The sequence below is a fragment of the Arvicanthis niloticus genome, chromosome 3 (genome assembly GCF_011762505.2).
Source record: "Arvicanthis niloticus isolate mArvNil1 chromosome 3, mArvNil1.pat.X, whole genome shotgun sequence".
In the NCBI taxonomy this organism is placed as follows: Eukaryota; Metazoa; Chordata; class Mammalia; order Rodentia; family Muridae; genus Arvicanthis; species Arvicanthis niloticus.
This window is the reverse complement of record NC_047660.1, coordinates 111,652,593-111,724,681: the sequence shown is the minus strand read 5'-3', so window position 1 is coordinate 111,724,681 and position 72,089 is coordinate 111,652,593. Positions and strand designations below refer to the sequence as shown.

The following is a 72,089-nucleotide window of genomic DNA, read 5'->3' as shown; positions in this document are numbered from 1 at the left end:
ATGTGTGCCTGGGTATGTATGTGTTTGTGACTCTGTGTGTGTGTGTTTGTGTGTCTGTGCCTCTGAGTGTGTGTGTCTGTGTCTCTGAGTATGTGAGTCTGTCTGTGTGTGTCTCACTGTGTTTGTCTATACCTTTGAATGTGTGTTTCTGTGTGTGCATCTGTGTGTTTGTCTGTGCCTCTGAGTGTATGTGTCTGTGTGCCTCTGAGTGTGTGGGTCTGTGTGTCTTTGTATGTGTGTTTTTGCCTGAGTGTGTGTATCTCCTCGTATGTGTCTTTGTGTGTGTATCTGTATGTGTGTGTGTCTGTGCCTCTGAGTGTGTGTGCCTCTGTGTGTGTGATTTATTTGAGAGGGGCCTGTGGATGTGGGCACACTCATTTATGGGAATGTCAGAAGACAACTTTCAGGAATCTATTCTCTGCTTATACCTTGTTTGAGAAAGTTCTCTCTTGTTGTTCCTAACCTGTGCTCTCCTGGCTAATTCGCCTGTGGACTTCTGGGTGATTCTCTTATATTCACTTACCATCTTGTCATAGGACAGTTGAGATCACAAACTGGTACCACCTCATCCAGCTTTGCTTTTATGTGGGTTCTGGGGATCAAGCTAAGGTCATCAGGTTTCTGGAAGGAAGAAAGGAATGAAGGAAGAAAGGAAGGAAAAAAGGAAGGAAGGAAGGAAGGAAGGAAGGAAGGAAGGAAGGAAGGAAGGAAGGAAAGAGAAAACGATTTAATGCAATATGCTATTGTTTAAATTTTTAAAAAATTTTTGTTTTATTTATTTATTTTTATTATTTATTTATTATTTTTATTTTGTATTTTATTTACATTTCATATGCCATCTCCTTTCCCCATTTCCCCTCCCTAGAAAACCCTTATCCCATGCCCCCTTTTCCTTTTTGCTTTTATACAATTTTTTAAAATGTTAATCAAAGGCTTTATAAGTTTAGTAATGCTCAATCAGAAGTGTAACCCAATACCCAACCTAGATATATAAACTATCTTTGACTGGTGGAGACATGTGAACATCTGCCTCCATGCCCCCCCTCTTTCTCTCTCTTTCTTTCTATCATCACCTAGCTTCTCCTCTCCTTCATCTTCTCCTCTTCTTACTCCATCTCTTCCTCTTGGTACTCCTTCCCCCTTAGCTCCTCCTACATATCACCCTTCCTGTTAAAATAAAACTTTCCTCTCAAAATACAATTAGAGCATAATTATTCTTAATTGTACCAGTGAGGTACAAGATAGTCTTAATGCCCAGTCCATCATTTTGTTGACTAACAAGAACCTCTGTCATCTCTCCTAACTAAAACACTTAGTTTTGAACCTGGCTTTTTTCTTGGCTTTAGAATTAATGTCAGCTGAAAACCAATCACTCAGATCTTTTCTCTCAAAGTAAATAGCCAGGATTGGCTATGAGACTATAGGTCTTCAACCACATCCGAAATCCAGAATGACTGAGGTAACTGAAATTATGGGAAGCACTAAGCATAGCTTCTAAAACTTAGCCAATTTATAGAGACCACTGAACACTACCAAACATTGATGCATCAAATCTTCAGCCTTCTGGCCCAGAATCATCTGACAGACCCAGTCCTTCTTTAACTTTTTTTAACTGATTTGGGACGGTTAGCCTATGAGTTAAAGGACTATAGCAAATTCATGGCTTTGAGTTTATTGTTAGTGTGTTTTCCATATTTTATTTAGAAATAGCTAAGAAGAGTTAACAGACAACAGTCCAGGTTACCTTACATGGATAGTTGGTTTTCAAAACTTCAAAAGTCCATAGAATTGATGTTACAAATATTTATATATTAATGTTCATTTTGATTAGAGGCCTGTCTGCTCCTGACAGCTTCCTGTCGTGGATTCTAAGAAGAAATTGAGCATCCTTGGAGTTATTCCAGTTCTGTGGTGACAGCCAATAGGCAAGAATTGCCTCTTTCCATCTACAGACAAATTACTGTCCAGAAGAGGACACACATGCAGAATAGTCGACTGATTATATCTGCCTAGACAGAGTAATCAGCCCTTAATAATCCTGCATCACTAAATGTTTAAATTTGGATTTAAAAAAAATCAACAGAAGGCATAATGAGCTTCAACAAGATAAATACCACACACGTGTAGCTGATACCTACATAGAGTCTTCACCCTTATACACGCTAGTGTCTTTGGAACAGAAAAGTACTCTGTATGCTAACAAAGGATAAATGTAAACATCACCTCAACCACAAACTCACTGATGGACAATGGTGTCCCACCTGCAAGATATGCTAGGGTAATAGTGGCACAACGCTTGTGGGAGCAACCAACCAATATTGGATGTGACTTATGGCTCACTCTATGAGATGAAACCCATATTTGGCACTGCTTAGGTGACCAAGAACTGAGACCTAGAGTAAACCAGGGATCTAGGGTAAAACTGAATACTACTATTTTTTTTTAATGTAGCAATAAAATGACTTCTAATAACATTCTGCTATACTCATAGATCAGGACCTTGCTCAGCTATCATCAAAGAAGCTTCCTCCTGTAGCAGATGGGAACAAATACAGAGACCAACAGCCAAACGATATGCAGAAACCGAGAAACCTTGGAAAACTCAGTTCTAGATGGGATGTCTCCATCAAACCCTTCTCCTTGGGACTCAGTCCTGCAAAAGAGAAGCTGGAAAGTGTGTAAGATCCAAAGAAGATGGAGGATAACAAGATAAAAAGACCTTCTGAATCAATAGAACACACATATGAACTCACAGAGACTGAGCCAGCAGCCAAAGGGCCTACATGGGTCTTTACCTGGTGGGGTCCTAGAGCTAAAAGGAGAAGTGAACACACCCCCATCCCTGACACAAAAGCAATCTCCAATTGATAATCACTTGCAAAAGAGAATTTATTTTCTCTAAGAAGTCTCACTGGGGAAACAAATGACTTTTACAGATAGGCTGTATGCCCAGCAGTAGACAGCCTGCAGAAAACAAAATCAACCACATTTTTGTAGGTCCGTTGTCTCATACTGTCATGTCATGATTTCTTCTTCTTCTTCTTCTTCTTCTTCTTCTTCTTCTTCTTCTTCTTCTTCTTCTTCTTCTTCTTCTTCTTCTTCTTCTTCTTCTTCTTCTTCTTTTCTTTCTTTCTTTCTTTCTTTCTTTTTCCTTCTTTCTTCTTTTTAATTTTATCTTATTTTTATCATATTTTATTTACATATTTTTAAACTTTTTCTCTCTTTTTACCCTACAGGTCCTCTGCATAAATATTGTAGCTTCCAGTGTAACATTTTTATGGGATTCCTGAGTGTGCATGTGACTAGGTCTCTGCATCTACATCTGTTACGTATGCCTCCTCTTGGCTTCCTTTCCTTCCCTTTATTTGTTTCATCCTATTCTGATGTGTTAGTTTTTGTTTTATTTTATTATTGTCATATAACAAACCAGTCTGTTTTCTAAGAGACAGAAAGAGGGTGGATTCGGAAGAGAAGGGAGGTGAGGAGGGACAGGGAGGACTAGAGGGAGAGGAAACTGTAACCAAGAGACACTATGTGAGGGAAAAAAATCTATTTTCAACAAAGGAGGAGTTTTTGTTTCTGGTTTTTTTGTTTGTTTTTTTTTTTTTGTTTTTGTTTTTTTTAAGATAAATATCACAAAACCCAGAGACAGTTAAAAACATCTGACAGGAAGTGAGAGGGATAAAAAGTTGCACCACACTCAGCAAGAAAAAGGTGAGAAACTGTCTGACTTTCTACCAGAGTGATAGAAGACAGAAGATGAAAGTCGGCTATTTTTTGAATCTCTCAGTGAAACATCCTCCAAAAGGTTTAAAACATTCATTATCCTAACTGGGAAGAGTACATGGTAATGTGATTGCCACACAACCAGCATTCATCGGACAGTGTGATGACACACTGGGAATCCCTTCATTGAGAGACAGAGACAGCAAGATCCATGTGGCATGGTGGCCAGCCAGTCTAGCGATCTTAGATGGTTCCTGAGGAACAATTCCTGAAGCTGATCTCACACCCTCATGCACATGTGTGTATGGGTGCCCAAATACATATAAGTGTCCACATATATGCAAATACTACACATCCCCCAACATACTCTCTCTCTCTTACACTATATGTGCATGTACATTTAAGACATCTTTTTATGTGCTTTCTTTTTTGTCATGGTTTTTTTATTTTTATTTTATGTGCATTGGTGTTTTACCTTCATGCATAACTGTATGTAGATATTCAATCCTCCAGAGCTGGAGTTACAGACAATTGTGAGCTGGCGTGTGGGTGCTGGGAATTGAACTCAGGTCCTCTGGAAGCACAGCCAAGTGCTCCTAACTGCTGAGCCATCTTTCCAGCTCCTAATACATTTTCTTAAGCAAGAAAAATATTTTCCAAAAACAAATCAACATTTTGTTTAGCTTACCCCCACCCCAGCATTTTATCGAAGGATATATTCAAGGTCACTGCAACACGAATCTAATCCACAGTCAAATAGGATGAGACTATACTTTGATTCACTCTACATGCTAAATTATGTATCACAGCACATTAAATCATAGTAAGCAAGCCTTATCTTTTCTATCAAGATACTGTAGCTATAGTCAAAGACAGACATGATGCTAGACAGATTTTTAAAAATATTTTTTCTTCTTTGCCAAAGATTCATAGCAGAAGCCACACATTGTGAAGTTGCTCCAGGAGGGTAGGGAAGGCCTTGGGCTATCCACTGAACTCTTGGTAGGATTTGAAACACTCTATGCGAGGAGTAAAAATATAAGTCAAGCAAAGGACTATTTTTATTTCTTTTCCTAAAAACATTAAAGTCTATTGAATGTTCAAAAAGAAATGATAGTGTTTTGAGATCTATAAAGGTTTAGGAGCATAGAAGCAGGATAAAGATATGGAGATTACAGATGGACTAATAGTTGGAAATCACTGCAAATATTTGAACAGACAGATGAGATTAACAGTAAAATGAGATTAAGCTTTTTTTTTTTTTTTTTTTTTTTGTTCTTTTGTTTTGTTTTGTTTTCCCTTCCTCCAAATAGTCTCCTATAGCCCAGATAGTCTCAGATTTGCTATGTGGCCCAGGATAACCTTGAACTTCTGATCCTACTGTCTCCACTTTCTGAGTTCTGAGATTATAGGTGTGACCCACCAAACTTGTTTCGTGGAGTGCTGGGCAAATATTCTACCAACAACAATATCTGCAGCCTAAACTGTCTCTGAAGAGTCATCCTTCAGCGGGACTTGGGACAAAAGAGATGGAGCAACTGATGGACTGAGGAAGATCCAGTATGACTTGGAAACTAGTCAAGGAAAATAAGTGGTTTTAAATAGCACCTCAATTTTTGGAAATAGGTGACAAAGAACGTATTCCTACCATTGAGTAAACAAGGACTCTAATGGTCAGAGCTGCTGTGGGAAGACAGTGGTCAGTTCACGTGTGCATCTAAGCACGAAATGTAGATGGGAAATACAGGTGGCGATTGGTGACAGCAGTTTAGAACAAGGCTGTCTCCACTCATAAAAATCCCAGTGCCTGTCCTCAAAAAGTTATAGTGTTTATGTGACTTCTTTTCAGCATATGCTGTATGATTTATAGGAAATGTTCTAACATATACAAGCTGTTGGCAAGAGAAATACATGCAAACAATGTTAAAGAGAGGTTTTGTAAAACACTGTCTCAGGAGGTCTTAAAAGATGGGTCTAGCCGCCCATCACTGAGCAAAAGCCCACGGCCAAAAGATCACAGGCTCTGAGCATCCAGCCAGACACCCATCATCTGCTGCACTCTAGAGGTAGGTAAGGTGTGTTGGTTTGAATATGCTTGGCCCAGAGAGTGGTACTATTAGGGGGTGTGGCCTTGTTGGAGTAATGGCCACCTTACTGGAGTAAGTGTGTCACTGTGGGAGTAGGCTTTGAGACCTGTCTCCTAGCTGCCCGAAGACAGTCTTCTCCTGTTGGCTTTCAGATTAAGATGTAGAACTCTCAGCTCCTCTGGTATCATGCCTGCCTGTTCTCTGCCATGCCTCTCACCATGATGATAATGGACTAAACCTCCCAACCTGTAAGCCAGCCCCAATTCAATGTCCTTTATAAGACTTGCCTTGGCCATGGTGTCTGTTCACAGAGATGAAAACCTTAGGTCATAGGGTGTTGCCAATTATTCCTTAGCTGCCAGATCATCTCCAACTTTCTTCTTGCCACAGTCATTGATTTCTTGATGCAATGCAATCTCAGCAAAGAACACAGTGAAAGGATAATGCCCAAAAGTCTCTGGTCCCCTTCCCCAGCCCCCTCTCTGCTAATTATGCAACTGACACATATAGTTAGCCACGAGAAATTCCACGAGGTCAGTTTGCCTACTTCATATTTACTTAAATTTTCATTCATCTACCCTAATAACTTCCCTGGAATACGCTCTGATTAAAACAAGTTGTGAAAGAGATGGAGCAGTCTTTAAGATTTTCTTTCATGCCCCATTCTTTAACACGGTCATACACTTTGGGACCTATTCTGCAGGAAATCCCTGCATGGGCATTATCCTCTTCTGCCCCTGCACTCAACACCCCCACTCTTTACTCTCTAAAGTTAGAGAACCCCAAGTTCCTTGTTGTCAGCAGCATCAGTGAAGGCAAGAAGAAAACAAATTCATTGACTTAATTGAAAAATTGCATCATTTCCAAGGAATTAGCCTCAGCCAGAACATTTGAATTATAATTTCTTTTTAAGACCTCTCTCTCTCTCTCTCTCTCTCTCTCTCTCTCTCTCTCTCTCTGTGTGTGTGTGTGTGTGTGTGTGTGTATGTGTGTGTGTATATAAGTTAGGCCTGGTTCTTCTTTCCAGCCCCATACTCCCAGAAATAAGACTCAAACTCAAAATATATTTATAAATACTTTGGCCATGTAGCTAAGCTCGTCTCTGACTAGATCATAACCTAAAATAACCCATTTATTCTAATCCACATCCTGCCACGTGGCTGGTTACCTGTGCTGAGGTACCATAGTCATCTTCTCGTGAATCGCCTGCTCCCGGCTCTATCCTAGAATTCAGTCTGCCTCCCGGATGTCTCATCTTCTATTCTCCCCTTTCATATAGGCCATAAGCTTTTTAATTGACAGGTTATACATCCATAAAATTCACAAGATATTTTCTCTACATGTGTGGGGTGGTGGTGTGTGGAGTGTCTGTGTGTGTGTCTGTGTGTGTGTCTGTGTGTGTGGTGTATGTGTGTTTATATGTATGTGTGCTGTGTGTGTGATGTGTATTTGTGGTATATGCTTATGTGTGGTGGTGTGTGTGTGTGTGTGTGTGATGTGTGGATGGGTGCCAAAATAGACAGCAACAGGGCCCCTGGAGCTGGAGCTGCAGGCAATTGTGAGCTGCCTGGCATGGGTACCAGGAACTGAACTCAGGTCCTCGAAAAAGCAACAAGTGCTCTCAACCATTGAGCTCTCTCTCTCTCCAGCTCCTGTAGTCATTTTTAAGCTTTGCTATATGCAAGTGAATCTCTAGGCCAGGCAACAAAAGAAGAAGGGAAAGTCCACCCTTTATTTTGGTCTGCCATGCAATAATACTAGAAAACACAGCTAACCTATGCTACCCATGCTAGTGCATTCATTTCATGAGGTACTGTTTATTATTTCAGGATAAAACCTGAACACAAAACCGTGAAGTTGTAGCATCCTCAATTCCCACACAGAACGTCCAGACAGCGTTATTTGCCTTAATTATTCTCTTGTATCCTACTGGCCTCTCTTGAGTGAAGTGGTATTTTAATGTTTGTTTCTCTCCTCCTCCTCTTCTTTTCTCCATCTTTCTCCTCCTTTCTTTCCCCGTATTCCCCCACTCCTCCCCATCTGTCAGACTACATTTGCTTTTAATCATTAAAAGAAGCAAATCAAGTCAAAAGCTAAAAAGGTACCTGAACTTCCTAACCCCGTTCTAATCCTACTTGAGAGTTTAACTACGTATAGATGTATAAGAGTTAAACAAAACTTAAGAGCAGCATGACTTAGAGGCATTTTCTGGTCTGCAGAGTAACTCCTCATTGTGCAAACTGTTTTTGAAAATTGGGATGCCCCTAAGCTCATCAAAATCCATTCCAGTTAATAAAATACATCTCTCATTTCACTCTTCCAGAACGCTAACACCAACAGCCCTTCCCTGATGTTCCATGGAAGTTTGGGTCAGTATCACGCACTTCACACTCTGCTTTCAAGCATTCCCAATGTGCTCCTGGGTCAAAATGTTCTCGCAGTGAGATCATGAGTTCCCGGAGATAAGCAAACTATGCTGTAGATCTTAACACATCATAGAGCTCAAGGTAGAGCAATACAGGAAGCAGGCTTCTTCATCTTCACAAGAATTCTGAGTGCTTCTTCAATAGCTTAGCCTTGTTTTAATACAAAGTATCAAAACTCAAATCTAGTCAGTGAGGGACTTTTATATTCTTTCACTCACAGGATAGTGATACAGTTATACAGGTATAGTTGGGGTCCCAACTTGAGCCTCTAATTGCAGTAATAAAATAATTTAAGAACAGACGCAAACAAAAGCTCAGAATAGACCATTTTGTTATATTTAAAAGAGAGACCCCAGGGCAGGCAAGCTGTAAACTTCAGCTGCTGCTCAGAGATAGCTAATGGAAGGGAAAAGACTGTTTAAAGTGCTGTAAAGGTCAGGCACATGGCAGATAAGCCACCACATGCCAGGAGGGGAAGCTTTAAAAAAAGAGTAAAGAAGCCCAAAACGTTGAGGGTGGGGGGAATCCCAAAGTGTCAAGGAAAGCATGGTTAGATATGAGATACGAAGGCAATGAGAAATATGTCTTTCTAAGTAATTCAAAAGAGCAGGAGGACTCATGGGTAGTGGCCAGTGAGGTACTGCAGCAGGGGCAGGGATACTGGGAAAGAAAAGTACAGTATTTCAGTAAAGGACTAATTATTCCACCTAACTCCTTAGTATGGCAGAAGGTGAGCCAGCCTTTCTTGGAATGACCCCTTGCCCAAAGTGATTGAACCAACCCAACCAGAACATTAAGTCTATACCCAGGCCAGAGATTTTATTCTCTTGAGCAGAAGATTTTGCTCTAACAATAGTGTCAGAACATTGTCTTATGTACAAGGCACAGTAAAAGACACAGTTCCTGGGGTCCAATAACACAGAGGAGAAACAGAAATTATAGAATCAAGAAATTAGCAGATCCCACTTTTCCAGAAATGAAGAAAAACAATGATAGAAAAGGCTGGAAAAGACTCATTGACCTACTTAATCTTCACCATTGACCTACTTAATCTTCACCATTGACCTACTTAATCTTCATCATTGACCTACTTTTTAATGTTCATCATTGACCTACTTAATCTTCATCATTGATCTATTTAATCTTCATCATTGTAATAATCAGTTTGTGTTTTGTTAACCAAAACAGGCAGAAAGATTGCAATCATCACAGTGGGTTAAAGTATATCTGACTTATATAAAAAGGGCATCCTTTCATGTGTTTATGTATAAAAAAATAAGAATCTAAATTATAATATACTGAGTACCCGAATGACACCTATGAATAAGAAAATAAAGAGTGCCTACTGATCGCACAATTTAAACATCAGTGTTACACATTGAGAGAAAAAGTAATTGCATGCAACCAAGACAATTTTCACGGCTGAAAAACACATTACATTTCTTTATCTTTGAACTGATTTACTTTATGTGTTCCTCTAAAACAGAGTCACAACAGGCCAGAGGGAACAAAAAAAGAGTGTGTTCTTCTCCCCCTCATCCCCCCCTCCCCGGGCCCTTGGGGAATAAGCTCAGATCTGAACATGCTGATGAAAGCTGTCTGGCCTTTGTCGCTGCTGAGATTCAGCATGAACGTGTTGATGGATTCCGCAGAGCCTGGTCACAGGCTGAAATCAGATGGAAAGCGGGCAACGCCTAACACAGAACTCTAGGCAAGGAACAACAATGCTAGCCGTGCAAGTCATTACCTGGCTTACATTAATACGATCGTTTGAATAAAATCTTCGTGAATGAATAGACTCTGAAAATCGATGGAGTTTTCAAGTCTGTGTTACATCTCTTCCTAGAATGAAGTACCAAGAGTCGTCTTCCTCTTCATTCATCAGCTGTTTATTCTCGTCAGTCAATTCCTCTTTCAAGCATCTATACAGAGAGGAATCCCAGCACACCCTACCTGTGAGCTCAGCTCCCATTCCTATAGCTCCTGACCCCAACTCTGCTTCAGACCAATGTTATAATGCCCTAAGAACAGATTTCCAAATCTTCCTAGCTTCAAATAATTAGCAGTATGAGAAGTCTACGGAGGGACTCTCCCAGGCAGACCTCTTTCATCCGCCCTTTCCAAAATAATTGCCACTGCAAAGGAAAGTCAAGTCAGGAAACAATGTTTCTATCCAGAGGCCACAGACCACTTTTGTTCCCGTTTCATTGGCTAAAGCCACACTAACCCACAAGCAACCAGGCCCATCCCATTTTCATCTGTATCCAAGTGGATACATGTCTGGCTCCTTATGCTTCCCTGTTATGTGTGATGCCTTTCACCTAACTGTGCAGAGATTTTGTTTGTTCTAGTCCCTTCTCATCAAAACATAAGCATTGCCAGGTTAGGAACCTTGCCTATTTTTCTCACTGCTGAATCCACAGATCTTAGAACCCAGATTCCTGATGAATTCTTGGTGGGTGAGCAAATAACAATGCAGGAAGTGGTTCATAAAGCAAATGTCAGGTACAAGGGCTGAAGGGAGTCAGCTATTAACAGAGAGGGAGGCAAGTGAGAACAGAACTGTGGCTGAGCAGAGAGTTTTCACAGCCTCCCCGTTGCTTCTGTGACCTAAGGTAATCAGACGACTGCCGCCCACTGCCGCCACCCCTGCAAGAAGGTAAACATCTGGAGGTTTAAATGTAATTTTCTCATGTGATTCAAATGTTTTCGGAACCACATTTTCAGGTCATGACCACTAAACATGATGTTAATCTTGGTTGGCCTTTGCCATAGGGTGAGAAGCTGATGTGCGTTGCGAACCCTCCAAAGGTCACACTGAGTGGAGACAGGAAGACAGAATACAACAAGAGTCTCCATACCCAATGTCTCAGCCCCTTAGCAGTAATTTGAAGGAGTCCCTGTCCTGTCTCCTCACCTCCCACCCCATCCCTCTTTATCCAGGAATTAGAAAAGGATTGTTTTTTATATATAGAACTACCTCCCTTTCTCCTTTTGGGAAAACTCGCGAAAAGTAATAAGGGAGTCAACCCTGCCTTTACTACTGTGTGTCTGATTGTGCAATGATATGTAACTAAATAAGAGACCATGGTGAAGGTCTCCAAGGTGAAAATATCTAGAATTAAGAATTGTTATGACCACAGTAACACTGGCAATCTAAAAGAGCTGGTAAATATTTCCTATAACAGATTGGACCAAGCCAGGAACTCTCCTCTATAGCTAATAATTTGATCTAGTTACATAATGAGTGTTTCTTTTCTTTGGCCTGAAGTTGAACTTGTATATGGAGGGGCTGCCAAGCCTATTTTCCCTGGAATGAAACGCTGTTTTTCAGCTGTATCACCCATGGGGCTCTAATTCAGATGGAAATGTTCAAAAATCAAATGTCTATATTTCCTTGAACCTAGCTGGAGGTAGTTCAGGGCTCATCCCATTTTCTTCTCTAGGGAGAATTATTACAAAGTGAGATCAGTCAAACTTGAAGTGTAATTGTTGACTACAACAGCCCCAAGACTACACATCAGTGTTCTATGGAACCAATGACAAAATACCCCAGATACTCAAATCAGAGGCACAGTGGATTCCAGGAAAACTGCTTTCTAAGGAGGTGTTTGAATTAACACAAATCTTGTGGGATAGGGAAGATGACCCAGTAGGAAGGATGCTTGCTGTAGAAGCATGTAAGTCTGGGTTCAGACTCCTGGTATCCACATGCTACACTCATGTATATGCAACCTGTACAAGAGGGCATGCCTCTAATCCCATTCTAATAAAGCAGACGAGAGGATCCTCAGGCTTGCTGTCCAGCCAGCCTAGCTGAATAAGCAAACTCCTATTAGTAAAAGATTCCATCACAAAAATAACACGGACATCTCTTAAGGAACCACACACATGCAAACACCCTATACAGGGGTACACACACTAACATATACAGACCAACTTCCACCTCCATATCTTACAGAGAATACTACCACTTTTCATAAGACTCCTGAACAACTCCACAAACTATTCTTTCTGTAGGCCACTTCCCTTTTAGAAAGCTATGAGCATGACTGGTATATATTGGTATTAATTCTAGGGTAACTGGGGAAACAGCAACAATACCACTTAGCAAGCATCTCTCTGTCCAGACTGCTCTGTGCTTAAAATCTTTACAACACACGTGGACCCGACCGTCTTACAAGGTTCGCTCCACAGAACTGGAGACTATAACCTTTTGGTATGAAGTAAGTAAGCCCCTAGTCCTTGTTTTTTAAAACAAAATTACTAAGATGACAACTGGAACTCTTTCCTCACAGAAGCAAATTAAAATATTAAAATCTTCGAGATAAGTTTGTGAACAGAATAAAACTACTTTCACAGAATTCTACAATTCATTTATTTTAGAAAGTCAAATATTGATTTGACTCTGAAAAATAATGTACACCATTTTTCCCCTGCTAAATAAGTCTTCTTCAAAATATCCACTCATTCTTTGAGAAATCAATGCCATGTTTTGAAACTGTGCTTTGATATTTCCTTTAATGTACAAGTAAAAATTGAAGCAAATCGCCCATTGGTCCAGGGTCTATAGATGTGCTATTTCTTAAACTGAATTAGATTTAAAGATCCTAGATGACCAGGAGACACCAGGCTCAAAACCTCCAAATATAGTGAGAGTGGTAACGGGCAGGTTGAGGAATGACCAGAGAAAGCTACGGATACCATGAAAGTGTCCTCAGCAGTGTGTTCATATACACACAACAAAGGAAGAAAATGTTGAGAAAGAAGGGCATAGAAATTGAGTTTAAGTTTTAAATTGTGTAGAAATTATTTTTAAAATTTAAAAACAAATATGCTTGGACTCTTCAAATATCTAATAAACTATGGGTAACTCTTTAAAAAAAAATAACAAGAAATGATAAAACTCAACGAAGAAGACGTGGAGAAATAAGAAAAAGATTCACCAGAAACCTTGATTATAAATAACATAGCTAAGATTTAAACCAATTCAACAGCCTGGGAAAATGAGGTCTCTTCCCATGTGGAGAATACATAAACTGGAAACGACCTTAGGAATTCACCAGGCACACAGCATGAAGGAGTGAGGTTAAAGTTGCCAAAGATGGCAGATCCCGGGAGAAAGCTCTGCACCCAATCTCATAGAACCCAGAGGAAGCGGGGCTCCCAGGAGCTCTAACCAGGGAAGTATCTCAGGTAAAACTGAATCACCCATGGTGTCTACTGTTAGATGTTCTAATCCTGATGCTGGCCTCCGAACTTATACTACTCAGACCTTCGATGGGCTATTGACAAGGACATCAAACAGCTAGAGATTGACATCACTAATCTGAAGAAATCCCTCATTTCGCTGTCTGAAGTGATCTCCAAAAACTGCAAAGGACTTTATTGGACTTGATTTACTCTTTTACAATAGAAAAGACTGTGTATAGTTCTAGACTGTGTACAGCCCTTAAAGAAGAATGTTGCTTTTACATAGACAAGACAGGGATTGTTAAAGAGAGCATAAAAAAGGTCAGAGAAGGCCTTGAGAAAAGACAGAGAAAGAGAAAAATGAGAGCTGGTACAAGAATTGGTTTTCAACCTCTCCATGGTTGTCAACCCTACTTCCTTCCATCTTGGGACCATTAATTGGGTTATTTTTGCTTATTTCTTTTGGTCCCTGGGCCTTAAATAGGCTGACTAATTTTGTGAAACAACATATAGATAATTTGGTAGCAAAACCTGTTGAAATACATTATCATGAGTTAGCTATGGAGGATCACAAGACTCAAGATGAGGTTTTTACTCTATCCAGGGTGTTCCCAAAACCCATCTCCACCCAACCTAAAAGAGGGGACTTCTGCCCCTAGACCAAGCAGAGAGGAGCCACCCAGAACCTCCTCTGACTGGTGACCTGAATTCTGGCTTAGGCTGCAAGGCTAAGCACTGCAAGGGAATATAAATAAAAATTTAAAATATCTTTCTGGGTTCCCTGAGGGACAAGCCTGACTACATAGGGGTTGATGTCAAAAGTATCCCCTCTCCAGGAAAAAGACATCAGGATGGGTATGGCCCTTATGCCTCAATGGACAACGACAGGAGGACTGGAGCCATTACAAGGTCCCCTTTAATTGCTGAGGGTCAGGCCTCTATCCCTGCCTTGGCAAGATTAGAATTACCATGGCCCTTCTATACTTGGAGAAGGGAGGAGATGTCAGGGGCAGCCCTGCTTATACACTGAAGGCCTAAAATCAGCGGTAGGCCTAAAATCAGCAATAGGCCTGACAGTCATGCCTGCTAACACAAAGTCTTGGGTCTCTGTGGAAAAACACTGAAACAGATGGCTATAAGCTATTGTAAACAGGCAGCTTTGGTAGAAATTTACCATCCTGAATAATCATAGACCTTGTAAATAGGCAGCCTTGGCATATAGGACAAGTGAATCATAGGCAGAGTCATAGTGACCTGTCCCCTGAACCTTCACCCAGCTGATACCCTGTTCAAAGATATCTGTACTCCACTGAACATCTATGCTTCTGTGTCATTCCCTTCCCCACATCCTGCCTTTTTGTGTTTATAACCCCTGTGTGAAAAAGTAAAAATTACGATTTGATAAAAACAAATTACCAAAGATAAGTTAACAACATGGAAAGTCAACACAATAAGCCTCAAAATAACCAGATGACTGAAATCTACTAGGTCTAAAATGTATACTCATCACTTCACAACAGAAAGCTAACCAGTGGCTGTCCAGAATGGTGGGTGGAGCAGGCAAGAAGGAAGGATTCAGAAAGGGTAAGATGCTAACTCTATGGTGGTCAGGAGGAAGTAAGTTTATTTAACTTGTGCTGTGACACTTAACAAAAGTGTACACTTTAAACATGTAGAGTTTGTTTTTTGTCAGTTCTACCATAGTGAAGCTATTCTAGTGTTTACCCCCGACAGGACCAAAAAGAAAATAAAGAAATATTTAAGGAAGTCAAGAATATCTACCATGGAACTAAAGAGATATCACAGTGGTTAAGAGTGCACACTACTGCATTTGTTTTCTATTGTTGTAAAAACAGTAGCCAAATCAGATTTGGGAAAGAAAGGGTTTCATGTGATTTACATTCCCTGGCCATAGTGCATTCTTCAGAGACAGGCAAGACCTCAATTAGGAAGAACTTGAGGAAAGGAACCGAAGCAGAGACTACGGAGCTATTTGCTCTCTATGGCTTGCTCAGCTTGATTTCTAATACAACCCAGGATCATCCGTCCAGCAGTGGCAGGGGTATCACACTGGGCTGACACCTACATTATACACCTACATCAACCATTAATCAAGAAAATGCCCAACAGACATAACCACAAGCCAATCCAATGGGGAAATTTTCTCAATTGAGGTTCTTTCTATCTAGGTAACTATAGTTTGTGTCAAGTTCACAAAACCAACCAGCATACTGCTCTTGCAGAGGGCCACAGTAGGTTCTCAACTAGTGGTATACAACTCCAGTGGCAAAGATATTGATTGCTTCTGGCCTCCCTGGGCACATGCATTCACTACACATAATCCAACCACCCTCACACATATATAATCTAAGATAGTTTTTTAATCTGCAAATTGTCCAAGGCAATTCTTAAAGAAGAACAATTAACTTAATATACTTCTGGCAGGATCAACCAAGGAACTCTGAAGAAGAACAAATAAGTATGTTAAATATTTAAATGCAAGATTTATTTTTTTTAAAAAAATGACTACTTGGAATCAATAATATCCAAACTTACATTGATAAAACAATTTGCAGAAAAGCATAAATGTTAGAGTGATTAAAGAGAAAACAGGAAAAAAATAATATAACAACTATTTTTAAATGAATTGAATTGTGTGAGTCAAAAACAAAAACAACAAAACAAGTGAAAACTCTGTTGAAGTCCTAGCTCATGCCTAGTGTCCTCATAAGAAGACTCTAGTTTGTAGATCACTGGTAAAGGTTTTTTTTTTTTTTTTTTTTTTTTTTTTTTTTGCATGCTCAAGGCATGTACAGTCCCAGCAGCTCCAACTCCAGAGGGAATAATCTGAACATAAATGGTAGACATGTTCAGAGCAGAGACAATGTGAAGACACACAGAGAGAAGACAGTGTGACTGACAGACCATATCTGTTAACTAAGGAACAGGAAGAATGGCTAGCTAGCAAGAATCATGGGCTAGCTAAATAAGGAAGAGCCTTCCTTCTTGAGAGCCCTTAGAAACTACCTAACTCTGCCAAGATCAGTTCTCGGTTTGACCACTCAATTTGTGATACTTTTTCACAGTAGCCCTAGGAAACAAATATACCATTAAACAATATTTAATCAATAATCAAAATATATGACTTCACTGCCGTTGCGAGGCCTGGGGTAAGAGTATCACTCCTACTTTATGTAAACATTTTTCAGAAAAGAAAAAAAAAAAAAAAAAAACTTTGGGCGCCACCTGACTTGTGTTCTGTCTATAGTAATTTTCACATCAAAATTGATCATGAGAAAAGAAAATATCGTATCTTAAGGTCCCAATGGTCTACAAAATAAATCCATCAATGTGTTTTTAAAAATCATGGAGATAGAAGAGTTTAATTCAGACATAGAGAAAGAGTGCCAAAATTTCAAGATATAAATGAATTCTACTAAGAAAATAAAGGGAAAACCAATTTCTCACTTCAGAAAGAGAGAAAAAATTCAAGAGCATTAAAAACTTGTTTGTAATTTAAAATAAGGAAACATCCAGCAATAAGGAGTCTTTATAAAAAAAGGGGGGGGGAATTCATTCTTTATTGGATATTTTATTTACATTTCAGATGCCATCCCATTTTCCCATTTCCCTTCCCTAGAAAACCCCTTTCCCATCCCTGCTTCTCCTTTTTGCTTTTATACTATTTTTTTTTAATGTTAATCAAAGGCTTTATAAGTTTGGTAATGCTCAATAACAAGATGCCCATACAATTAGAAGTGTAACCCGATACGCAACCTAGATATACCAACTATCTTTGACTGATGGAGACACACAAACATCTGCCTCCATGTTCCCCACCTCTTGTCACCTAGGTCCTCCTCTCCTCCTCCTCTTCTCCTTACTCCTCCTTTTCCTCTCCTTATTCTTCCCACCTTAGCTCCTCCTACATATCACCCTTCCTGTTAAAAGAAAACTTTTCCCTTAAAATACAATTAGAGCATAACTATACCAATTTGTGTCAGTAAGGTGCAAGATAGACCTAATACCAAGTCCATCATTTTTTTTTTTTTTTTGACTAAACAGAACCTCTGTCATCCCTCCTGACTAAAAGACTTAGTTCTGAACTGGCTTTTTTTCTTGACTTTAGAATGAATGTCAGCTGAAAACCATCCTATCAATTTTTTTCTCTCAAAGTAAATAGCCGGGATTGGCTATGAGACTATAAGTCTTCAACCCCATCAGAAATCCAGAATGACTGAGTTGACTGAAATTACGGGAAGCACAAAACATAGCTTCTAAAACTTAGACAAATTATAGAGACCGCTGAACACCTGGACAGTCCCTATACTACAAAACATTGGAGCATACAATCTTCAGCCTTCTGGCCCAGGATCATCTGACAGACCTTAGTAATGCAGAATTATTAAGGGCTGATTACTCTGTCTTGGCAGATACAATCAGTCAACTGTTCTGCAAGTGTGTTCTTTTCTGGACAGTGATTTGTCTGTAGATGGAAAGAGGCAATTCTTGCCTGGTGGCTGTCTCACCACAACTGGAATAACTCCAAAGATGCTCAATTTCTTCTTAGAATCTAAGAAAGGAAGCTGTCAGGAGCAGACAGGTCTCTAATCAAAATGAACATTAATACAGAAATGTTTGTAACGTCAATTCTGTGGACTTCTGACATTTTGAAAACCAACTATCCATGTAAGGTAATCTGGACTGTTGTCTGTTAACTCCTCTCAGCTATTTCTAAAGAAAATATAGAAAACACCCTGACGATAAACTCAGAGCCCTGAATTTGCTATAGGCCCTTAACTCACAGGCTAACCATCTCGAATCAGTTAAAAAAGTTAAAGAAGGACTGGGTCTAGCCTTGTATTCCTAAATGTGTTATATAGGCATAATGCCTATGAGAGTAACAATATTAATCTCACTTTTATATCAATAAGAAACTCATACCGATGAAAACCTTAAATTTGAAATCAAAGTAAATTTTGTACCATTTAAGAAATTATAACTTCATCTTAATAACAATTATACATATTTTTATGAATAGGTTATGGCTATGCAATAAATCCTAGCTTATCCTCCCTGTTCCAACAAAACCACTACTTTTCCCTAGAAAGACAGCCCAGTATTAACCACCTCAGTCCCCAAGCCCAGGGAATAGGTGTGCCGACTCTTCATTAATTTCTTCAAGCTGATTATGGGCATTGAGGTATTAGGAGAGGGGCAGGGGAAGAGGAAATTGATATGCCTCTGACGTCTGTGTCTTCACTGCATCCGGCTGGAATTCCAGGACATCAGAGGTTCAAGCTGGTCTGCTCAGCACACTTGATGAGTAGATACACAGAGGCTGTGTATTCTGCAATATACAATGCTCAAAACAAATTTTAGTATCAAGATAATTTTTTGTTTGAATTCTGAAATCTAGTCTTCTGGTAGCCTGCCTCTGTCATGTCTAATCCATATATTCTGGCAGTTTTTATGAAGGTGTGCTCCCACCATCCTCCCATTTTCGCCTCCCTGTTCTCAAATTCCCCAACACTAGGGAATCCAAACTTTCAGGCACCAAGGCCCTCCACTTCCACTGATGCCTAATCCCTTACCCCATGCCCCCTTCTCCAATTACTATGAGGGTGTGCTCCCACCATCCTCTCATTCCCGCCTGCCTGCTCTTGAAATTCCCCAACACTAGGGAATCCAGACTTTCAGATACCAAGGCTGTCCACTTCCACTGATGCCTGGCAAGGCCACCCTCAACTACCTATACAGATGGAGCCATGAGTCCCTCCCTTTGTGTTCTCAGGCTGGAGATTTTAGAATGGTACTCCAGCTTGTTTCTTAGGACCATTTGCTTGAAAATTTGTTTCCCAGCCTTTTTCTCTAAGGTAGAGTCTGTCTTTGTCACTGAGGCAGGTTTCCTGTATGCAGCAAAATGCTGGGTCCTGTTTATGTATTCAATCCATTAGCCTATGTCTTTTAATTGGGGAATTGAGTCCATTGATGTTAAGAGATATTAAGGAACAGTGATTGTTGCTTTCTGTTATTTTTGTTATTAGAGGTGAAATTATCTTTGTGTGCTATCTTCTTTGGATTTATTGGAAGAGGATTACTTTTTTGCTCTTTCTAGGGTATAATTTCCCTCCTTGTATTGGAGCTTTCCTGCTATTATCCTTTGTAATGTTGGGTTTGTGGAAAGATTATGTGTAAATTTGGTTTTGTGATAGAATATCTTGGTTTTTCCATCTATGGTAATTGAGAGTTTTGCTGGGTATAGTAGCCTGGGCTGGCATTTGTGTTTTCTTAGGGTCTGTATGACATCTGTCCAGCATCTTCTAGCTTTAATAGTGTCTGGTGAGAAGTCTGGTGTAATTCTGATAGGTCTGCCTTTATATGTTACTTGGCCTTTCTCCCTTACTGAATTTAATATTCTTTCTTTGTTTTGTGCACTTGGTGTTTTGATTATTATGTGATGGGAGGTATTTCCTTTCTGGTCTAGTCTATTTGGTGTTCTTCTTGCATGTTTATGGGCATCTTGTTCTTTAGATTAGCAAAGTTTTCTTCTATAATTTTGTTGAAGATATTTATTGGCCCTTTAAGTTGGGAATCTTCACTCTCATCTATACCTATTATCCTTAGGTTTGGTCTCCTCATTGTGTCCTGGATTTCCTGGATGTTTTTGGGTTAAGAACTTTTTGCATTTTGCGTTTTCTTTGACAGTTGTGTCAATATTTTCTATGGTATCTTCTGTACCTGAGATTCTCTCTTCTATCTCTTGTATTCTGTTGGTGATGCTTGTGTCTATGACTCCTGATTTCTTTCCTAGGTTTTCTATCTCCAGGGTAGTCTCCCTTTGTGATTTCTTTATTGTTTCTACTTCCATTTGTATGACCTGGATGGTTTTGTTCAATTCCTTCACCTGTTTGGTTGTGTTCTCTTGTAATTCTTTAAGGGATTTTTGTGTTTCCACTTTAAGGGCTTCTACCTGTTTACCTGTGTTCTCTTCAAATTCTTTGAGAGTGTTATTTATGTCCTTCTTAAAGTCCTCTATCATCATCATTAGAAGTGATTTTAAATCTGAATCTTGCTTTCCTAGTGATATGGAGAATTCAGGACTTTCTTGTGTGGGAAAACTAGGTTCTAATGATGCCAAGTACCCTGGGTTGCTGATGCTTATGTTCTTGTGCTTGCCTTTTGCCATCTGTATCTCCTTAGTACTACCTGCCCTGTCCCTGACTCGAGCCTGTCTTTCCTGTTATCTTGGTTGTATCAGAACTGTGTGAGGTGGGTGTTACTACTGGGGTAAGAGCTGCAGCCCAAAATCTGCTCAGTGCTCAGGCGCAGACAGGAAGCGCTAGGGCCCAAGATCTGCTCAGTGCTCCAGGCCAGGAGTGACTTCCTGGGTCCTTTTGGGTCCCAGTTACTCCCTGTTTGGGACGGGCGTTGCTGTCTGCTTACCTGAGATACTGCCCCAGTTAGAGTGCCTGGGAGCCCTGCTTCCTCTGGGTTCTTTGAGATTGAGGGCAGAGCTGTTGCCCAGGATCTGCTCAGTGCTCGGGCCCAGACCCAGCAATAAGGAGTCTTAAAAAAAAAAAAAAAAAAGTCATTGGCTTCAAAAATAGTATTATTTAAAAAATTTTGGGAACATATTTACTGATGAACTTTTAAAAGAATTCTAAAAATATTGGTAATAAGACCAAAAAAGAAAAAACCCACCTACTCTCATTTCTATCTATAATTATAGTCAAAGATAAAACAATGAACAATTACATTGAACTTCTATATTGAAAGTTCAACTTGTTACCTCCTTATTGTCTACACTCCCAAACCACAGCCATTAGCTATGTCTTTTCTTACTCCACTGAACACCATCTGACCTCTTGTATAATTTGCTTAGTATGTTCATTTAATATTTTCTAAATTCCCTCAAAAGGACGTAAGTTCCTCCCAGCCAAGATCTCTGTTTTGACCACTGCTACATCTTGGGGAATGCTCAGTAATTATTTTCCATTGAGTAGGATTCAGCAATCAAAATGAATAAAACAGACATGATAAACAGATAGTTTTACAACCAGTACTGTTGAGTATAAACAGCTTCAGGAAGAATTAAGGCCCCTGTCACAGTGCCTTTCATGTGAAGTTCAAAAGCACATGAAACTTTGTGTATAGACGTTAATAACTACATACTTACTGAAAGTGTAAGCATATACAAAAAGAATATTTAACATCAGGAAATAATTACCTCTAAGGAGGACCAGAGAGAAATGCAATGGTTAAGAGTCATGAGAGGTGCTTCACCCCTATCTGCCATGCTTTAGTCTAAGGTAATCTGAAAAAGATGCTTTGCTGCTCATATCTAAGAACCTTTCATGAAGCTTGACAGTAGTTCATGCTTTGTTATTAAAATATGCATCTCCACAAGCTATACTGCCAGGAGAGGTGTGTCCTACCTTCTTAGTCTTAGTTACATTTGCTGATCTCTCACTCACTATGAGGGTTTTTCTTTTTGTTTTGGAGGGGTTATTTTTCTTTTTAGCCCAAATTCTTGGAATAATGTGTAAATATTAATTGAAAGTACCCAGAATCTTGATATGAATACTTAGATTAACGTTTGTGGCTATAACATCCACTGGGTGTTTAGGTTTATGCCTCACTCTGAATATGGTAGCCTTAATTTTGCCTTCACACAATTTTCTGGGTCACAAGGAGAAACTCACCTATAGTAAAACATTTCTTCAGAAGAAGAAAGGCATAGTGGCCACATAGGTGGTGTCTGGTGTTGGCCAATTACTGTGACTTAAGAGCACAGGATGTAAGGAGACAGTGGGCTTAAGAATGATTTCAGGTACAGAGGTCGATGCAGTCCTTTCCGGGTCTTTGTTTTTGTTTTGGGGGTGTTGAGTTTTGTTTTATTTTTGTCTGTTTGTGTGTGTGTGTGTATGTGTGTGTGTTTTCATTTTGTGTTTTAATTTTTATCTAGGACCATATTATTAGGAAGAGGAAATACAAAGATTGAACAATTTGTTTCTTTGTATTAACTTTCCTCTTTCTTTAAATCTGGTCAGTCTAAAAACAAAAACAATTCTTAATATCTGCATAAATTTAAAATACCAATTTAGTCCTCTGTTGGTGCATAGATTTTTTAAAAAAATAATCTTTATTTCTCATCCCATTTTTTTCTTATGCAACAGGCCTTATGATCTAATTTGAAAATAATAAAAAGTTGTCATCCTGTGAAGCAACGCCACTGTGGAGTCTTCATCCTTTCGAATGACTTTGATGTTGTATTTCTCAGATGAAGAACTTCTAGGAGCTAGAATTGCTAAAAGAAGGGATGAATGGAGAAAGGGAGATGAAGACAGAGGATAAGAACATAGAGAATGGAGAGAGTAGGAAAAGAGTAAAGAGGGGAGGAAAGGGGAAGGAAGAAGAGGGAGGGTGGAGTCAGAGTCAACCTTTCCCCTTCAGTACCAAGACAACATCACCATTCAGTTTTCAGAAATGACCTTCTCAGTTCTCTGGCCTCAAAATTTGTCAGACTCCATGATTTTCCCCAGGATGTTTGCTCTTTACATCTGGGAAATGGTTACCTCAGAATCTCAGGTTCCCGTACTTTGTTTATATATTTGTATCCTCTCTAACAAATGACAGCTGAGCCCATCTTCCTGTTGACTGTCAACCAGGATTGACATCCTCGAATTGTTTCCCCCACCCACTTCCGCTCAAGTGCAATCTTCTATAATGTTCCCTTATCTGTGCTCTCTGCCATATCCTCTGTTCTTCAAATATCTCTTGAGGAGCCTGACCAGTTACTCAGCATCCTGGCAGTCTTTGCAGACTCTACAACAAGAACTCTTTCCACTCCATCTCAGGAATACAGAAGTGCTTTTCCCCAACACACAGACAAATGATGTAGACCCTTTGATATGCCGATTAACAAATTAACAAACATACCAAGGCACTGACTGAATTTTTTTCCTATTATATGATAACTTGATGTTAGAGTCAAAGCATAAAGTCAGAGGTTATTTAAGAATTTTTCAAAATATGTACATTGGACCATGCCTTTAATTCCAGCACTCAGGAGGCAGAGGCAGGTCTATCTCCCTGAATTCAAGGTTAGTGTGGTCTAAAATAGCAAATGCCAGACCAATCAGGGATAAATAATGAAACACTGTCTTTTCAAAACAGTAGATACGAAATTTGAAACCATGTGTTGCTAGCAAAGATAGTCACCTGGAACCCGAAATAATGTTCGCAAATGATCGATGCCTCGTATATTTACAATCTATGATCGTCACAAAGTATCAAACAGAATGTTTTCCAGTTTCTTTTGTTGTAATACAAAACACTGACTAAAATCAACTTATGGAAGAAAAATTTGGTTGGCTTTTAATTTCAGGTTACAGTACATTATTGCGCTCAAGACAGTCACATCACATCTGAGAACAGAGACAGAAATCGTTGATTTTGTTTGTTTGTTTTGTTTTACTCATACAGGTCAGGTTCCAACCTGTGAAGTAATGCTGCCCACATTCAGAGTGAGTTGTCACATGTCAACTAATGCACTAAATAAATAAATAAATAAATCCAGCTTGGTACGGTAGCACGAGCCTTTAATTCCAGCTCTCAGGATGCGGAGGCAGGTCTGTCTCTGAGTTTGAGAGCCTGGTCTACAGAGTGAGTTCCAGGATAGCCAGGACTACACAGAGAAACCCTGTCTCAAAAAAAAGAAGAGGGAGGAAGACAAGGAAGAAGAGGAAGAAGGAAGAGAAGAAGGAGGAAGAGGAAGAAGAGAAGGAGTGGGAAGAGGAGGAAGAAAAGGAGAATGAAGAGGAGGAAGAAGAGGAGGAGAGAGAGGAGGAGGCGGAGCAACAAGAACAAGAACAAGGCAGCTTCCTCACAGGCATGCTCACAGGCCAACCTGGTCTAGGCAATTCCCAAGTCATTCTTGGTTGTGTCAAGTAGACCATTAAAAATAATTAGCACCACATGCTACAACAGGAAGTGTCTCTCTGCCTATCAGCCCGGTGACCTAAGCTTGATGCATGCAGTTCTCCTTAAATTGCCACTGTTGGCCCTGCACTATGAGGAGTCTTTGTTGGAACAGCCAGGCAAACTGCCTAAGCATAGGGTGAGAAATGCTAGCTCCCTGACTCAGAGATCTGTTGTGCTGGGTGAGTTACTGAGTTAAAGCAGAGCTGAACATCCTCAGTGTAAAGCAGTGGCTGCATTTGGGAACCCATGAAGATGATGTAACCAGAAGCAGGTCATCAATTTCATTCTAAGGCTTAAGTTCCAAGTCACAGTAAATCAAACTAAAATGAGTTTCCATGGAACAAAACTAAAGAACAATTTTTATGGTATATAAAACATTTTATGGCTTCATATTTTGTTGTAATGAACTACCGAAAAGTTGCTTGCTTTTCTTTTCAATAATAATTATATAAGCCCTTGATTACTCTTATAAAGACCACAGCTAATTTCAAATTTAGTGAAAGTAGAATTTGGTTCCCCTTTAACACATAATGCTAAGCTGCTAGTCAGAAAGGGCAGTGGAAAGGGATGAAGACATCACTCAGCAGTTAAGAGCACTTACTGATGTATCAGAAGATCTGATGCTGATGTATCAGTTCAGATCTCAGCACTAGAATGGAGCAGCTAAGAAGCCCTTGTAACTTCAGCTATAAGAGATCCAACACTCCTTTCTAGTACACACACACACCATTTAAATACAAGTTTTAAAAAGAAAGGTATTTTCATATAGTATAATATCAAGCAAATTGGGGCCATGCCCTTAAGCTTTAAACGAGCACCAGCCTCAATAGTGAGAAGGTTCTAGTGGCCGTGCTATCTGACAGGTAAGCATTAAACACATACAGCTACCAACATTGTGCAGTGAACATTGCTGAGGAGCTGAATATTTTAAAGATATTTTTCAATTTCAATCTAATGTAACGTCAGTAGTTACTGGCTTCCGTGATTGAACAAAGAAACTTGGGATCATATAGTGCATGTTAACTGAACTAAATTAAGTCCAAGCCACGATTTCATTACTAACACCAGAAATGTAACTGAGGATGCAAATCTTATGCTATCTTTTACAGACCCTTTCATTAGTGTCGTGTTGGGAGCCGACTTTTAGCAGAAGGCGGCTATCATCCTTTCAGCCATCTTGAGCCATATACCCTGACATGAGACTTGGATTACATCAGCCTACAACAGCTGAGCACACTCTGATAACATCTTGCTTTAGATACCCAGGACTTTCCTTGGGTGTGTGAGATTAAAAGTGTGTGAGATTAAAGGTGTGTGACTTAAAGGTGTGATTTAGAGATCAGATTTAGAGACAAGACCTAAGGGCATGAATTAAAGGTGTGACCAAAAGGCATGGCTTAGAAGTGAGACATATAAAAGGCGAGAGACAGACAGGAGAGTACAGAACAATTTGGAGTAACAGAGATTCAGACACTAGGATTAGGAGTAGACATTAGACACTCGGAAGAGTACAACTAGGAACTAGGAACTAGGCACTCAAGACTTGGGACTTGGACTAGGAAGAGAGACTGAAGAATAAACGGAATTGAATCACACTCTGTCTGGTTTCCATTCCTCGAATCCATCCTCACTCTCTCTCTTGCTGAACCCTGACCCCCAGACCGGAGCAGCAGCTTGGGCCGGGAAACAATGGCCGCCAAGCGTGGAGCGGAGAGGGCCTCAACATTTTTGGCCGCCCAAAGTGGGGTAGCTCAGGCCTCAACATTTTTGGCCACCCAAACGTGGGCTAGTGTGGTTCTCAACAGTGTTGTGAGCTTCTAAGCAACACTCAAGTCAGCAGGCAAGTAGTATTATGGTCTCTATTACTGACAAGAAAACGGACATACTAGAACATATTAGTGACTTAGGTGACCTGTGACTCCGACTACTTATTCTTTACACCAGTTATGAAGAACTAAAGATTATGGAGTTACAGTAAGCCAATCTGAAACCGAGACTTCCTGGCATGGGCAGGGCCCAGCCTACCTGACACCTAGTGCTCAGCCATCCACGAACAGTCTTCCTTTCTTTAAGCTTCCTCATCTCTGTTCTTAATGCATTCCATTGTCTGACCCACTCTCGTTCCCCGCATCACGGGATCTTAAGTCAGACACTCGCCTGTATTAAAATGGAAATTCTTATATAACCATTGAATAAAGCATTGTAACAGTAACAGATTTTCTCTGTCTTTGGAAAATGTGCTGGAACTTGTAAGAAAAAAAATCCATTTTCTTGTTTAAATTAGCATAATGAAATATATTAAATTGAATATGTATGATGGATCATAGCTTAGAGAAAAATGGATTGCGAATCCCAGTGTCTAGTCAGTGTGCAGACATATTAATGAGGGCACTATAAACCTGCTTTTGTGATAAGCCTATGCTGCAGGTACTCTGCTGGAGAGATGAGACTCATGTTTCTGAGAAAGACCTTGGTACTGCTAAACAGCTTACGTTTTATACATTTACATTGGAAAGGCAAACGTTGAAATTGGCTATCCAAACCCTGAGCCTGTGGTTTGGTGTATTCCCAATAATTGAAAACAGAACTTCAATGCAGTAAATCCACCTCTTCCGGGCTCTTCGCCGTAACGTGCTCCAATCTGAAAACACTTGTTTTAAAAGAAGCCTCTCACACAAAGACAAGAGAGAGGCAGAGAAGAGAAATTATCATCAATACACTGTATGAAACACACTTCTCACTTGCTGAAGTATTCTTTGCTTGGGCTGCTCTCCGGCTAATAGCCTTTCAGCTCCATGAAATAATAAGCCTCCTAAGCCAAGCGGCCTGCTTCTGCAAGCCATAGAGGAAGACAGTCCCTTGTGTGCAGGAGTGAGACCAGTCATTCCCAATGCTCCCCACACCCCTTTGGTGAGCCTTGGAAACCCAGATGTAGGAACATTCTGCCCTAGTCAAATAGCACCCATGAGGATCCTTTCTAACCAAGTGCCTGGTACGAATCACCAATGTTACCAAGGCTGTTAAGTGGTGACAAAGTGGCACAAAAAGGAGGCAGTCAGGAAGAAGCAAGGACAAAAATCTGCAGGTATGAAGGGAGTAAGATGTGGTGGTCTTTCCGAATCCATCGTAAGGCACACACTATACGCACTATAGACACACTCTAAACATTATTGACACACTATAGAAACTATAGACACACCATAGACACATTATAGACACACTATAGAAACATAGAGACAATATAGATGCACTATAGACACACTATAGACACATTATAAGAGTCTGCCAAATTAATGGAATCAACATTTTAAGTGACACAGATGCCTTTGGAGATTAAAGGCACAGAGACTGAGGGGAGATGCTTTGTTTTTATGATAAAGTTTGATGGAGAATAGAGAGCCAGGTTGAAAGGTGAGTGGAGTTTGGTAATAGGCTGTACTGGCTGGTTTTGTGTCAACTTGACTCAGCTGGAGTTATCACAGAGAAAGGAGCTTCAGTTGAGGAAATGCCTCCATGAGATCCAGCTGTAAGGTATTTTCTCAATTAGTGATCAAGTGGGGGGAGGGCCATTGTGGGTGGTGCCATCCATGGGCTGGTAGTCCTAGATTCTATAAGAAAGCAAGCTGAGCAAGCCAGGGGAAGCAAGCCACTAGGTAACATCCCTCCATGGCCTCTGCATCAGCTCCTGCTTCCTGACCTGCTTGAGTTCCAGTCCTGACTTCCTTTGGTGATGAACAGCAGTGTGGAAGTGTAAGTTAAATAAACCCTTTCCTCCCCAACTTGCTTCTTGGTCATGATGTTTGTGCAGGAATACAAACCCTGACTAAGAGAGGCTGAGGCTTGGGGAGGACCCAGCAAAATGTATTGTTCACAGGCTTCCTGGACTCTGTGTGGCACTTCCCCCTCCTGGGTATCCAAGTCCTTTCGAGTCATAGCCTTCCTGCCAAAAGGAAGGGAGAAAGCAAACTTAGGAAGTTTTATGGAGGGCTTATATCAAGAATGGTTCTGGGATCTATGACTCCCTTAGAAAAAGGAATTACGGTTTTGGCGGAGTCACTTCCAGAAATAAAAGTGAGAAAGGAGGTAGGAAACAAGAGGACTGGAGAAAGCCATCAGGACCTTATTTCTGAGTCCTGCCAATCACCATCACTTCAAAGTAGTCAGCATGCCAAAGCCGCACACTCCGGAGCATCAGATTTTGACTCACCAAACAGAGACTTTGCACACAACAGCAAGAGAACTTATGTGAAGAACAGTGAAATTATTAATGGCTGTTATTTTTGACCTGGAGATACAAGTTGACTTAGGGATTAACAGGTTGCTGTAAAAACTGCTTCTTTTACTCATTTTAACAAAATAGTTCTGATTGTTATTAAACTTAGTTGATTTTTTTCAATGAAAACATATAAACATGAATATTTTAGTATATTTTTTTAGTGGAGGGAGGGGAGGAATAAGGGAAAGAAGAGGAGGGGAGAGATCAACACATCAATACACTGATTTCAGGAACACTTGCAATTTATTTTAATCCTTCTCTTTGCAAACCCTTTCCCTCTCTTCATCCCACAACATAATTATAGTGAGTACAATAGATCTCCTCCTTCGTTTGACCTTATACTTTTTTATCTAAAATGTGCAGTACTGTTTTAGCACCTTGAACTTATTATATTGCAACTGTTCTCTCAACTAGATTTTAATTGTTAAAAGTGAACCGATGTGTTTATAAAAAGATAATATGTTCCATGTTTGTGTGGTGAGGTATGGGGGAAGGGGATGTCTCAGCGGGCCCATGCTGAGGTGAGGCATCTCTTCCCCCTGAGGGACCAGCCATGCAATGGTATAGTATAGAATAGAGTTTATTCAGGGCATGGAGAGGGGAGTTTAGAGGGTAGTAGTAGAGGCAGAGAGAGAGAGAGAGAGAGAGAGAGAGAGAGAGAGAGAGAGAGAGAGAGAGAGAGAAGAGAAGAGAAGAGAAGAGAAGAGAAGAGAAGAGAAGAGAAGAGAAGAGAAGAGAAGAGAAGAGAAGAGAAGTAGAGGCCAGTCATGAGCATGACCTCATGAGAGGGAGAAGGGAAGGGGGAAGGAGCAAGGAGACAGAGGGATCAAGAGAGCAAAAGAGAGAGGAGAGGACAAGCAGCCCCTTTTATAGTGGGCCAGGCCTACCTGGCTGTTGCCAGGTAACTGTGGGGGTGGAGTTTAGACAGAATGCTAACATAAACAAAGGAATTTATCCACCTTGTTAGCACAATCCTCTGTCATTCATTTTAACTACTAGAGTGTGCCCTGGAGTTAGTGAGCTTTAATTTATTGACTCATGAACATCTTGACTGCTTTGTTGTTGTTTCTCTCTCTCTCTCTCTCTCTCTCTCTCTCTCTCTCTCTCTCTCTCTCTCTCTCTCACACACACACACACACACACACACACACACACACACGACTATTTTTGTACATATGTCCTGTGTGCATAAAGAAGGCTTTTCCTTTAGTACCTAGGATTGCTGGCTTCTCACTGATGTACATCTTTAGCTTGTCCAGATCCAGATCCTGCTAGCTGCTATTTAAGGTGGCTGGCTTTTATTCTCCACCCATTGTCCCTTTACAATCTGCTTACAACACAGTCACCCTATAATAACATGACACATCACGTCATCCTTTGCTCGGAACCTGGCTGCACCTCCAGGTTTAACTCTGAAGAGCTGACAAGTCCCTGACCCATCTCAGCTCAGCTCTGCTGTGACCTTCCAGCCCCTATTTGCTCTTTGAAAATACCTGTCCATTTTAAGGACTTTGTCCCAAGATGTGAATCCTGCACCTTCAAGTCATCCTTTTAAAATATCCCCTTCACAATGGGGCTACCCACACATTCATTGATTTTTTTCCCCCATCATAGAACCAGTATCCTTTGCTATACAAGGCATTAAATACTCATGCATTATGTAATTTATTGTATTTTCTAGTGTCTTTTCATATTAAAATATCATCTCCATGAGACCAGACTTCTTTGCATGTGTTGTTCACCGATGTGTCCCAAGCTCTGCATGAACAGTATGTGACTATCATTCCATGTCATTCTTTGTAGGGTGCTGTCCAAATCTAAGATTGATACTTTATTGCTAATGTATGGGAACTATAATTTTAAAAAAACTAACATTCTGTCTTTTTTCAAAAAAAAAGAGCCCACACTGTGAGCAGCGACCAGGTCTGCCTTTTCACTACTTTGTCCCTAGTATTAAGAACAATGCCTGGTCCAGAGCAGATGACGCAGACACTTTGCTAAACAAATGGTTGGATGGAGACTCCTTGAGAATTTTACTCTGCAATTTGGAAATTAATTGTGCTGAAAGTGAAGTGTATTCGAGGCTTTGTGACTAAGGCATGCTAAGGGCCTCTGCTCTCTATTGAGCCCTAAATCACCCAGCTGAAGGTTTTCCGCCCTCACAGCTTCCCTTTACAAATCCCATTGAGAAGAGAGAGCATGGGAGTTTTCTATCCACCTTAAGATAAGAATCTCTCAGCGGAGTCCCTTAAGAAGTCTAGACCCACTCCCTCTCTCTGGGAAAGACTCCTGGGAAGAACTCCAGGAATTTTAATGAACAGGTGAGTTAGGGAAACGAACTTCTGTAAACAAGCCCATCAACAAGGTGACTGAACTGTCAACGGGCCCCTTATAAGCCTTGTTTAGAGTAATGGCAACAGAGCTGACAAGCCACAGACAAAAGGCCCTTTTGGTGTTTGACTTGAGTCCCAGAGTCTCTCTCCTGTGCCTACCTAACATGGTCATTAGGGACTTAAGGAATTCACACTGACTCATAACCCTGTGTTTATGAATTAGTCATAGACTTCACAACCAGAAGAAAAGAGGCTGCTGTCCACCCACCCAAAGCTGTTTCTAACATCATGATTGCTCCCATCTCACGAGCAGATGAAGCAGGAAGAGTACAAAGACCTGGACCACACCGGAGAAGGAGAAGAAACGCCCTGAGACGGAGAACCACCGGAGCCACTTCCATTCATAAAGGGACAAGCCTATGAATGTTTGATCATTTCTGCAATGATAAAAGCCTCCCTGGATATGCAAATTGCCTGTTAAAAGGGGTTCATGTTTGCAATACATTCTACCAGATACTACAGCCTTGTAGTACTTGTTCAAGGGAAGGGTTTAACTCTTCCCCAGAATGTTGGTGTTCCATTGCCATCTCTGATAAAGCTGGGCAACACATTGAGTCATCTTTCTAGAATTTTTTCCAGCAAAACACACACACATACACACACACACACACACACACACAGAGAGAGAGAGAGAGAGAGAGAGGTGGAAAACTTAGTATAAAAAGTATAATTTGATCAGATGAAAACTCTCCATCTTTAAATTTAGCATACATCTCAGGACAACAGAGGAAGGGGTGTTTTAGAGGCCCCGTGGGATTTCACAACTCCTTGTATGTATTTACTAAAGAGTGGGCAAAAATGCTTCCCAGCTGTCAGCTTTCCCCAAGTGCTGACAAGAACATTCCAATATCCAGCTTGAGTGTGCCCACCCCTGTTCTTCTCCGTCTTTTCCCTATTCACTCTGAAGAAGCTGTTGTAGTGCTCAAAGGCAGAAGACGATGCCTGACTATTCTAATGTGTCCTTATAAGCAGAGGAACCACCCTACGCTTCAGGTACTTAAATGATTCTCCCAAGACTGTCTCCACCTAGGATTTGGTCTTGATCTTGTGTTGTCAGAGAAACTCAGACCCTGCAACAAATGGACAGACTCCCTCGAGTTCTTCAGTCAGAGAACTAGAGGGACTATTGGCTTACAGATAATTCCACTAGGCTCTTCCCAGGAACCTAGCAACAGTGACCTGGCCATTGCTTCCATCATCACCTGCCGCCAGGTGCGAGCCAACCTGCTGTCTAAGAGGGACTGCTTGACTACCCCAGCTCTCTCTCCATCTTTGTCCTCTCTCTGTTCCCACGTATTCCAGGCCTCTCTTCCTCTCTTCTCTTTCTGTCCTTCTCTCCTCCCCCTCCCATCTTTCTAGGCCCCCTTTCCCCTTCCCACCCCTGCAATAAATATATATTATACTTTATACTAGGATTGTCGGATGATATGATTCCTCAGGGAGGACATCTTGGCAGGGCCCCGCCGAGGTACTCTCTCTCTCTCTGCCGCATTATATTGAGTTATACAGCATACCATTGGTGCCGCTTTTGGTAGGTTCCCCCAGCACGAATTTCACACACACACACACACACACACACACACGCACGCACGCACGCACGCACGCACGCACGCACGCACGCACTTGTGAATCCTGGGGCTCTATCTTTGCCTACCTGGGTCAGGATGTCTCTGTCCTGTTTTCCCTGCCGCTGCATTTCTCCACCAAATGATGGTGAGGTTTCGATTCCCCTGGGCATTTCTTTCTTCCACCAATATAGTTCCTTTTTTGCGTCTCCCTTTCCTTCTCCCGCTCTTCCTCCCCCTCCTCATCCCTCTTTTTCTCTCAAAAACAAAAACAAAACAACTGTTGCCAAGGTAAACCGTGTCTGTTGGCCATCTGTCCTCTGTCCTCCTCCACAATCCAGGTGGTCTGACCTGTACCACACATTCCCTAGTCACACCTGTGTCTTTGGGATGCCTCAAGTACAGACTCTTTCTCGCCCCTGGGAAATTCTGCACAATTATCAATTACCGCCACCGGTCGGGTAAACATATATAAATTCAACACTCCCCCATTTCTCTTGGCGGGATATGACACAACTATTCCAATGACTGCTCCTGAGCTAAACCTATGAGCTCCTAACTTTTACAAACCATTTGTCTGATTTAATTCCAAACGCTACTAAAATCCATTCTCTCCATGTGACGGCGGCACTTGGCCCACCCACGTGGCCCTCCACGTGGCCCTCCACACCTCTCCCACCTCCTACAGCTCCTTACTAGGAGATTTGCAGATACTCACTGCCACAGACAAATGATTCTCAAACACCTTTTCTACTTAAACTCACTCTTAAACTTCTTCTTCCTTCCCAAACCAGACCCAGCTCCATACTGCATGGACTAAGTGAGGTAGGGAACGATGGCCCCGGCCGTGTAACTTACCCAATCTTAAGATGACCTCATGGTAGGAAGCAACAATTATACAACTTTTTTATCCTAACTAACTGTCTGTTTGTTACTGAAATCTCCTTTTGAGACTGAGAAAACAACAAGGCTCATATTTTAAGTTGGTATGGATTTTTTTGCGATGATAGAAATTCAAAGTTATATTTTTACAATATGCTGTGGATGCAGAATCGGGGAGGTCTACTCAGATTAACAAGAGCTGATTTAGAATGTGTGTCTAACCGTTGGTCTCCTTGCCAATCCACAGCCGCTGAATGCTTGTATAAATGGGTACTATTCCTTTCTCCAGCCGTTTGCCACAGGCTCAATTCACCCCTCTGTTTTCTGGCTGCTGGATCTTTGGGGAAAGTCTACATCCTTTCATGGTGCAAACACTCAACCTCACTTCCAGAAACTAAGCATCTGGGATACTCGTGCAAGCCAGAGGAGTTTGCTGTCCCCTGTCACTGTGCCTTGGCTCACTCTGCCTTTGCTCCCCTTTTGCCGCAACCCGGCTTCCTTCCCTCATTTCTACGAGAGCTCAACTGACCCCGACGCATCTAACCTTTTCCAAATACTCAGAGAAGTGAGATCCTCCCTGTAACACTGTGGGATCGGTGATACTCCATCATGAAGTTTTACACCTTTTGGGTTGTTCAATTTTCTCCCTATAGTTGGTTACTTAATATCTATTAAAATCCTGATAAGATTCTAAAATGGCCTCCAACATCTCCATCTTGTGATACAGAGACCCTTGTGTTACTCTCATTTCCTTGGTGTGGACATGGCCTCTGGATACAGTGGAGTGCCACTCCTGTGGTTATAAACTGTTATGTGTTAAACATAATTAATCTTCCTAATCAGTTGGCACTGAGTTAATTAAAGGAATACCGTCTTGGGTGGGTACTCATCAGGTGAGCCTTTTCTTATTCTTTTTTGGTTTTTGTTGTTGTTTTGGGTTTGTTTGTTTGTTTGTTTGTTTGAGGTGGTTTCTCTGTGTAGCCTCTGTGTAGTCCCAAACTCACCCTGTAAAACAGGCTGGCCTTGAACTCAGAGATCCACCTGCCTCTGCCTCCCAAATTCTGAGATTAAAGGCATGTACTTAGCTTGGGTGAGCTCTTTAAATGAGGACCTTATCCAACAAAACTTAAAAAAAAAAAAAAAAAAAAAAAAAAAAAAGCAAACTGACCTGAGTCTTGTACCCACAGAAAAAACAACTTCTATGGACATCCCAGTTTAGAGGCTATCTCAGATGCCAGATTCCTGCATATGGAGTGGTGTGGATCCCATCAGAGGTGTCAGTGCTGCTGTGGTACTAGCACATCAGGCTTGGGATGCTGACAGTGCTAACACAAGGGTACACAAGCAAGCAGGATTATCGACAGAGGTTTTTCCCAGCAGCCACACGTTGCCTTTGAGCACTAGAAAATTCTAGTTATCAGGAAAACACTTGAGTCTTTTTCTCCATGTCCTGAAATCACAGCATATGGGTTGTTAGCATTAGGGACCCTGCCACCAAGTTCCTGTGTACAACCAGCACCAGTAGCAAGTATGAGGAGAAGGGCTCAGGGGGTTTCCTGGCCAACAACTCATGAGGAGGTTACCTAACAATGGCATAGAGACTTTTGTTTTATGAATTGTTTTCTGTACTGTTTCACTCCTAGTCACAATGCCACCTTGTTTAAATCCTGTAACTACTAGCTTTTAGGTAGAAGAAGGAGGAGGAGGAAGATGAAGAGGAGAAAGAGGAGGAAGAGAGGGGGAAGAAGGGAAGAAATGGGGAAGGGGAGGAGGAGGAAAAGGAAGAAAGGAAGGAAGGAAAAAAATATTTAAAATACTCAGGGGCTATCAATCTATAATAAAAAAACTTTTTTTCAGAGTATGAGCAGGGTCTCTGAATCACCATCTGTCCCAAACAAATACAAACTGGTCCTGGGGCTTGGAAGCAGAAGGGATAGATATGAATTAATAAAAGTAGCAATTTTTTAATTAGCAAGAACATGGTCCATGAATGAAGCTGTGTGAGATTTCTAAAACCTTATGAGAAAACTTTGAGTAAACAAGAGTCCTGTAATCTCTGTTTCTCCATAACACTAGTAGTTCTTGGAGCGTGCTTTCATGCTCCTTCCAGGGATATGGGATAGGAGTGAGTTTACTTCAGGTTATTCATTACAGCTGGCTATTTGTTTATCTGCCTCTATGGAAGTCCATGTTCTTGCCACGTGTGGCTTGTCCTTGTGATTGTAACTCAGGGGATTCTTTTCAACCCCCAGAGTATAAATTGTCTGATGCTCTGAATAAAGTTGGCTTTTGCCTGAGACTTCAGCTGGTCTCATTTTTTAGGCACTGCTCTCCCAGATTCATGCCACCAATTAGAGCAATAAATAAGCAAGATCTACTACAGCATGAGAAGACTCTGTAACATGTATATTTGTTCAGTGAAAATAACATTGGTAACGCAGCGATGGGGGCCTCTAACTTCTCTGTTGAAGAGACCTCAGCTAGGTGAATAATCTCTATTCTTACTGGGTCTCATTTCACCCAGCCATACATGACTGTCTTTTCAATTTCTACCCCCTAAAAGAACTCTCTTATGGTAGTATGTAGGGTGTATTCTGGAAACATATCCACTCAGTACTCATAGCTGCAGAGAAGAAATGTACACAGTATGTTCAGGGGAAATAGCCGCCTATTCCTCGGGCAAGCATAATCTTACCATCAACAGTGGTCTAGCGTGTATTGGTCTATCGCTGCCCATTGGCCCTGGGACTCCTTGGGTACTGCTATAAATTAAGGTATACTCAATCCCAGCATCCATCAAAGCCCAAGTACACCACATACCAGCCAGGGACCAACAGCCCCACACTTCAACTTGTGATCTCTGTCTTGCATAGGCTGCATCTGCAGGCAACATTGGCCATCTCCTTAGGGAAGCAGCTGAGGTAATCCCCACTGCACAAGACTCCCCCTCTTCACAGAAGCAGGACAATGTGCATAAGGAAAGTTCCTTTCTGTCATTCATACTTTTGGTGAATGTCGCCTGAGCTTTAACAACTTCCAGAGGCTGAAGCACAGCCTGTGTCTTTTTGTTCATTTATCCCCTGTAGGAAACACAGCTCAACACAAATTCTGCTGGATTTGCTCTCAGGTGACTCAGATAAGTCCCTCGTGTCTGATTTTCTTTCGTCTCAGACCCTCTTGGTCACTTAGAACTTATAAACCCAATTTATATGCTCCTCCAAGTTTCCAGATCAGCCAGAGAGATCACGTCCCACCAGCAAAGCCACGAGCAATCTCAAAAGAGTCCCGGGGTCCTACTAAATTATCTTTACTGCCCAGCCACGGCACTCTATCTTGTCTAGTGAAGTAGGCATCAAAGGCCTCTCTTGTCACACCACAGCTGCACATCTTATCACCCATAGCAAGAGCCACACGACTGCCACCACAGCTTGAAGCCACGTCAGCCGGTTACCACACAGGGGAAAGTGGCCATATCAGGATTTCCCCTGGAAATGTTCTACCCTGGCTTTTCCTCAGCCTTGCTGCCTGTGTTATCATCCACAGGAGGAGGAGCCCTGCAACTGCCACCAAAGCAAGGATGCAAGTCACCCCATGTCACACAGAGGGAACTACTACTACTAACAATAATAATAATAATAATAATAATAATAATAATAATAATAATAATAAAATCCATTCAACTTAGTGAACCAATGAATTTGTGAATTTATTGAGTTACTTGGGAGCATGGTGACTCAAAAGGTACTGCATAACCACCAAAAGTCTCATGTTAGTATGGATGATGACTCAAAATTCCTACATTATGGAAGAGTCTCTACCTCCAGGAAATCGTCTATTGTCTGTCTATATGTTAGGTTTTCAGAGGAGGAGAGAGAGGATCCAAAAGGAAGGTCCTGAATAAAATTTCCTTCAAGAGACAGGTGTATTGACACAGCAGTAAACAGTATGGCAGAGGTCTGGAATGAGACGCATCAGTCCTGGGAGATAAAGATCAATGTTTACTCTGAAAGGTTTTTTGGGGGTAACGGGGATCCTGGACTGTGAGGAAGAAGCTTGGTTAATGTGTGACCTATGTATGCTACATGACAAAGGTCACAGGGATTCAGGATAGGGGAGTGGGACTGAGTTAATAGGTAACCCCAGTCAAGCTTCCGTGGACCCTGAGGTGGGGTGAGGCTGAGATCTGCCTCTTTGGAGAGTAGTGTTAGCTTTCCTAGTAACTATGAGGGGAAAGGGGTTCCAGTGGGTGAGGCCACATCTGTAGGCTCATTGCAGCACAATCTGGAGGGTCTGGGCTCTAACAATATAAATTCTAGAAACCTCAAACTTGACCCTACCCAAGACTATATACAATTAAAAGACAAGAGACAGGGCTGGAGAGATGGCTCAGAGGTTAAGAGCACCAGCTGCTCTTCTTCGAGAAGTCCTGAGTTCAATTCCCAGCAACCGCTTGGTGGCTCATGATCATCTATAATGAGATCTGATGTTCTCTTCTGGCCTGCAGGCATACATGCAGGTAGAATGCTGTATATTAAATAAATAAATAAATAAATAAATATCTCTCTCTCTCTCTCACACACACACACACACAAGAAAAAAACAAAAAACCAGACAAGAGATACTCCTGGCTTGATCAGGTAAAGGTCTAATGAGCTTCTCTTTTGCCTGTCATCCTGTCACAAACCACAAACCTAGCTATTGTTATATTGTTTGGCTAATTTTACTGCTACAACTGTGGGCCAAGGTCTTCCATCAGCCTGGCTTGTATAGTGAAATGCCCGGTGGAAAGAGCTCTCCATCACAGGTAAATCCCCCTCTGGTTTCTATCTGCTTTTCAGTTCATCTGATAAATTTCAATTTTTTTTCTCAGAAACCTCCCAACATTGATCGAGTCTTTTAAATAGTAACTCAACCTCCCTATTGCCACACATCACCACTCCCCAGCCTTCTGGAGAACTACTTGCCCTGCCACGTTAGATTCAGCTGTCAGCTGCAGAAGCCCACGAACACTGGGCAAGTTACCTAAGCAGAAGCCTGCAAAAGTTCCAAGCCAGGCTCATGACTCAGGGAGGAAGCAGTGTTTCTCCCTGAATCAGCCCCCTAGCCAGGCCACATCTGAAGCTTAGCCCAGCCAAGAGCCCAGCCACTGTCCAGCTGTTTGTGGACACATGGGCCCTGTGCTGTCTCAGCTGAGAGGGCCCCGTCTGCTGATTCATTTGCACCTGGGGCTTCTTGGCTGGTCATCTGGAAAGGTACAAGCTGAAGCTTTATTTATCCAAGGCAATCTTTTAGAAGTCACCCCACATTTCTTCAAAGTGTCTGGACGCAGTGTGAAGCGTGGTTTATTTCATCCACATTGCAGCAGCCTGCGTTGGAACTCACTGAGGTTTGAAGCCTGTCATCAACATACAGACTGACACGAACTTTCACTGGGGAGCAACAGAGGGTTGTACAGGCAAACCGGAGAAATCACAGCGTACCAAAGACAGCCTGGTCAGCTGAAGGTCACCCTTAGCTGCCCTGGATGTGCTTCTCTGAGTCTTCACACTCATGTAACTTGTGAAGGGTGGGCAAGCGATCCAGGCATGTATTAAAGCAGGTAGCTTGAAACTGGACTTGTCTGAGATGACATAAACAAAATTTCGCCCACTATGTTTGACAGTATTTCAAAGGTGATGGGTCATGCATCTTCCAGACACACCGTGAAGCAGGAAGAAATGGAACAGTAGCTCTGTGTCACATGTGAAGAACAAGAAGCACCAACATAGTAAGGAAGAAGATCTGGGTTTGGGTGTCAGCCTTGCCACATGCTGGGAAGATTGACCTTATGACCTTTCTATGGATTTGTGTGAATATTGCAGTTAATAATTCCTTCCCCACAAAATTTATCACTAGGATAAGATCCAATATATGAAGCACCTCAGACTCACTATACTAATTATTCAATTTTTATTTTTTCTTTTACTTTTTTCATTTTGTTTTCTCTGTGTAGTCCTGGTTGTTCTGGAACTCACGCTGTTTGTAGACCAGGCTGGCCTCAAACTCAGAGATCTGCCTGCCTCTGCCTCCTGAGTGCTGGGATTAAAGGTGTGGACTGCCATGCCTAGCTCACTCAATTTTCTTGAGTCAAAGATTCAAAGATATTCAGAAGCATGTTCAAAGGCTCCCAGCTGGTAGGAGAAAAAACCGGGGCCTGAATGAGGAACTTAGTTTGAGATGCATTTATTGACGTCTGGAATTTGATCTTTTGACTATAAAAAGAGTGAGGTCTACGCCCACCCCACCCTTGCCCACATTCATATTCCTATCTGACAGAGAACACCAGAAGAGATCTTTGGTTTTCTGTATCTCTGCTTCCAGTTTCCTTCTTTCTAATGCTTTCTCTGTACCAGATGATCTTAAACCCTCTTTCCCCAGGGAAATGTCTCCTTTAGGATATATTTTTGAATTAAAATACAAAAAGCAGATTCAAACAGCACATTGAATAGGAATGATGCCTTATTAAAGAAAATTGGTCAATTATATAGGAGAAAATATGTGACATGTATTAATATAACAGCAATTGTGTTTGATTGACAGGATTATATGCCGTTTTACTCTGATTTTTTAAGTGTGTGTGTGTGTGTGTGTATGTGCGCATGCGCGCGCACGCGCGCACCCATCTGTGCATATGCATGTAGAGACTAAGTTCATGTCAGATGCCTTACTCTATTGCTTTCCACAGCGCCTCTTACTGAGCCTAGAACTCACTGTTCTATTTAGAATGATTGGCCAGCAAGTCCCAAGGATCTGCCTGTCTGTGCCACCCCTCGGCCTCACCTCCTAGCACTAGAATTGTAGACATACCCAGGGCTTCACATGGATGCTAAGAATGATCTCACTGAAGTCTAAGGCTTGCACAGCAAGCATTGTACCCACTGAGCCATCCATCCCGCCCCAACTACTCTTCTGGAGCTTCCAACCTTTATATGGTTTCCAACAATTGTTCCCAAAAATAAGTATGTTTTGCTTTAGGGAGGAAATTCCTCATTCTCTGCCTTGAGACTCTTCTGTTGAACAAAGACAGATACTTTGCCTTAAAAGTATAAATTATCAGCTGTCATATTCTTAACATCTACATTCTTTGCAGGGTCTACCCTCATGAAACTGTGTGGATTCTACCCTCTACCATTCTACCCTCATGAAACTGTGTGGATTTCATCTTCAATATTAATCCACAGGCTTTAAGAACTTAAAGTTTTCTTAAGCGCTCCAGTGATGGAAACAGCTGTCAGCTCTTCCACCAAAGGTGCTCAAACCATCACACTGCCACATTCAAATATAAGAAGCCTCCAACATGGAGGAGACATCCCTTCTGGTTATGGTCTTGGTATGTGCCAGCTCTCTTTCCCTAATGTCCACTTAAAAAATATACATCATAAACTGGGCGGTGGTGGCACATGCCTTTAATCCCAGCACCTGGGAGGCAGAGGCAGGCAGATCCCTGAGAGTTTGAGGCAAGCCTGGTCTACAGAGTGAGTTCCAGGACAGCAGGGGCTACATAGTTAAACCATCCACGTTTTGAAAAACAGGCAAGTGTATATTATTTACTTATATTACATATTGTACATATGTGATATATACATCATAATAATCTGTCCATCCCATACATTGAATGAACTGATGTTTCAATCTCTCATAAATTTGGAGAAGGTTGTGTGTTTCTTACTGAGCACTTAAACGTGTTTATGAACTGTGAGTAAATCATGCCTTGGCAAATTAGCAGATTGAAGCATTGAATTTCACAAGTGCAGACTTAGAAATTTAGCCACTATTAACTTTTACTAAATGTTTGAAACTTTTTTCCCCCTTTTGTGGAGAGCTTATGGGGCCCAATGTCAGATTCCTGCTAAGTGGCCCAGAAGCCCACTTCCTTGTCCTGGCCCATGTCAGATTCCTGCCAAGCGGCCCCCAAAGCTCTCCACACCCTTTAAAGCTGGGGTAGTATTTCTCACTGAGGACATCTTTAAGCCAAACTTAATATTTGTATCTCCAACTGTTTCAGAAGTCAGATAGCCAGACAGAGAGCCAAATGCGTGAAGAGACAAAGAGTTTCTCAGCTTCTCTTACACAGTCACGTTCATCTCCCTTCAAAAGCAACTGAAAGATGTTTCTCTCCAAGAATTTTCAAGGCTGTCTATCTTCTGTATGACAAGTCTGTGCTCTAAAAGGAGTCCTATTATAAAGACAAGAACGTCTAAGCTTAAAATGAAACTGTCTGGTTAACCAGTGTGTGTCACTTTAGCTGTTCCCAAGAAGCCCTTTACTGCCACACAACATAGAAATAAGAACAAAACAGCTGAGACACAAGTCACAGAGAGGCCATGGGGAGTGGCAGATGCCCTCAGTGTCTGCAGGTCTCATGAAGTCAGCAATAACCTTTTATAAGAGTTAGCACTGAATCATGATTTTTAAAAATTTTTTATTGGTTATTTTATTTATTTATATTTCAAATGTTATCTCTCTTCCCACTTTCTCTTCCACAAACCCCCTATCCCATTCCCTCTCCCCCTACTTCTATGAGGGTGCTCACCCCCCCCACACCCACCCACTCCCACCTCACTGCCCTAGCCTTCCCCTACGCTGGGGCATTGAGCCTACACAGGACCAAGGGCATCCCCTTCCAATGATGCCAGATAAGGCCATCCTCGGCTACATATGCAGCTGGAGCCATGGGTCCCTCCATATGTACTCTTTGGTTGGTGGTTTAGACCCTGGGAGCTCTGGCGGGGGGGGGGGGGGGTCTAGTTGGTTGATATTGTTGTTCTTCCTATGGGGTTGCAAACCTCTTGATTTCCCTAATTCTGCCATTGGGGTCCCCATGCTCAGTCCAATGGTTGGCTGCAAGCATCTGCTCTGTATTTGTCAGGCTCTGGCAGAGCCTCTCAGGAGACAACTATATCAGGCTCCTATCGGCAAGTACTTCTTGGCATCAGCAATAATGTCTGGGTTTGGTGTCTGTATATGGGATGGAGCCCCAGGTGGGTCAGTCTCTGGATGACCTTTCCTTCAGTTTCTTCTCTGCTCCACTCTTTCCTTTAGACAGGAGCAATTCAGGGTTAATAGTTTTGAGATGTATGGGTGGCCCCATCCCTCAACCAGGTGCCGTGCTTAACTTCTGTATACAGTCTCTACAGTTCTCTCTCCCCTTTGTTGGATGTTTCAGCTAACGTCATCTCCACTGGGGCCTGGGAGCATCTTGTTGATCCAAACAACCTTTTAAACATAGAAGCATAGAAGCATGGTGGGATGCAGCTTTCATTTGAAAGTTCAGCATCCACTGCTCATTCAAAGGGCACCGTTACTCAACCACCCATCAAGACCCGGGACAGCACGGAACAGGCCATCCTGGAAGTTAGAAAAGAGGAGTGCTGTGCAACACAAAGACATCAGGCTGAGGAAAAGTCATCAAGAATAGGAGATATTGTCAGCGGGAAACAGGAAGACCCAGAAAACATGGTGGCCAAACTGTAAAATACAGTAACAGAAGGAACACCAGTGGGGATGCGGAAGAGAAGCCTCACTGCTCAGTTTAGTCTGCGTCACCAGGTAGCAGACACTTAGAAATTGCTACAGGAAAACAGGAGATGGGATAGCAAAAGGTATTCTAATCCTACAGCAGTGGCTCCCAACCTTCCTGATACTGCCACCCTTTAACACAGTTCCTTGTGTGATCCTTGACTATAGCATCATTTTCCTTGCTACTTCATAACTGTAATTTTCCTACTGTTATGAATCGTAATGTAAATATTTGTGTTTTCCACTTGAGCCCTGTGAAAGGCTCCCTCAACTCTCAAAGTGGCTGTGCCCCACAGGTTGAGAACCTCTACTTTACAGGAAGTAGTTTGTCCTACTCTGGTCCTAAGTTACCGTTGTGGCAACGTTTCCATGTGACAGTTCCTGCAAACAGCACCCCCTTACCCTTCTCCACGCATTCTATGATGTCATCATTTCCCACTGGGTTAGGAGGATCCTCAGTCTTTATCTTTACATTCCCCAAATTTAGTTTTAGGGATTTATTTATTTTTATTTTATATGTATGAGTGTTTTCTTGCCTATATGTCTGCTCACCGTGTACATTCAGTGCCGGTGAAGGCTGGAAGAAGGAGTTGGATTCTCTAACCTCTGGGCCTGAAGTTACAGATGGCTGTCGGCAACTATGTGGATGCCGGGAATTGAACCCCTGGTCCTCTGGAAATCTCACAAATGCTCTTCACTGCAGAACCGTCTCTCCAGCCTCCCTTCAACTTCTTTTAAGTATCTAAATTCAATGATAAATTTTGCCAGAAAAATATCCCTGCATTGCTGGTCTGATTACTAAGCCATGGGTCCAGGGGAATCTTTGCTTAGTCCAGATGTTTCGGAGGGAGTCGAGTATGTAAGAGAGCCAACGGGTCCTTTCAGAGTCAGAGAGAAGTTTTGATTGGTATAGAATCTTAATGATGTCTTTTAACACACAATTACCATAGCCTGGAGTGGTGGCTCAGTGGGCAAAAGTCCCTACTGCCAAGAATGGCAACCTGAGTTTAATACCTAGGACCAAATGGAAGAAGGAGAGAGCCAGATCCTGAAAGTTTTCCCTGACCTACACACATATGTGCATTTCGTGCATAAGTAAATAAATGTCATTTCAATTTTTAGAAATCATCCACTACAACAAACACGGTAGAAAAGACGAGTGCCTTTGGAAGCTCTGCTTGCTCACACTTACTCAAGCCGCTGCTTCCTTTGGCTGCTAGGATCTGCTCTCACCACTGAGCCACACAAAGGATGCTGAAAAAAAAAATCACTTTTTGAACAGCTTCCTTCCCCAGCATTTTGCTTCAGAGCCTCCGGAGTGATTCATCCCAGTGAGACTGGGTGCTGCAGCCGCTACCTGGGAATGGCTGAGTGTGTGACTAATAGTTCACACTGGAGAGAGGGCAGGAAGTTGGCTCTGCATTTATTATTGGAACCAGACACTAAGGAGCTGTTTTAAAGGCACTTGAAACTACTTGAGCCCCAAGGAATATTGCTTACCTACTTTGCTTCATTCTTGCTATTAAGGTTAAAGGTGACTTTGTCTCTAAAGTAAGTACTGGGTGGTGTGACAATAAATTAAGTGGTGAGAGATGTTTGAATTTTGACATTAAAAGAGATGCATGTCACAAGTTACTAGAAGAAAGAAATAAGATCTCAAACTGATTTTGACTTACATGTTGCTTTTGTTGTCTGGTCAGATGAGATTCATTTGAAAGACACCATTCATCTGGTAGTTAGGATTCCCTTCTAACACCAAGCTAACAATGAGCCTCCATTCTTAAATGATGGTGGTGATGACGGTGACAATGATGGGAGTGATTGGTAAGTTTAGATACAGAGATAGCTCTGGCTATGAAGTGTTTAAGGACCTGAGTGTGATCTCCAGCAAACACGTGAAAATCAGATGAGAAGAGAAATCCTGTGTATGTAATCCCAGCAGTGAGGAGGAATCGATGGAGTGAATCTCTGGGGCTGGATGCCCAGGCAAACTGGACAATTTGTCAAATCTCAGGTCCCAGTGAGAAACGCTGCCTTTAAAAACAAGGTGGATGGTGTCTGAGGAACAACACATGAGGCTGGCTTCTGTCCTCTATATACACAGACAGGTAAACAGACAGACAGACAGACAGACAGACAGACACTAATAAGCTAAAATGCAATTATTATATCCTTCATTTGTTTGGGTAGGAAAACTGTTCTTAGCTTATGGATTAATATTATTTGGAGACTGCATCAGTCTTTTTGCCAAAGGACATTTCTTCTCTTTTCCTACCTGTTCAGTATTTCCTCACACCACACTTAACAACGCAACAAGAACTCTGTCCGTTAGACATCAGCTAACATGCCGCCATCACTGGCATCAAGAAGGAAAACACTGTCACGATGAACCTCATCCCAAGCTGTACCTTAGCTGAGCTTCTGACCCTTCTTTCCCACCAAACCAGAGACCCACAGGAGAAAATGGATCTTTCACGTCCCCTCTCTCCTCTCTTTGCAGATTCACCGTACACAGTAAAACGGTGACAACCTGTGGTCTTCAGGTTAGACCAGCAGACAACCACAGACATTATCACATGTGCTTTATCCTATTAACAGTTCTATAAATAATAGTTGAAGTTCATGATTGCTCCACAGAGGTGAACTTAACATTCATAAACTAGAAAACTCTCTGTCCTCACAAACGGAGAAGCTGACTTTGATCTTCCAGTTTATAAGCCAGCATCCTAGAGCAGCTATGCTGCCTGTCTCTGCAGGTCAGTTTACACACAATTCACTGGGCCAAAAGGGAAAGATAGCCCTTTCTGCCTATTCATAATTTGGAATAAAAACAGAATCAATTTAGCAAAAAAAGATGTTGGCATTTTGATTTCTCCATTTTCATGCTCAAAGATGCTGAATTATTTAAGATATTCACATATCTCCCCACCAATAAAACATAGTTCACCAAGATTTTGTATAAATCAGCTCCTTGATGTACTCTCCTTTTTTCTCCTACTGAATATGACCCCTTTTCTCCTCCATTGTTATTAAATGGCAAATCATAAAGTGACTGTAAGTAAAGGAACCTCAAACACCCCTCAGAGTTGAACCTCCCTTCCTCTTGAAACTCTATAATGTAAATGGGTAGACAAACTCTGACACGTGGCTGTTCTCTGGGAAGACACTGCCTGGTACCCTTTTCCTCATAGAGATGCATCTGCATGCCGACAGGAATTCTCATCATCTGAAATCAGTAAGTTGGTCATCGCATTTAAATGAAAAGTAAGGCATCCTGAAGTATAAATATTCTAGGGGTTTTCTGACAGCCTGAAAGGATGATAAAGGAAATATGTTGAGTTTGGAAAGTCCTGACAGGATGGGCAAAAATGCCCAGCCTGCTATTTTTCCTTCACTTAAGTGCCAAAGGTCACCTGGGGAATGAGACCCACACTGGAGTTAATACCACGCACTTCCCAGCCTCCTCTCACCTCCTCACCTCCACCGTTTACTTTACTTTTCCCTCTTTGCATAAAGCTGCTTTCCACCACCCCTTGCTTCTGAATCCTTTCCCAATTCAATGATGAAAGTTTCCAAAATGGAGGGGGGGGGGAAGCAAAAACCACTGGGACCTCAGTTTAAAGGCTTTTCCATCTGAGCAAGGAGGAATTGGGGAGAGCCAATGATTGCGGCTCACTTTAGAAGGCGCCATTTCCCACAAAAAGAGACCATTTTCAGCTCTGGTGACTGAACACGGGGAGGGAAATGTATACCTGGAGAGTTAGAAGGGGGAAGAACTTTCCAAGACCTAACTATCATTGTTCATGAGGGCAGTCCGACCTGCTGGCATCAGAAAGAACCTCTTATCCCCGGAGATTTAAACAGTACTGAGACAAAGGCTACCGTGTATGTGTGAACTCCTGGTGCTATGTCTCAGTTTGAGCATGGCCCGGTTGCCAGAGATGCAAGATTTGCTGGCTTGGTGGGAGTCATCTTTATAATGGTTCTCAACAGTCTGGGGAGACCTGGCCCAGCCATCAGAGGCGATTGTATTCCCAGTCCCCTGAAAGAAAACAGAGGCCATTTAGTTCTCCAGCAGCAACCTACTTTCACCAGCAGTGACATTACGTTAGAAAACAATTTTAGAAATTAAAGGTGAAGCCAAAAAAAAAAAAAAAAAAAAAACCCGACAAAAAATAAAAAACCATTACATTGCAAGGGAAATCACTGCCAATTCCAGCGACTAGTTGCAGAAAGGCACATTTAAAGAGAGTGCTTCTAGCTCAGTGTTCTCCTTCCTGACAGCTTTCCTGTGGTGGATGCAATGCCCATGTCAGGTGATTTCTGTATTAGACTTTCAAATCACATCTGGAAATGTAATCTCCAGGACTTCTCTGCTAAGAGACTTTCCCTGTTGCAATTTTAAAAGGATGTGGGAAAGGACACAATTCTCTGGTTTCCACGCCCACAAGGTGTGTGTCCCTCTGGTGTTTTCCCCTCACACAGTTCCTCCGTAGCACCAGGCCAGTACAGGAATGAAATGAAGACCTTTTGAGGATGACCAGGAGCCTGGAAATAGATGCCACAAGCCATGGGAATAAAGGAACCTCAAACATCCCTCAGAGTTGATCATTCCTTCCTCTTGGAACTCCGTAAATGGGTAGGCGCAATTTGATACATTACAGTTCTCTGGGAAGACACTACCTGGTACCTTTTTCCTTATAGAGATGCATCTGCATGCCAATAGGAATTCTCATTGTCTGAAACCAGTAATTTGGCCATTGCATTTAAAAGAAAAGGAAAGGCATCCTGAAGTATAAATATTCTAGGGGTCCCCCTCACCCCACATCCCAGTAGATGAAAATGCTTCTCACAGCATTGGGAGCTGCCAGGGAACTTGCTGGGGCACCCCACCACGTCCACCGCCATCCACACCCACACAGAAGGAATGTCTAGGGTAGGCTTAGTGCAGTGGCTCCACGCAGTGCTGCCTTCCAGGGCTTTCTGTGCCTGGCACAAGCATGGTCCTCCCAGGACAAAAAGCAGCTGTTTTCACACGTGATATGGATGCAGGGAGGGAACGCTCGGCTTTGAAAGAGACAGACGACTGGAGAGGAGTCAATGATGCCCTGCTAAAGACACCATGATTTCCCCAACGGCATTTTTATTTAATGATAATGAAATCTGGTCTCGATGCAATTTCCTCCCAACAGCCAGCTTATGCTGTGAGCCATCTTGGCACTGGCAATACAGAAAGCGGTTGTGGGGTGAAAGCCACTGAATGCAATATCTTTCCTTGTGGCTTTTTCTCCAAGCAGTGACAAGTTTTCACACGGAACAGTTGCGAACCTAAGCAGGTGACACTTCAGATTAATGCCTTAACAGGGGCAGCAAAATCTGACAAAAGAACTTGTCAGAAAATGTAAGAGGCTCTGAAACAAATTATTTATTCCCTGCGAACCCTGCACGAGTCAGCCCCAACAGGATAATAAGGTTTGACCATAAAGAAAGCAGGAGGGAACAACTCGGAAGAATTTCTTGTTTGTTTTCTCTGCAATTTTCTACTAAAAGGTTAAGATAAAGCATGTTGCCTATAGGAAGCACAAACTGGCTTGGTATTAGGTTTCTTAGTCTTAGCTTATGCATCCCCAGTCTATCTGCCTGCTCTTAGGAGACTGGGAGGGAGCGCCAGGGGTATGTATGGTCAATACCAAGACAGCAGCATGGCATCCCACTGCATGTTACGTGTGGATGCCAAGGTACTGGGCAAGCAGCCATGCCTGAAGAGAGCCTGAATAGGCAGGGAGAGTGCAGACAGAATGAAGTCTTACAAACCATCACACTGAACAAATGAGTGGTACTCACTCAGCCGACAACAAAGTAGTAAATTAGAGGAAGGAAGGCAAATCCTAGAAGAAAAATAGGCTATTTGGTACAAAGGGGAGATTGAATACAGCGGTCCTTTACTTCCCTGGTCATTGTTCCCACAGCAGAGCATACCAGGCACAAGGTCCCGCTCAAGTCTCCCTCCTCAGTTCTGGTCACTCACCCAACCCGAGGAAGTCTGGAAATAAGAGGTCCTGCTCCTTGGCAAGGGCAGCTCTGGTCCTCCATTTCCTCTATTAGTCAATGCATTGTCTGCGTTCTGTTCTCAGAACAAGTGGCTTCCTAACTATGCTGTGTGGGGCTGGTGCTATACACTATGGCCTACCCAGTCCGGACTTAGGACAAAGGAATCTCTGGCTCCCTGCACTTGAAGCACCATTCCCATCAAAGGAGCTGGTCATTCTACTGCTGCAAGAGGGGCTTTCTTACAAGGCATCCATCTGGGAGAGTGGCTGTAAACCATTTAGAGAGTTTCTTCTCCAGCCATCCACGAAGACTCTCTTTCAGTCCTTCTGGTTCTGACCCTTCTATGCTTGTATCCCACACCCCAGCCATGATGAGAAAACCAAACAGAAATGTTTTCCTGTGCAAAATGAATGGGGCCATTAAAATAAGATAAATGAAGCTGCATTCAGCTGCAGAATTTAGCTTTAGAGGCTCTGTTATCTGTACCTTAGCAGTACCTATCAACACTGAATTTTGGATCCCAGCCTTACTTACTGTATAAATACGACTACACGCACGTTCCTTGGGTCAAAGTCTAGTCTGCCCTGGCAACGTGAAGAGATGACAAATCACTTTCAATCGGTCTTAAGGTTTCAACAGGGACTTGGGCTTGATTAACAGCTGCATTTTCGATCTTACTGTAGGCCAGTTTCTAAAAACAGTATAATTTTTGTTTAAAAAAAAAAAACAGGCACATCTTAAAGTGTTGAATGCAGAGGAGGGACTTTTGGAAGACTCACCTCCCACAGGACTCACATTGTCTGAACAAGTCGTCAGTCTCTGCAGTCGCCACTTGCTCAGACATTTATTCTGAGAATTTGGGGACCAGGGAGGTATGAGCAGATGAACATAGCAAAATCTATTACCTGTCTTTTGAGTTATTAGTGTTCATGGTGAAATGTTCACAGTATGCATTGTCTAGGTCACCTGTCAATTACTGAAGTCTGGGAGGACAAGCCCTAAGGCTAATAGAGGCTCAACAGTCTGCTAGTAATGTGACAGCCCAGAGAAGTCACTGAAGTAATTGTGCCTATCTGTCAATAAGATGCTGAAATAGTACCCTGCTTTCTTATTCTTCAAATCCATATTCTGCATATATTCATACAGCTACCTGAAGAAGCTCTGTGTAAACACGCTCTTTGGCTCTTGCGTCCACACCGTCTGATACCATCAAAAGGATGGCAGCCCTAACAGGGACGTCTCCCTTACTGACCTCAGTGCCCGTAGCACCTACTCCTCCACGTTTGAGCATTGACTACCTTACCACTCTCCTGTCTACTGGCTGCCACCGCTTTCCTCTTGCACTTCTCAAATTCTGTCTCTACTTCAAAAATCTCCCAAGTAGGAAAGACTCATTGAAACACTCTAAAGGCATAAGATTCAAACTTTTGAAAACTGAAGAGTGTTGTTGGCTGCCATAGTCAAGGCAAAATACTTCCAGGTTTTTTTGATGTCTTGTTTGAAGAGTTTCCCGACTTAGTCACCTAAGCTAGTGCTTTTCAAACACTAGGGTAGACGTGAATGATGTAGAAATGTTCAAGGTGTTTCTGCACCCCAGTCCCCAGAGTTTCTTATTGAGTAGGTCTAGGGAGGAAGACTGAGAATTTACACTTCTCACAGGCTCCACGCAATGTGATGCCTGGTCACTTTGAACGGCACTGACCTGAATCAGGAACCAACTGTTTACTAGCCATGAAACTCCCAGGACCAGGAAACTGGAGCAGGAGTGGAAGGCTAAGGAGGTCTTAGAAACGGAAGATAATTACAAGGGAATAGCAAACATTAGGAGCTAAGAACTGAAGAGTAAGAAGAAAATAGCTCTCTGTGGCGGCAATGGACTAAACCGCTGACTTGCACTGTGGCCTTCCCAGTATGAGCACACCGATGAGCAGACACAACTGAGCATAGGACAGGGACCTGTAAGGCAGTCCCAACCAGAATACATTCTTTTTACTGGCCATGGCCAAGAGCCTAGCAGTTAAATGTTAAACTCTAGCTGCCCAAAAAATGAGTAGACCAGAGAAGTAACAAAAAAGGAGAATCGGTAACAAGAAACTATGTTGCAGTGGTTGAGGGTATGGCTCAGTGGTAGAGGGCTTGGTCTGACCGCTCAGAGCTCAGAGTTTGACCTTCAGTGTGAGAGAGGGAAGAAGAGAAGAAGAAAGGGAGGAGGGCCGGATGGAAAAAGAGAGGGAGGGAAGGAGGAAGGGAGACAGGAAGGAAGAAAAAGGGAGAGTGGGAGGGAGGGAGAAAGAAAAGAAGCTGGGGGGGTTCATTTAAATTATCATTAAACTCATGATTCAGAATTAGAAGCTTTAAATGAAGGCTTTGAAGGCTTCAAGCATCTGTCCTAACACTCCTTATATGGTAAATATGAATGTTGAAGAAATATGCATGAATAAATTCAGTCTAGAGCAGCACAGAAACTGACCACGATGCTAGTAGAAGGCAGCACTGAAGAGCCAGAGCACGGGAACAGGTCATTGGACAGGCTCAGAAGCATGATGAAGAGGCTGGAGTAGACCATGTGCTAGTGTACAGATCCGCACGACCTAACAGAGTTATACAAATTATCAGGGGGAGGACTTTAAAAAATAAGCACAGCCCCAAGAACAATTGGAAAAAAAATATATCTAGCATTTAGGTCATGGGAGGCTTACTTAGAAAGACAAAGGGATTAGTGCAGAAAAATAATTCTAAAATCTTCCTTAATTTATCTGGGCATGATGGTGTATACACCTGTAGTCCTGGCACTTCGGAAGAATGAGGAGAGAGATAGGGAGATTGTGAGTTCAAGGTCAGCATGCACCCTGTTGTAAGCCACTCCTTCAAAACACCCGGGAAACAAACACAGAACCTTCCCCAATATAGTAAAAGGTATACATTCACAAAGAGGAGAACCCTAACAAGCCCTGAAAAGACAAGTACACATACACATAAGACACACACATGCACGTACATACACACACACATCACCACCACCACCACCCTCCAAGGATAAGAGTAATAGGAAACATTTGACAAAATGTCAATTCACCAGACAATGTAACAGTACAATACACCTCTTAATAAATCTTCAAAGTACATAAACAACAACAATCTAGAACTACAGAGAGAAGCAGACATTGTCAAGGTAAGCATGAAGAACGCAAATGTGTGCCCCTCAGAAGTCAATAGGATGAGTGTACATAAAACTAGCAATAAGAAGACTCATCGTGAGCTACCAAATTGACCTACATCACATTTACCAAGCCCTCGAGCCCACAGCAAGAAACACATATTTTTATTCATGGGCTATTCATTAAGACAAACCACAACCTCAACCTCAAAAACATTTAAAACATTTTAAAGCATTTAAAGTATATTCTCTGACCACAAAGTTTTAAGAAATAAAATAGAAAGAAACATATATAGTTCTCGACTACTTGGAAGTTAAACCCACAAGTCAAAATGGAAGTCTCAGCGGGAATCAGTATTTTGATTCAAATGAAGTTGTAAGATATAAAACCCACAACATTTAAAAGGAAACATACTCAGATTGGCAAGACGGCTCAGTGGATAAAGCCACTTGCCTTCAAGCTTGGCGACCCGTGGCAGAAGGAGAGAACCAACTATGGTCAAGTTGTCCTTTGACCTCCACCTCGGTGTGAGTATGTTCATCCTCCTTCCCATCAAAGAAGTAAATAAATGCAATTTTAAAAAAGTAAATTAATAAGGGACTTTGGATAAGTAAAAGAGCTCTAAAATATAATCCAATTAGCACAATTAATCCCAGAACAACTGGTAAACTATCTTTTCTTTTACCAGTAGGATTATGGCTATACCAGTGTTCATTAGCCCTTCTTAATGTTGGCATTTGGGGACAGATAACTGTTGTGAGCCTGTCTTGCATCTCCTAATATTTAATGTAGCTTTGGCTTCCACTTTACCTTCTAGTAATATGCACAACCCCACAATATGACAACCAAAACTATCCAAGTCTAGACATGGGCGATTGAGTTTTTTGAGGGAGATGAACATAATTCCCTATCTCGTGGACTGAAAACCACTGCCGTGCTTTATTAATTTTAACTGCTACATAGCCTTACCTTGTTAAGAGCATTTTGATTACTAGACCTTCTTTTTTCTTTGCGGGGAATGATTAGCTCATGTGTGGGCGTGGGCGCGTAGATCCTGTTGGGCTGTGTTGTGGTTCTGGTTTGTCTACCGTGGATCAGAGAGGCGAAAGCACGTGGGAATTTGACTGAGTTTACTCTATACTGTGACCAGGTGTGGAGCGCAGGGAGATCTCAGTCTGAGGTCCCGTGGGGGCAGAGCTCTTGGATGGGGGACTCCAGGACAAGAAGGCATGCGGGGATCGACTGGTCTCAGACTCCTGAGCTCCCAGGCACTACTGAAAGCCATGGAAGAGTTGAGACTGGGGGCATACGGGCTGGATTGGCCCTCAGCCAAGAGGGTCGAGAGGGAGAGCTCCAGTTGGTTACCGTACTCACTTGGCAAGGTCGGCTAGCTTGGTTGAATCTGCGGCCTCCATGGCTAGAACGCAGAAAAGTCCTCCACAGGAGATTAGACAATGGCTCGATAGCTGAGGCCTTCTCCATGGTTCCCCACAGCAGGCCCCAAAGACCAGGAAGTCCAGGGTTCTATCTGGATCCTTCCCCTTCCCCCCATGAAACTCAGGGCATACCTGAGTTAAATAGGTAGGGAGGAGGGTCTGGGGAAGAAACGCTTAATTGGCTATGTCCTCTGGCCTTCAGGTATCTCATTAGTATGTAAATCTCTTGTGGCTGAGGCCTATAGTCACACCCTCTACCTGTGCTGGGTGATGCAAACCTCTCTTAAGGAGGGGTTGTATTGCCCTACATGACTGAAAATCGTGGGTCAATAGCATGTCAGGAGCCTGGGGGCTGGGGGTGTGGCCAAACACCTGCTATCCCACTAGGTTCTGGTGTTCGAGGCCTGTGCCCAGCCAGGATCCAAGCTATCCTTTCATGGCCCTACATTTCCTATCGTAGGCCATCTTGTTATGGATATTTCTATAGAAACACAGTGTATAAAATATGGGAGATGTTGTACTGTAAAGTGTATTCTTTAGAATGAAATGGCTGGACCTTACAGAACGTGTATCATCCCCTGGATGGAGAACCCAGATCTCACTCCAAAGCTGAACCAAACATGCTTCCAAGTGGACCTGGGGTTCTGTTACTTCACATGTATGATGATACATTTTGCACTGACACAGAATTTCTACCAATGCAATAAATGCAAAGAATCTTCCTCTTACATTTCTCTGGTTGCTGGTGACTTGGGTTGGTTGATTTTATTTTGTTTCATTTTTCCTAAAAAATTTTTAATTGTTTGACAGTTTCATAGACTTATGTAATACATTTTAGTCATTTATACCCACCCCCACCTCCCCTCTGAAACCATTCTTGACACCTACCTGCCTTTGACTCCCAGGATGCTTTGCTACCATGCCTGGTTCTTTGAGCTTTCTGAAATAAACAACATGTAGTTGTTTATGGTCTCTCTAAAGGACAGCAGCATACACCAGCACACTCCTACTTAACTCAGTAAACATTGATCAAACTTCCCTTTTTCTGAATCATGTCAACATTTAATCTATTTGTAACTGACTTCTATGAACACTAAGGATTTGATGTTATTTTGTTTCTTAGAAGCAATAAATTATCCTGTTAACCTGCACCGAGTGGTGTGTGTTTTACCACCAATTAGCAACGCCACTAATGTACTTCTGTTCTGTTAACTGACAGGTAAATGTCCCTCGTGTCCACTTTGACATTACCACACAATTTCAATTGCTAAAACTTTGTTGTAAGTTTTCATGTGAGAAGCTTTTCTCATATACTTTTCTTCAAAACTGGCCCTAGATGCCTTACATTTCTGTTATTTTGTGTGTACTTTAAAGTTGGGTCATCACATAGTCTCTGTGGGAGTTTTTAAATTGAGAATCTTAATTGAATTTTTATAGATTTTGTAAATACAACATCCTTATAATACTGTGATTCCTATAATATATTTTTTTTCTTTTCTACACTGACATCTTTGTAGCTTCTCATTTGAGTTCCCAGTGCTGGAGATTGAGCCCATTGTATCCTGAGATGAGTTACACAGTTTACCACTGAGCTCAATACCCAGGCCCCACAACCTGCCTTTAAGCAGAACTTTTAGCCAAGATTTAGGTAAGCTTTTTCTAAGTTTGTTCCTGTTTGTTTCTTGCTATTCCGAGGACTGAACCTAGGGCTTCAAGCATGGAGGGCAAATGCTCTACCACTGAGCCACACCTCCAAGTTTCTGTAGCTATTGTATATGCAAATTTTGAGAAAGAAATCAGATTGTTGCCGGGCGGGCAGTGGTGGCACACGCCTTTACTCACAGCACTTGGGAGGTAGAGGCAGGCAGATCTCTGAGTTTGAGGCCAGCCTGGTCTACAGAGTGAGTTCCAGGACAGCCAGGGCTATACAGAGAAACGCTGTCTCAAACCAAAAAAAAAAAAAAAAAAAAAAGAAATCAGATTGTTTTTCAGTGTTTGTTAATACTATAGAAGGTAATGAATTCTGTTGTGGTGAAGAAGAGGGAGGAGGAACAGGAGGGGGAGGAGGAAGAGGAGCTGTCAGCCTGTCTTTACAGCCCATCCTGTTTATCATCTGTGACTCTATGAATACTGGCAGTTTTATTTCTTCCTGTTGTAACTGGTTCTCCTGCCTTACTGTGATGACTTATAAAGTCTAAACAGCATTGACTAGGAAGCCTTGAAAGCAGGCATCTTGTCTCATTTGTAAATTTTAAGGAAACATTTTTTATCTTTTCATTTCAAACATTACATCTACATTAACCCTGGAAAATACACTTCATGAAGGAAGGAATGTAAACCATATTTCCAGTTAGTTAGTTCATTTACCCACGGCATAAGTGGAATTTTAATTTTTATTTTGTGATACTTGCCTGTCCACAAAGAAGGATTCTCATTGCTACAAGCCCTGAATGGTAAATTCATTTGAAGAAAAAAAATTTTCATTTTGTTTTGATAGAGTTAGAAGATGGTGAAGCCCAGAGTTATTTCTTGACATCTCCTTTTAAAAAGTAATGATCTAAATTGACAAAGCTATTATGGTCTGTTGCTTGTGAAATAGTTTAAAAATTAAGTAAAGGAATATTGGCATAGCAGTCAGCTTGTGTAAAATCTTACACTTTAATGATTATGGTAAAATGAAGATTAGAAAAAAAAATAACAAGGACTGGAAAAGTGACTCAGTGGTTATAATACCAATGGCAAAAGCAAGAAGACCTGAATTCAGAACCCCAACACCCACAGAACAACCAGGTGGGTAGTGCTTGTCTGTCAGCAGCAGAGACAGGAGCATCCTGGGGGCTCCCTGGCCAATCAGTTAGCCCAAACAGCTAGCTCCAAGTACAGTCAAAAACCCCATCTCTGGATAGCAAGGACAGGGGTAGAGGATACAGGGGTAGAGGAAATACTCAAAGTTGATTTCTAGCTTCAAAACATGCACACATGTGTGCATACACACCTAATATCACACACACACACACACACACAAATAGCCAATCTTAATTCTCTATCTATAGTTCCCAAACCTATATCTCTGTATTAAATTGTCTTGGAAACATGTTTGTGTGATTGTTGCTTGGACTTAATTTCTTTTAAAATATTTTTCTTTTTAAAGATTTGTTTATTTTATGTATATGAGTACACTGTTGCTGTCTTCAGACACAACAGAAGAGGGCATCAGATCCCATTACAGATGGTTGTAAGCCACCATGTGGTTGCTGGGAATTGAACTCAGAACCTCTGGAAGAACAGTCGGTGGTCTTAACCACTGAGCCATCTCTCTAGCCCCCATAAATACATCTTTTTGTTTGTTTGTTTTGGTTTGGTTTGGGTTTTGTTGTTGTTGTTGTTGTTGTTTTGTTTTTTGAGATAGGGTTTCTCTGTAAAGCCCAGGCTATCCCAGAACTCACTCTGTAGACCAGGCTGGCTTCGAACTCAGAAATCCACTTGCCTCTGCCTCCCAGGTGCTGGGATTAAAGGCGTGTGCCACCACTGCCTGGCTTGGACTTAATTTTTTAAAACTCACATCTTTATGTATTCTTTTGAGAATATTTTGTTTGTTTTTGCTTTTCAAGACAGGGTTTCTCAGTGTAGACTTGGCTATCCTGGAATTTGCTCTATAGAACAGGCAGGCCTCAAATGCGGATCAGCCTGCCTCTGCTTCCTGAGTGCTGGGATTAAAGGTGTGCACCACCAGCACCCTGCTTCTTTGAATAAATTTTATACAATGCATTTTGACCATGTTCATCCCCAACTCCTCCCCTAGCCTCCTCCCTGATCTACCCTGTCTCCACAGCACCACAAACTTCATGTCTCACTTTTTTTGTTTGTTTGTTTGCTTGCTTGCTTAGTTTGGTTTTCATTGTTTTGAGAGAGGGCTTCTCTGTGTAGACCTGGCTATCCTGGAACTGGCTCTGCAGACCAAGCTGGCCTTGAACTCAGAGATCCTTCTACCTCTGCCCCTAAAGTACAGGGCTTAAAGGTTAAAGGTATGTGCCACCACCACTGGGCTTTTTTTTTTTTCTTTTAATAACCCATGGACTCTAATTTTTGTTTTCCACACACTTCTGTATGTGGGGTTATTTACTGGAGAAAGGATGATCTACCAGGAGCCACAGCTTTAAGGAAAACTAGCTTTACTTTCCCCCAAAGCCATGAACTAACTATCCATAGCTCCTCGACTCATGAACTCCTTCCCCCTCCATGATAACAGATTGACTGGCTTGATCTTGTTCGGATCTTATATGGGCAACCACAGCTGCTGTGAATTAATGCATGCAGAAGTCCCATCATGTCCAGAAGACATTCTTACACTCCAGTCCTCCCCAGTCTCTGGCTCTTATAACCTTTTCCCCCTCTTCATTGATGGTCCCTAAGCCTTTGAGAGGGAATATGATAGAGATTTTCCAACTTGTGACTGTATTTCGTGATACTTATTTTCTGTGTTTTGACCTGTTGTGAGTTTCTATATTAACCACCATTCACAGTACAAAGAAATTTCTCTCAAAAGGTACGAAGATGAAAATTTAGAGGACATTTGATACTGTGTCTGTTTAGCAAAATCATAGTCGTAGGATCACCCCTAGAGACTGCAAACTCCCCAACCACAGGTTCCTGGCAAGATTCAGTACCAGCCATGTGCTTTCTCCTATAGCAAGGACCTTAAATTCAATCCAGGAGCTGAGCCACCATTATACCCAGTGTCTTGTAACCCCAAGCATTATTGTAGTTCACAGGCTCATAGCTGAGTAATACTGTAGATGACTTTTTTTTCCCTGAGCAGCCTTCCAGTCCTATGAGAGCTAGCCAGCAGGGAGCAAGCTTCGTTAGTGATATCAACTCTCCCTTGGAGACTTTATAAAGATGTCTATGCTAGTGTTCCATTCCAGCATGCCTGCCCAAGGTGGTTTCTATTCTCTGTCTTTGTGTCTTTGCTTCTCTCTCTCTCTCTCTCTCTCTCTCTCTCTCTCTCTCTCTCTCTCTCCACTTCTTACATCCTCCATTCTTCTCTCATAACCTCTATCTTAGTGTAAAATAAACTATTTTTTAATATAAGTGTAATCATTCAGATGCTGTCTTTCTTTTTTTTTTTGTATTAGAATTTTTATTGGATATCTTATTTATTTATATTTCAAATATTATCCCCTTTTCTGCCCCCCCCCCGGAAATCCACTATCCCATTTCCCCCACCCTGCTTCTATGAGGGTGTTCCCCCACCCACCCACTCCCACCTCACTGCCCTAGCCTTCCCCTATGCTGGGGCATCAAGCCTTCACAGGACCAAGGGTCTCTCCTCTCATTGATGCCCAACAAGGCCATCCTCTGCTACATATGCAGCTGGAGCCATGGGTCCCTCTATGTGTACTCTTTGATTGGTGGTTTAGTCCCTGGGAGCTCTCATGGGGGGCAGGGATCTGGTTGGTTGATATTGTTGTTCATCCTATGGGTTGCAAACCCCTTCATTTCTCTAACTCCTCCATTGTGGTCCCCATGCTCAGTCCAATGGTTGGCTTCGAGCAACTCCCTCTGTATTTGTCAGGCTCTGATAAAGCCTCTCAGGAGACAGCTGTATCAGGCTCCTGTCAGCATGCACTTCTTGGCATCCACAATAGTGTCTGGGTTTGGTGTCTGTATATGGGATGGATCCCCAGGTGGATCAGTCTCTGGATGGCCTTTTCTTAAGTCTCTGCTCCACACTTTGTCTCCGTATTTCTTCCTGTGAGTATTTTGTTCCCCCTTCTAAGAAGAACTGAAGCATCTACACTTTGGTCTTTCTTCTTGAGTTTCATATGGTCTGTGAGTTTTATCTTGGGTATTTTGAGCTTTATGCCTAATATCCACTTATTAGAAAAAAAAAAAAAAACAGTAGCCAACATCAAACTAAATGGAGAGAAACTTGAAGCAATCCCACTAAAATCAGGGACTAGATGAGGCTGCCCACCCTCTCCCTATCTATTCAATATAGTAACTCTAAGTCCTAGCCAGAGCAATTAGACAACAAAAGGAGATCAAAGGGATACAAATTAGAAAGGAACAAGTCAAATATCACTATTTGCAGATGTTATGATAGTTTGGTTAAGTGACCCCAAAACTTCCACCAGAGAACTCCTAAACCTGATAAGCAACTTCGGCAAAGGGGCTGGAGATACAATTAACTCAAACAAATCAGCAGCCTTCCTCTACTCAAAGGATAAGCAGGCTGAGAAAAAAAATTAGGGAAACGACACCCTTTACAATAGTCACAAATAATCTAAAATACCTTGGTGTGACTCTAACCAAGCAAGTGAAAGATCAGTATGACAAGAACTTCAAGTCTCTGAAGGAAGAAATCAAAGATCTAAGAAGATGGAAAGATCCTTTATGCTTATGGATTGACAGGATTAATATAGTAAAAATGGCTGTCTTGCTGAAAGCAATCTACAGTTCAATGCAATCCCCATCAACATTCCAGCTCAATTCTTCTTAGAGTTAGACAGAGAGCAATTTGCAAATTCATTTGAAATAACCAAAAACACAAGATAGTGAAAACTATTCTCAACAACAAAAGAACTTCTGGGGGTCACCATCCCTGATCTCAAGCTGTATTATAGAGCAATCATGATAAAAAAAAAACTGCATGGTATTGGTACAGAGACAGGTAGAAAGATCACGGAATAGAATTGAAGACCCAGAAATGAACCCACACACCTATGGTCACTTGATTTTTGACAAAGGAGCTAAATCCATTCAGTGGAAAAAGGACAGCATTTTCAACAAATGGTGCTGGTTCGACTGGCGGTCAGTGGGTTGGTTCCTTACTGGTGAGCACTGGATCTGCACTGTTCCAGCTTCCTCGCCTCTCCTCACCCACTCTACTTCTATCCAGTGGCTCAATGTCTCAGTGAAATCACAAGAGTCTTTTTCAAAGGGGGAAGGGTAGGAGCAGAACATTTATTTGAAAGACAGGATTTCAACAGCATTGCCAAGAAAAACTTAATGAATCAAAATAACAGATGGGTTAGCCTAAATAATAATACATAATTCGTGGGTGTCATTCGAAACTTCTGGAATGTCTGGGGTTTTTTGTGTTTCCTGTATGATATTTTGGCTTTCTGCAGGATATCTTTCTGGCTTCTCAAGGTTCTCATGATTTTTCTTTGGCGACATCTAGATTTCTTGTGTGTGTGTGTGTGTGTGTGTGTGTGTGTGTGTGTGTGTAGAGAGAGAGAGAGAGGAGGAGAGACAGTTGCCATGACTACTTCTTCTCTTCACAGAAACACAACACCATCCAAACTAAATATTTAGAAAAAAAAATTTAGAGATGAGGAGAATTTGGAAGAGATCATACGAGTCTTACAGATCTGTGGGTCATGTGATGTCATGGTGAAGACAGAGATTGAGAAGTACTCTTACCAGCTTAGTGAGATTCAACTCAACAGATAGATAATTTGAATTAAGAACAGGTAGTTTTCTTAATAGACAAAGGACTGTTACTTAAAGATACAACATTTTGCTTCCTGGGCAGATCTTTGGCAATGTTGATATTTACTTGGGGAGAGAGGAGGAGTTAAGAATACAAAGACACCGACCCCCAGCTCCTCAAAATAGTAATGTGGCTTCAGAACTCTGACCTCTGCTCCTAGTAACATCTTGTTCTCGTGCTCTAAGCACCAAGAAGGCACCCAAGGCCCAGCCAGTCTCAGAAAACTAGGCAAATAATACATAACCCTTACTTGGAGAGAAAAAAAGAAGATACAACCTATTGTTTCATTCTATGACTTGACATTTATTTTCACAGACTGAGAAAAACACTACTGAATATTTCTATATTATTATTATTTAAAAGTTTGCTGTTTACCTAGTCATGTCAAAACTAGGAAGAGGAATGAGATTATGACACACACACATACACACACACTTTGTAGAATATCTGATTAAACTGTGAACCCCAAGATTGTGTTGTTTACTGAAAAAAAAGTTTCTAATTGTGTTGTGGCTCAGCCCTTGGCGCACACCTTTACTCCTTCTGGCTGGAATACAGTCAGGACCTTAGTACTCACCTTTAATCCCAAACAAAGAAGGTAAAGTTAGTTTGTAGAAGGAAGCACCCATGTTTGAAAGTGATGTCTAATTGAGTGGCAGAAAAAATGACAAATCAGAAAAATACTTGATAGAATACTGGATAGATATGCCCAACTCTCACAAGATGAGGAAAGAAAAAGAGGCTATTTAAGAGAGCAGGCAGAGAGAGAGAAAGAGAGGAGGCAATTTTACAGAGGCAGGTTGGAGAGAGAACAAGCTAGACACAGGTGAGGACAGATGAGGCAGAGAGAGGAGGAGCCAGAAGTTAGAACAGGAGGGAGAAGGAGGGAGGGAGGGGTGGAGGGAGGGAGGGAGGAAGGGAGAGAGAGAGAGAGAGAGAGAGAGAGAGAGAGAGAGAGAGAGAGAGAGAGAGAGAGAGAGAAACACACAGAGTTCAGAAAGTCAGAAAGAGGAGTTAGGAAGGGTGAGCTTATTCAGCAGTAAGTCTCAGAGGCTGGACACCTCTAGATAAGAATGTACAGAGGCTAGAAACTTCCAGGACTAGGTCTAGGTTAGCAGACTGAGGCACTGAGCCTTGAAAACAAGGATTATTACAGGAGAATAAAAGTTACAGCTACACACACACACACACACACACACACACACACTTTCTAAACATCACATGTCCTCTCATGTGTATGCTTCAACAAAACATACTATCACCTTGTCTACTCCAACAAAATACTCTTTCACCTGTCTGCCCCAGCAAAGCATCATATGGCATAACTGAGCTTCCAAAGAAACCAGAAAGTTCCACTTCACTTCAGTCTCCAGTGATTCAGTTTTGCTCTCTTTCCATTGCATTAAATACTCACTCAGTGTTCTTTAAAACAATTACAGGGTCATACCTGCAATCCAAGCACTCAGGAGGCTGAGACAAGAGAATTAGAAGTTCAAGGTCAGCCTTAGCTAAATAGCAACTCTGTCTTTCAAAAAAAGTCATATATAGAAATAGAGGAAAAAATAAATATATAAATACAAAAATATATTTTAAAATATATATAATTATTTCTGTTCTCACCTATCCGAACCTAGCTGCTGGACTTTTTTTTTTATCATAAGTTAAATGAGAGTTAAATTAAATTAAATGAGAATAATCTGTACATTTCTAAATTCACTTTATATGGTGAATAAAAATTCTACAAACATTAAATATTGAGAAAATATTTAGAAATTGATGCTTCTCAGAAAAAAAGACTGGTGCTATCTTTTAAAGGACACTTTTAATATAACTAAGTAGCTTTCGGAGTGGGCCAAACAATTCCAGAGTAAAATAGGAAAGCATTTGAACAATGTGAAAATCTTTCTAAAGTTTAAATAAATGTTCAACCGCCCTTACACGAGCGGATCATAAAGAAAATGGAAAGACTATATCAAACTAGCTAAATGCATTCCACATTCATGGTTTACTCACTAAAATGTTGTTCATGGTTTTCTTACTGATTCTTACAGAATGTACATATTTCTTTTTAATTTTCTCCTTTTATGTTTCCCAAGTTCACAATTCACATAAAATATCCATTGAAGCAGACAGAAAAGTGAAACGAATGTTTCAGAGCTCTTTGGGGGATTTAAATAGGTTTTTACAATAAAGCTTTGATTACTCAGAAAGGACAGGAGTGCTTAACACTCGATAGCGGGACCGAGAGGAGGATGTTTCTAAAGTGTCAGAGGAGACTCTGAACTTGACAGAGTTGATGCAATGGGTTTTCAAACCCAGAACCCTGTTGAATACCAAGCCAGAAAGTGGCCAGATGACACAGCATAGGGCCACAGTAGAGGGAGGAAAGCAATCGGAGGAGATGTGCAAGGTTGTGGTTTCCTGAAATTTGAGATGACACAGAGTCCCACAGGACTTGCTTCATTATATTATTGTGCAATTTGGACTCAAACAGAGTAAGGCAAACCCACAAGTTAAAGGGTTGTCAAAGTGGCTTAAAACTCACTCTGAAATCAGGACAGAGCACCCTTCCAGTTAGTGTGACTGCAACATTGATCAACAAACACCAAGGAACACAACACATGGTTGGCTAACCAATGGTATCCAGGTGTGGGTGGGCTTGGCCCATACTGTTTCATGAAATACACTTTCCTTCCTTGGATAGAAAACCTGATGGCTGCGTTATGATTCAGAGTTCTCTGAGGCCCACAGGGAAAGAGTTATAAAGGCTGTAGGAGACAACACCTCAGTCTCTCTGTCTCTGCCTTTGTCTCTGCCTCTCTTTCTCTTTCCCTCATCTATCTATCTATCTATCTATCTATCTATCTATCTATCTATATCTATCTATCTATCTATCTATCTCCCTCTCTCTCTCCTTCCTGGGGTAAGCTCCCTGCTCATACCAGTATGCTTGCCACCTGCTGCCTTGCTTCCTGGCCATGATGGATTCTTAAAACTCTGGAGCCATAGACCAAAATAAACTCTTTCTCCCTTAAGTTGCCCTGACCATGGTGTTTTATCATGGCAACAGAAAAGTAACTAAGACAGGCTTCCATCAACTGGCCTATGGAGGTGTCTGTGGGGTACTTTCTTGATTACTGATTAATATGGCAGGGTGCAGTCCACTGTGGTTCACAGTACCCCTGGGCAGGTGGGTCTGGGCTGTATAAGAAAGGTAGTTGAGTAGGCCAGGGAAAGTCAGTAAACAACATTCTTCCATGGTCTCTACTCTAATTCCTCCCTCTAGGCTCCTACCTTGAGTTCCTGTCATGACTTCCTGCAATGATGAAGTATAATATGAAATAAACCCTTTCCTCTCAAGTTGTTTTTGGTCATGATATTTGTTGTTTCAGCAACAGAAACTAACCTAGAACCAATACCTTCCCCATTATTCATGTATTTATGCATTCATTCAAAATAGCATATATTTTAAAACATATACCATGTTTAATGTCTTAAGGAATATAGCATTAAACACAGCAAAGTCCTTAAAGTCCACTATTTCGTAGTGTTTACATATTGAGGAAGAACTACTTATCATTAGAATAAAATATCATAAAATTATAACATAGTTATTGAAGGGGAATTCTGGCTAAGGCTGTGACCACAGCTTGCAATATGCTTCTTATGCTGAACGGAACTAATGCTTACTAAACACTTGCTATGAGCCAGGCTCTGTGAAAATACCTTTGCCTCCTCCTCGGGCAGGAAGTTGAGCTGGCTACATTCCACTGTGTCTGGTAGAGCTTGTATGCCATTGGACACTAATAGAATGATAGGTTGTCATTAAATTTCTTCCCAGAGATCACTCAAGCTATAGCAAAAGAGAGAGAAAAGGGGGGAGAGGAGAAAGATGGGAGAGACAGAAAAAGAGAAAAGAAGGAAAGAAGGAAGGAAGGGAGGGAGGGAGGGAGGGAAGGAAAAAGAAAAGAAGGAAAGAAGGAAGAGAGATGAAGCAAGAGAAGGGGGAGGGAAGCAGGGAGAAAAAGGGAGAGACTGACTGAAGGTCTTTTGAAACAGCTTGGATTTTTGTGCAGAGAGAAAATTTTATTGTATCATTTAACATGGTAAAAATAGAGATTTAGGTTCAAGTTCTCATTCTTCCATTAAGCGGAATGCTCTTGCAATAATTTCAAAAGATCAGTTCATTCCTCCCAGTATTGTAAAGACTTTCTTGATTTATGCCTCTGTGAGTATGTGTATGTAAATGTTTGTGTGGGTGTGTCTGTACACATGTTTGTTGAGGCCAGAGGTTGACATCGGCTCTCTTTCTTGTTCACTTTTTGAGTCGGCTTTTCATCCAAAACTGAAACTCACCAACTCAACAAGCCAGCTAGCCAGCAGCTCCAGGGAACCTTCTGCCTCCACCTCTCTAGCACAGGGATTTCGTGCACGAATGCACCTCCATACCAGGCATTTTACATAGGAGCTGTGGATCAAACTCCGATCCTCGCGAGTTTGTAGCAAGTACTCTATCAACTGAACCATCTCCGAGGCTTTTATTTACTCTATTTGACAAAAATCTAAGATGTCTTGCAGTATACCAGGCTACAGTATACCAGATGTCCTGTCAGTATACCTTGCTACAGACGCTCGTAGAGATAAGAGTCACTGTCCTTACAAGTTCCTTATCTCCAGCCCTCTTCCTTCTACCCTCTTCTCTGTTTGGAAGAGGAGGAATTCAGATAGTTATCAGTTCTGTTATTTGTAGGTGGAAGATAAGGTTCAGTTTTGATAAAAGACCTTCTGGCTATCTATCTCCAGACCCTTCTGGACAATGTCAGGACAGACCAAGAACTGTTTCCCACCTTCCCTTGTCAGATCAGAAAGGAAATGTTCAGCAGGAGACCAAACTTGTTCCTACATATGCGTCCATGGGAAGGATTCCAGATCCTGGATAAGCCAAGAGAACATCACATTATTATGTTTAAGAGGCCCCTGATAAATACATTCCAAACTGATTTACAGTCTTAAGTAATGCCCCTTTAAGTGTAAACACACTAAACATTTCAAAATCAGTAAAGGACCATTGAAACAGCTTAGTAGGTAAAGTGCTTACTACACGCCTGGTCACCTATAAATGTTCTATGAGCCTATGACATCTACAGAAGGGACTGTGACAGGAGCAAAGCCATTCATAAGGTCAATGGCTTCTTTAGCTAATGAACAGCAGATATATGTTTGTTGTATGTATGTATGTATGTATGTATTATATATCCATGTATTTTTGTCTTACAAGTCCTTTTGATATCACTCCATGCCCTCTGGGTTAGCTAAGGACAAATGACTTGCTGAATTCTTTGCTGTACAACAAATCTTGGATCTTTATCAGTACAAACAATTCAAAGCAAGTTAGAGAATATGTATGTGTTGACTCTTGGTAAAGGATAGTGACATGGTTCTGGTGTCAGAAGCATTTGTCTCAGGTTCCACACTGATGACATTTGGAGTTGCTTCCCAGGACTCTCTCTCTCTCAGAAAGCCATGGTAACCAGATTTGATTTTGTGTGGTGTCTTCACCTTCCACTTACATCACCCACCCACCCCTCCATCTCAGCCTTCATAGGCTGGCTACACAGGAAAACAGCAGGCTCCAACCAGGCTAGGCAGAGCAGTCTTTAGAGAGACAAGAGTCGTGTCCATAGCTACCATTAAATGAAAAGTGTTTTCCTTGTGTTGAGCTCATGAAGATCCATATTCTTAGACACCGAGCCAAAAATAATGGGCTTGCTTTTCCCGGCGTGGGAGGGACCCTGCCCTATGACCCAAGCTGCCCACACAACTACTGAGTAAGAGCCTTGTGACCTCTTGGAGGAAACATCCTGACTGAAAACAAGGAATTGCCACTTTAAATTGAAAAGTGGTTTTTTTTTCCCCTTGAGTCTTGAGTTAGTTAAAACATTCTGAAAGTTCATTGTGGTTTTAATATAAATAACAAGACTATTATATGTGGCAGTAGGAAAGCAGTCATCATTGGTAGCTATTTTTCATCTTTCATATTGAAAATCTTAGGGTTTGAGTGAAAGTATTGCATTGACATCTCTCCCAGTTGGAAATAAGATGAAAATAAATTCAAAAGACAGTGAAAATGAAGCAGTTCCTAATTCACAGTTCTACAGAAAGGGGTGGTGTCTTAGAGAAAAGGCAAAACTGAATGGAGTACTGATTGGGCACAAACCTGGCTTAAATTTTCCCAATCTGGAATTAATAAATTCCTGTCCTTTTCTTCTATAGGCCAGGACTTGTCCCTTTCCTAAATCCCACATCTTATTGGATTAGGACACAGCTTTATCTAATGACTAATTTCAGGGCCAAAACTATCTCCTTTCCGGTTATGGACTCAGTCATATAGCAAACTACCTGTAACCTCCCAATACTCGTTCTGAAATGGACAGACGTCAGCCACCAGCTAGAGGAGAAAGAGTCCTATTGCCTCCCACTTGCCTTTAACTAAGATCACCTCATATTGAAAATAGACAAGCGCAAACTACGATATTTCTTGTTTGTTTGTTTGTTTGTTTGGAGACAGTGCTTCTCTGAGTGTCCCTGGCTGGCCTGGTTTCAACACGTAAACACAATTGTGTTTGTTTAAGTTCTACACAGCAATAAAAATGAGGTGTTTCAATTTCCTCAGAGCTGTATCATAGGAGCTTCCTGTCCAGCTTATAGGCATTTCCTGAATGTCCCCATTCCCTAGTCTTCCCTTCCCCAGTCTCCTCTTTTCTAGATTGTTTACAGATTATATAAAGTTGGGGACAAACCTTGTGACTCTTGTAGCTCTCTAAGCCTTGTAACCTCTGTTAGCTTTCAGAAGCCTGTAAATTTTCTTGGTTTCCTACACTGGTTAGTTTTTTTTCAACTTGACACATGCTAGAATCATTTAAGAAGAAGGAACATCAATTGAGAAAATGTCCCATAAGACTGGCCTGTGGACAAGCCTGTGAGGTATTTTCTTGACTGGTGATTGGTGTAGATGGTGCCATCCCTGGGCTAATGGTCCTGGGATGTATAAGAAAGCAAGCAAAGCAAGCCAGGAGGAGCAATTCAGTAACCAGCACTTCTCCATGGCTTCTGCTTCAGTTTTGCCTCTAGGTTACTGCCTTAAATCCCTGTCCTTACTTCCCTGACTGATAGACTACAACTGTAAACTGAAATAAACCCTCAACTAACCAAGTTGCTGTCACGGCACTTTTCACAGCAATAGAAACCAAACTCAGGTACTTCTGGAATGTGAAAAGCCCTTCTTCCTTCATTGGGATATGTTCCAATTCATAGGACATAGTCACACAGCAAAGGGATGAATGACATTTCAGGTCACGTAAACATGTGGAGTCACCAAGGGTAGTTCATAAAGAGGAACAGAAGATCTGAAGAAATATACAGAGGTCATAGAAGCCAAGTAACAAGACAAATGAGTCCCCTGTGCCCCTGCCCCACCCTCAGGAAACTTAGCTAAAAATGTGGTTGCAAGGAGGAGTAATTCCAGTGTCTTCCTCACCCAGACCCTTCTTTATCAGACTTTTAAAAGAGTGATTAGTGAAGACCATATGCATCCAGAACTCTTCCCAGAGATTCCTGGGATGGGGTGAGATGAACATTTACAAGGAGGAAACAAACCGCTAGAGATAATGGAAGCCACAGCCAACATTTGTTGAGTATTTTCTAAGGCATAGAGAGATTTAGTTACATGACTTGCCAAAGCTGTATGCCTGGAAAGCTTAGATTCTTGTAGGCTAAAGTCTTGACCAGGCTGAGTGCTGGTCACTAAGGCACTCTGTCTCCTGAGTTACAGTGAGCATAGAGTTCCTGGCTAAAATCTATGATAGAGATTTCCTGGTGGAGCTGAGACCCGGTGCAACTTGTGGAGAATAAGATTGTATCCTGCTCAATAGATAAAGAAAGGTTAGAAGTCTGGCCTTCCGTAAGGAATGACATGAACATCTTTTCTAAGCTACAAAATACCTAAATGGATTAAGATACCACAAGTTCTGTAGCATTAGACTTTGATACAGAAAATAGGAGACTTTGGACTCATGGAAAAGAGTCAGGTCAGATATGATGACTTTTATGTTATACAAAGGAACTTACAACTTTTTCTATAAATTAAAAAGCCACCAAAGGAGTTTTAAGTAGAATAAATTTTAAAAGTTTTAGATGGATCCGTTTGATGCAGTGTGAGTTGGTAAGAGGCAAGACAGGTGTTTGGCTGGAGACAACGGAACAAGTTAGATTAAAGGAGACGAAGAGGTAGATTATGGTGCTAGAGAGACACGAACAGATTCCAGGAAATCACTGCAGCTCAGCAATGTAGAGACTGTGCAAACATGAAGAACAGTGGTCAGCTTTCTGATAGTGGCCATTCGGGTCAGTATTGCTATAAACAAACAAAAAACAAAACAAACAAAACCAATGATGTTGCTTTGATATCAGTTTGGGAAACTCTCGGTTTGAGGAGTCTGAAAAATCAGTAATGAGGTGCGTTTAGTGAGCTCTGAGTCTTAAGGGTAAAACCCAAGGGGAAGTTCAAAGTTAGAGACCCAGGCTTGTGACTCATCCATTCACTCACTGAACAAACATTCATCATCATCAACAACAACAACCACAACAACAACAAACAGCCTGTTGCTTCAAGAGCAACAGGGACCTTGTTTGTAAGTCAAGATAAGAAATTTCAACTTTTCCCATACTTTGCAATGACTGGATCAAGCAAGAGAGAAATAAGTTCCAAGTTGTGGTTTATAAACATTGTTTTGTCAAGAAGATGGAGAAAGCCAAAGGACAGAGAAAACACACTAGAGAAAGGGCCTGAACTAACGTGAGCAGCAGCCTTGGAAGGGAACCCGGAAACCAGCAACATCAGCCTCAGTGTGGGCAATGCAAGGCTCATCCACACCACAGAGGAGGCAAAGGAGAAAAGACTGTGAGGCTCCACGGGCAACAAGGGGCAGAGTTCCAAGATGGATGACATGGACGTGAGTGAGGCTTGCAGTTAAATTATGAGATGTACGTGGTACTTCGAGATAAAGATGTTCTTTGTGGCTTGTTCTAGGCTGTGATGGATGGAAGAGTGAGTTATGGACATCAAAATCAAGTAAAATCAGTGAGATACTTAGTGTTTACTGTCAAGGATCTCAATGAGGGGTTGTCTGGATTGGGGGGGCAGAGCACTATGGGAACGTTAGGGAGGAATTTTCTCAATCGTGGTAAGTGAGGAGAGAGGACCCTTCCTGGATATGTGTGGCATCATTTCAGGGGCTGGACCCTGAATGGCGAAAAGGAGAGATTAAGTGAACGCAGCGTGTGTGCATCCCATTCCCTCTGCTCCCATCTCAGGTTTTTTCCTCTGGAAAAAAGTACATGTTCTTACCGTCTCTTCAACTCTTTAAGCTTTTCTGTTTTTGTTTTGTTTGTTTGTTTGTTTGTTTGTTTGTTTTTTAAAAGCTTAGTTGTAATAGGGGAAAGCAGAGTATATTTTCTTCACAATGGAAGAGTCTGATTCTTTTTATAGACTATAAGGGTGCATTTAAAAGTGGTTCAGGGTAAAAGAGAGAAGAACAATTAGGAGGCAGGGAAGGGGCTGTCCTTGTTTTGATGTATCTTTTCCCCTGAATTATATATTCCAATATAAGAAAATTATCTTTAAGGATTATTTAAAGTAAATGGGGTTGAGCATAGGCATAGAAGGCTGAGTCCTGCTTTGCACAATCATTGAGTCCAAATCTCTTCACTTACAGCCCTCCCTGTGCTTGTCAAATAGTTGTGGCTTGCTTCCGTTTGGGAGCTCACAGCTGTGATGGATGTACTGCCTGCTCTCCTTGTGACCTTACCTTTTTGAAGCCATTCAGAGCCCCAGATGCTGTGCTGTGCTGTGCTGTGCTGTGCTGTGCTGTGCTGTGCTGTGCTGTGCTGTGCTGTGCTGTGCTGTGCTCTGCTCTGCTCTGCTCTGCTCTGCTCTGCTCTGCTCTGCTCTGCTCTGCTCTGCTCTGCTCTGCTCTGCTCTGCTCAAGCCTCCATCCCATGACTTAAAGCATCATTGCTGTGAATTGGGTTTGGCCTGTGGTTTGGAGCTTATGACAAATGGGAAAGATGCTAACACTTACTGCCAGGGATGTGGAAGAATTTCTTAGGAGAAAAGCAATCCAGGAGGGAGGACTCTGCTCCTCACATGCCTTACACATTCATCCTGGGGAGATTAAGGAATTTGTTAGCCTCAGAAGGACTGGCTCAGAGGCCTTGGGAGATGGGTGTGGTGACACTGGTGTGAGCATAACCAGAGGACCAGTAGCCACTTTGGTTGGTAGAGGGAGAAACCCATCTTGTTTGTGAAGAAGAGAACAGCTAGAAGCAGTGTTGGCTGTTGAAGGCAGGGAGCAGGGGTGTACAGAGGATGATAGGGTTCTGTGGGATTCCTAGTGGTCTTCAGGAAGTTTAAATGGTACCAAACCTCACCTTTACACCTTTTCATTTGTTTGACAATATCATTTAAATCATTGTGTCAATCTCACAGTTGATTTGGTGGAGCCCTGGGGGGTGTTTAGATTTTACTTAGTAAACACAGAAGGGGTAAATTTGCTCTTCTCACTTTTCTTCTCCACCTTATCTTTTCCTGTGCTTTTAAATTATTTTTAGGAGTAGATAAGTCTCAAGGTGGATGTTAGAACAGTCAAAAGCACATGGACAAAGCCTGAGGAATTTACATAGCTCTTTCAAGCACAGAGATCAGCAATCTATCCACATTAAGCTCACTACAATGTTCCAGAAAACATGGGGTTGGTAGAATATACTGAGAGTGGCTTCATGACATTCACTAACAAA

At 41.8% G+C, this 72,089-nt stretch overlaps 1 long non-coding RNA gene across 1 annotated transcript; it reads left to right on the top strand.

The window, feature by feature from the left end:
* Positions 1-38,520: 38,520 nt before the first annotated feature.
* Positions 38,521-43,851, top strand: LOC143441619 (uncharacterized). Its single transcript, XR_013109186.1, has 3 exons — positions 38,521-39,301; positions 40,664-40,903; positions 42,740-43,851. It is a non-coding gene; the product is annotated as an uncharacterized LOC143441619 (long non-coding RNA).
* Positions 43,852-72,089: the final 28,238 nt, after the last annotated feature.